At 37.3% G+C, this 72,089-nt stretch overlaps 4 protein-coding genes and 3 pseudogenes across 7 annotated transcripts; all 7 read right to left on the bottom strand.

Annotated features, from left to right (window-relative positions):
- Positions 1-14,735: 14,735 nt before the first annotated feature.
- Positions 14,736-17,496, bottom strand: LOC113311610 (annotated as a pseudogene).
- Positions 17,497-22,641: 5,145 nt separating this feature from the next.
- On the bottom strand, positions 22,642-25,846 carry LOC113313274 (beta-glucosidase 11-like). Its single transcript, XM_026562022.1, has 13 exons — positions 25,724-25,846; positions 25,583-25,646; positions 25,249-25,307; positions 25,089-25,164; positions 24,910-24,981; positions 24,720-24,807; positions 24,348-24,606; positions 24,156-24,271; positions 23,861-24,081; positions 23,678-23,712; positions 23,509-23,596; positions 23,169-23,268; positions 22,642-22,931 (listed from the first exon to the last, which is right to left on the bottom strand). Exons 4-13 carry the CDS (start codon positions 25,147-25,149, stop codon positions 22,697-22,699), a joined length of 1,275 nt encoding a protein of 424 aa, XP_026417807.1. The 5' UTR covers positions 25,150-25,164; positions 25,249-25,307; positions 25,583-25,646; positions 25,724-25,846; the 3' UTR covers positions 22,642-22,696.
- Positions 25,847-26,520: 674 nt separating this feature from the next.
- LOC113310430 (beta-glucosidase 22-like) lies at positions 26,521-30,598 on the bottom strand. 2 transcript variants are annotated; one of them, XM_026559115.1, is made up of 13 exons: positions 29,750-30,596; positions 29,592-29,655; positions 29,084-29,142; positions 28,924-28,999; positions 28,737-28,808; positions 28,546-28,633; positions 28,175-28,433; positions 27,983-28,098; positions 27,688-27,908; positions 27,568-27,602; positions 27,397-27,484; positions 27,085-27,184; positions 26,521-26,897 (listed from the first exon to the last, which is right to left on the bottom strand). In XM_026559115.1, the coding sequence occupies exons 1-13, from the start codon at positions 29,909-29,911 to the stop codon at positions 26,657-26,659; spliced, it is 1,581 nt and encodes a 526-aa protein (XP_026414900.1). In that variant the 5' UTR covers positions 29,912-30,596; the 3' UTR covers positions 26,521-26,656. The 2 variants fall into 2 exon arrangements, with proteins under 2 accessions (XP_026414900.1, XP_026414901.1); XM_026559116.1 differs by lacking the exon at positions 27,568-27,602 and having other exon boundaries at positions 27,665-27,908; positions 29,750-30,598.
- LOC113311608 lies at positions 30,237-41,798 on the bottom strand (annotated as a pseudogene).
- Positions 41,799-42,108: 310 nt separating this feature from the next.
- LOC113311607 (beta-glucosidase 11-like) lies at positions 42,109-51,878 on the bottom strand. Its single transcript, XM_026560425.1, has 15 exons — positions 51,866-51,878; positions 51,693-51,811; positions 51,564-51,622; positions 51,052-51,115; positions 50,870-50,967; positions 45,349-45,416; positions 45,159-45,246; positions 44,784-45,046; positions 44,591-44,720; positions 44,295-44,515; positions 44,113-44,147; positions 43,939-44,026; positions 43,595-43,694; positions 43,081-43,268; positions 42,109-42,314 (listed from the first exon to the last, which is right to left on the bottom strand). Exons 1-15 carry the CDS (start codon positions 51,876-51,878, stop codon positions 42,109-42,111), a joined length of 1,740 nt encoding a protein of 579 aa, XP_026416210.1.
- Positions 51,879-52,106: 228 nt separating this feature from the next.
- Positions 52,107-55,967, bottom strand: LOC113311606 (annotated as a pseudogene).
- Positions 55,968-55,985: 18 nt separating this feature from the next.
- LOC113310432 (ran guanine nucleotide release factor-like) lies at positions 55,986-57,028 on the bottom strand. Of its 3 annotated transcripts, none has more exons than XM_026559119.1 (3): positions 56,979-57,028; positions 56,777-56,869; positions 55,986-56,678 (listed from the first exon to the last, which is right to left on the bottom strand). In XM_026559119.1, exons 2-3 carry the CDS (start codon positions 56,849-56,851, stop codon positions 56,151-56,153), a joined length of 603 nt encoding a protein of 200 aa, XP_026414904.1. In that variant the 5' UTR covers positions 56,852-56,869; positions 56,979-57,028; the 3' UTR covers positions 55,986-56,150. The 3 variants fall into 3 exon arrangements, with proteins under 3 accessions (XP_026414904.1, XP_026414903.1, XP_026414902.1); XM_026559118.1 differs by having other exon boundaries at positions 56,777-56,905; positions 56,979-57,026; XM_026559117.1 differs by having other exon boundaries at positions 56,777-56,997.
- Between the last annotated feature and the right edge of the window lie 15,061 nt (positions 57,029-72,089).

Here is a 72,089-nt window from a genome sequence, read left to right as displayed (position 1 = left end):
GCATGCACCTAGTTGTCTTCCTCCTTAGAATTCTTCTCGTGCCCTGGCTTCAACTCTTAAGAAATCTCTCATATATAAATCTGACGTTTCAATTCCTTTTCAATCTTTTCATTCTCCATAGGTAATAAAACTCATTCTCCCCATTTATTTTCTATTCTTAATTTCCCTTGTAAATATCTATCTCTTGTTCCCAAACCCCCTTATAAACCAAGTGACTATTCCCACCCAATCCTACTACTTCCAGAGGGGTGGAATAACTATTTACATTTCTAATTTAACCTATACAGTTTTCTGGGATAGTGTGGCATACAAAATAGCTAGTGCTAAATAAAAGTGTGATGCTAGCCTAACTTTTAATACATAACATTTTAAAACATGCGGTAAGACCAAACTTTTGGCTACAATTTAAAAATCAAAACACAAATTATCGAAAACGGTTGATACCCGACCCAAAATGCATACAAAATGGGTAAATGAAAATGGAGGGTATTACATCCTCTTACCCTTATAGGAATTTCGTCACGAAATTAAGATTGGTCATGCCTTTTTTTTAAAAATAAATCAAATTGAATACCACTCTTTCACCTCGGATAAAGTTGTTTCAAAGGAAACATCACAAATCAAGTCTTGAAGAACCTCGTAAACCCATAATTGAAAACTCACCTAAATTCAATACAAGCATTGGCAGCATTCAAGGAATTAATAATTTAGTTCTTACTGAATCAAGAAAAATTAACATGAGAGCGAAAATCACTTACCAAGAAATATGATAATCTATGTATATATGAGAAGAATATAAATTACTAGAAATGATAAGAAATTAAGGATACCAAACAGCAGGCAAAGCAAGGAGTAAACTCAATAATGCATTCATTGAAAGATCCACAAATTATAAAAAAAATATTCTCATATTTACAAAACATAACAGAAGCTAACCTATCATTGGTTGCCGAGGGTAATCGCTGAATGAAAAGTAAAATAATTCTTAGCCAATAGATGAGTCACAACGAGTTAGACTCGCACATTTTTGCCCATTTTCAAAGATTCTGACTCTAACTGCCCCTTTCCCTGAAATATTCAATTTTCTTGACCTTCACTCTATATTGTAAAGGTCCTTTTTCTAATTATGTAGACAGGAGGACATACTATATGTCCACAAAATAGTACCACGTACTATAAGAAGGAAACCCCTAACCTATATAGTCCTCCAGCTCCTAAGTTTAAAATGTGTCTCCCCACCGTAACTTTATTCACTTTTTTAAGTTTTACCAGGAGAATTTGTTCACAGAATGAAAAAGACACAGTTGTCAATCACAGTAGCATAAACTAGAGATAGGACAGTTTTTTTTGGCTATAATGGGAGATCTAGGAATTACTAGGTAGTCCAGGAAACCCAGTACTGGTTACTCTCTAATCCACCCCTATAATAAAATTATCCGCTGGTCCAAAAACATGAACATGTTTTTGGACCAGAATATTTATTCTCTAGTCCAAAACGTGCGGGTCACACAAGACAAGTTTTTCAAAAGTACCAAAAATACCCTTTCTGCAACTCCACGAACAAATCAAATTCAGTTTCTTTCTTTTTTTTTTTTCATCTCAGATTGTTTCTCTTTGGTTTTCTCTGCTCCTGCGTTTTGGTTCATCACAATATTTTATCTCGTAAATCAATCTATTATCTCGTAAATCATCTGTGCTTCGAAATCAGATTCGAACAAGGTATTTATCTCGTAAATCATCTTCCTATGCTGTTGTTCTTGGAATGTTGATGAATAATTAGGTTTATTCTGATCCGATTTTTATCAGAATAATTGTCTATGATGTACATTGTTATCTTTCTTTTATGATTTCAGTTTTGTGATGATTTATATTGTTCAATTCAGTTTCCGTTCGATTTACATTGTGATTTTTGTGTGTTTCAATTAGGTATCTTAAAATCGAATTAGGTTAATCTCAGATTCGAACAATGTATGTTACTATAATCACCTTTTCTCTGCTGCTGTTCTGTTTTAGTTTCTTTGTAATCTGATATAGGTTTGTTTTACTGTATTTTTTGATATAGGTTTGTTTTGTTAGATAGATCGTGTAGTAATTTTGTATTCTCTTTTTGATATAGCTGCAGTTCTTCTATTTATAGAAGATGAAACTCAAAACATATTGATATGTTGTAAAATATATTCTACATGTTACATACAAATACATATCAATATGTATAACGTATAGGAATTCAGAGACTTAGTTATTCTACATGTTACATACCAATACGTACTACATATAGCCTGCGCTCTTAGTATGCATCGTGCAATACAGTAGATGCCAATACATATCAATATGTATAACTTATATCCATTCAGAGACTTAGTTAATTTTTGGATCATTTACAGGGTTAACATGTCTGACGTTGGTCCCAAACCAGACTTCTCCATCTATTCTCATGTATACCATAAGCAATATCATTTTGCATATGAGGTTACATCGTTTTCAACTTTAGAGGATTTGAAATTTTGCATCTGTAATATGTGGAGCTGGTTGACTCCATCGACTATTCTGGTTAACTATTTCCAGAATCAAGCGATAGTTCCTATTCTTGCCGATGTAACACTCCAGGGCATCTCTGCATTACATTCTTCAAAGCAATCAGCTTTCTTTGATTTGCACGTGGATGTAATTTCAAATGGCGCGTCTAGGCGTATGGAAGTTGACAGTAATGCAGACTTAGTTGTCAGTGCAAAGAATAGTTATTTGAAAGAAGGTAAAGAAGCCCCAAGAGTGTTTTTTTCAGATGGTTGGGATAAGATTTTTGATGATACAGATCAATTATTCTATGGTGGTGTTGATGCCGTACGTATAGCATGCCAAAAATACTGCATGAGAACTGGATATGAGGTAATTAAGAAGAAGAATGACCTTGAGAGATTCACCGCCGTATGTAGTGTGAAAGGTTGTTCATGGAAGCTTCACGCAACTGCCATTGGTAGTTCTATTGATGTTTTTAAGATAAAGGAATATGTGGGAAGGCACACCTGTGGCGGTGGTTATATGTTGAAGAATCCAAGAGTTACAAAAAAACTCATGAACAGTCTAATTCATGAGATGGTCAGGCACAACCCTCGCATAACACCAGCAGAGATCATAGATTATCTTAAAGTTAGTGGTGGCATTGAAATCCAGTATCACCACGCATATCATGCAATTGAGTTGTCGCATAAACAGATTTTTGGTAATGATGTTAAGTCGTACACTGATCTTGCTTGGTGGGTGAATGCTGTTAGGGAAACAAACCCTGGGTCATTTATTGATTTCGATTTCAATGATGCTACAAAAAGATTCAATAGACTTTTTGTTTGCTTTGGAGCTTGTATAGAGGGATATAAACTATGTCGTCCCATGATTTTCTGTGACTGTACATTTCTCACTGGAACTTTTAAAGGAGGTCTCATGGCAGCAACATGTCTTAATGGTAATCAAGGTAACTGGTTCTTTTTTTTTTATATGTAGTGTCTGGTAGTTAGATCACTCATATTGATCTTACTTCACTATCTGACAATGAGTATTGACCATACTACATACTACATATTGACCTTACTGAGTATGAGATAAACCATACTGCATGTGAAAATGTAGTGTCAATCAGTTGCTTAACATGTTATTATGTAGTGTCAGGTTTTCACATATCAACAAAGAGGTAAACCAACTGCATGTCAATATGTAGTGTCAATATTAGTTGCTTAACATAACTAGTAATTCCTTTTTGCAGGATTTTATCCGCTTGCGTTTGCTTTAGTACCTGGTGAAGACAATATCAGCTGGGAATGGTTTTTCAAGAAACTGAAGGAGGCTTTGAATGATGATCGCCCAATCACTTTTATGACTGACCGAGGTGAAGGGTTGGTTAAATATATTCCCAAAGAGTTCCCTGATTCTCATCAAAGATATTGTTACTTCCATTTGGACAAAAACTTACCTATCGCAAAGTCTGACGAAAAGTATAAGGAAGTGACTGATGCTTTCCGAAAGGCGACATATGCTCTTTCTCCTGCAACATACGAGGAAGGTCTTCAAGAAATGGTTAATTTGGGAAGGCCTTGGGTTGCTGACTACTGCCGCAACATTCCAAAAGAAAAGTGGTCCAATGCTTTCTTCAAGGGTTGTAGTTATGGTTACACTTCATCTAGCGTTGCTGAATCGTTCAATAGCTGGATTAACAAAGAGAAGAAATTACCTGCGTGTGCGTTCGTTGACTCGATCAGGTTTGTATCAGTTTCCTTAGTCACAGTACAAGCTTATATTAGTTTTCTTTTTGTAACAGTATTAGCATATATGTTCTGTTAATCTACGTATATTTTTAGTATAACAGACTTTGCTATCCCCTTGTCGTGTAGGATACGTATGATGGAAATGATGTCAGAACGTCGTGAAGAGAGTCTCTTGATGGACCCAGAACTGCTAACCCCTACGTATCAAGCCTTGCTTGAACTACACATCCAAATTGGCCGTCCCTGGAAAGTTAGCCAGTCAGATGCTAATCGTTATGAAGTGCATTCTCCAAGGTTAGCGTTTACCCCTAATCTCTATCATCTGAATGTTATTTACTTTCTCTTTCTTTTTTTTAAGTACCATGTTTCTGTGAGAACATATAAATATGTACTGTGTATATTAGGTGTACTGAAAAATAACACATGAATATGTACTGTGCAGATCTCATATGGTAGATCTAGAGAGAAAAACTTGTACTTGCCAACGATGGCGCGTTTATGGTTTTCCATGCTCGCACGCTACTGCAGCTATTACTAGATCTGGAGGAAGGATTCTTTATTACGTTGAAGATTATTTCAAAGTTACCACTTTTCGTAAGCTATATTCAATAGCTATTAGACCCGTTCCTAACCACGACAGGTATGTGTCTTTAATCAGTACATTTTGTCAGCTATTACTAGATCTGGAGGAAACTGTCAACATAAACCTACTTACATATGGATGTTACATACTGATATGTAATGTTAGATACCACTACATTTTTTTATATTTGTTTTTCAGGAACAATATACCGTGTACATATTCATATGTAGTTGTGGTTCATTCCATTTATATGATACTGTTTTTTTCTCACAGGCCCGATGAGTATCACGTAGATGATATCGTTCTCCCAGCAAAGTAATTAGGTCTCCACCAGGCAGGAAAAAGGGGAAACGTTTTAAGTCTGCATTTGAGACTAGTAGAAAATCTGTCAAGTGTTCAAACTGTAATTTGAAGACTCATCACAACAAGGCAACATGCAATCTTATCCGACAGTATGAACTTTCTGAAGAATGATTTTGTGTCAGGTATGTATTTCAGTCAGATACATATTAATGTCTTAATTAAGTAAGTTTGATACAATACAATGTACTTTTAAGCAAGTAGTGTTCTGATTTCTCTTTTTCTTTTATCACAGGCTTGAACGTGCAGCAGAATGTTATATCGATGATGTTGCCAGATTCCTTTTCCACAATTCTTTCCTCTAGCCCTTGTTCTATTCTACCGTTTTTTTTTTGATTTTGTCAGTACCAACTGAATTTGGTTAATAAGTATTTCATTTACAGTACATACATTACAAGTGTACTGAAAATACTGTTTTTGTTGTTTCTTAGAACATCTTTTGGTTTTTGAAACATTATAAGTCTATCAAAATGTAGTTATTGTAGTTATTTTCGAATAATGAAATATGTTTTTAAGTCTATCAAAATGTCATTATCTATCAGCAGTAGTGAAGTATTTACATACTGAAATTACATGTCAGTATTGTAGTGTTAGTATCTACCACTACATACTGATATGTAGTGGTTGTAGTGTAACCATACTAGATGTTTGTAACAAGAAAACAATTAAATATGTACTGGTTTGTGGTTTAACCATCTTCCACTAAGATTATTTAGAACATCTTTTGGTTTTCCAGCTGATTCACCATCTTCACGGGGGTCGAGGGGGCAGCGCCCCCTCGTATCAACAACACAAAATCATGTTTAAGTAACACAATTGAAATATCACTACATTAAAGTTAAACCCAAATTCAAATTAAAAATCACTACATATTAGATATATGTTTTTGAACATTCTTGAACTCATGAAATGAAATGAAACCAAGAATAAAAAGAAAAGAAAATAGTTAAATAGTGATATGTACTGTCAGATTACTTTTAGCAAGTAAGACTATTTTTATGTCATCTGCCAACTGCCAACTGATTTCCGGTGGAGATGCTTTCAGCAATTTGCATGCTAACGGGACCCTTTTGTTACGAATCTTCGCTTGCACTTCTTCATCATCTCCCAAAGGCACTCCCACATATTTTCTTTTTGACATCATCTTCATAAAATGCATCACAAACAGTAGACAGTCTGGCGATCCCCCTTGTTGAGGTGCTTCACATTCATTCACTATTACATTCTTCATTGTTACTTTGTCCTTCTCCATCAAGTACACGTTGATAGGTACGTACATGTAATCTGCCATTTTGCAGGCGTGTGGATAACAAATACCTCCCCATTCAGCCTTAGAAGAATTGTAGTGGTTGAACACCATTTTTTCGCAGTCATACTCAAGTAGCGTCCAATGAAGATTGTGGTGGCACATTGGTACAAGAATCTTCTTGATACTTTCATCCATCGCCAATATTGGTTTGTAAACAGAATCATGTGCTGCTCCTTTGAGGTTATCCGGGAACTCGACATTGTACTGAAAACATGGATGTACTTGAAATAGTTTATATCTAATTTTGTTTTATGCAATATTGATATGTAGTACCTACCCCTACATACTTTTTTAATTTTTGAATATGTGTTGTAAATATGCAGTGTAAGATAACAACTTACCCAAGCGGATGGATCCAGATGCAACACAGGCAAGTATTTCCTGTATACTTCGTGCATCGGTTGCTCATTCTGAAATTTGGTGTTAAGCTTGTATTGTGCGTAGTTGAGAAGATCTTGTTCTAATAAATCGTTCTGCACCAAGTCATCAACTGTAGTTCCACTTACACAAAGACCACCTTCTCCCACTCTCCAAGCAATTGAGCTAGAAAATAAACGACGTAAAGGTTAGTATTCTTTGTGTAACAGTACATACTGATATGTCTTTCTCAGTATTTTTTATACAAATATGTATGTATATCAAAAGTACATACACAAACTAATAGTACATATCAATATAAAAGTGTCAATTGAGAACTCACCTAAGATTTTTTGCATTATTGATGTATGTGGAAAGAGTACTCTTTTGTTCATCGTTCATGTCATTATAGAATGGTGATTTAGTCAGTTTCCGGAAATACTTGCGCAATTTAAGCTTTCTCTTTTTGTTTAGTGGTAGTGCTTCTGCAGCTGCAGCTTTCGGTCCTTTATATGATGGTGAGAACTTACTTCCCACTCTCATATATATCATCTACCTTCTTTGCAGGATGGGAACGAGTAACAGGTCTGGTGGGTGTTGTTACCTGCTGCTTTTCGGGCTTTGTAGCACGCTTTTTGTTCACTTTTACCATTTTTTGTTTCTGGCTTCTTGTGCTAAACTGTTCCTGCATTTTTAATCAACATAAAAAAATATGTAAATATCTATATTGCATAAAACATAGTTACATCACCTAATCATTTTTGAAAGCATGTAGTGGTATATGATTGTATGGTATAGTGATTTCTAGTGCTACCATACTGATATACATATCAGTATGTAGTGATTTGTAGTGTAATATTAACTACACAAAATGAGATTTTTAGTACATATCATTCACCTGTGATGGAACCTCCAAAACATCTTGCGAGGGGACATCCAGAACATCTTGTGATGAAACATCCAGAACATCTTGTGATGAAACATCCAAAGGATCTTGTGATGCAACCTCCAAATGACTTTTTGAACTGGTTGTAGGTATGTATTCTTGTTGCTTACCTGTAACTTCACCTGCATCTTTCGGTTCAATGGGTTCTTGTTGCTCAGTTGTTTCTTGTGGAATTTGTAAAGGCCGCAAATCTCTTCCAAACAGATTATCAAATTGTTCTCGTAAGTTAATACCAAAAAGACCTTCGTTGTTATCTGGAAGGAGGTCTGCAAACTCTTCGACATAAACACCAATGCCAGAGTTTGCCATTTCTATAAAGTCTGGCATAGACAGCTTTTCAATGTGTTCCAAACTCGACATCATAGTAAACAAAGGTACATCCAGCAAATGAAACTCTTCCGCCGCCAATCCGGCGTTATACTCTGGAAATTTCTGCGAATTAACTACAATTGAAGACTTCGTTTCTAGCATAGTTGTAAGCAACTCCTTTGCTGCTTCCTGCCTAACTTCAAGTTGATCAACCTGCAAAAATCAATTGAAACTGTCAACAAAAACCTACTTAGGTTGAGTTTTTGCTATGTATACCACCACAAGAATGTACTGTTACATATAAATATGTTTCACTACAAGAATGTACTGTTACATATCAATATATAATGGTAGATACCACTACATATTGATAAGTAACAGATAGATATTGATATGTAACAGATAGATAGTGGTATACAAGAATGTACTGTTACATATCAATATGTAATGGTAGATACCACTACATATTGATATGTCACAGATAGATATTAATATGCTACTTACCTGTGTGTTTTTTTTTCCCTTTTTCTCTTGTATCTCTTTGACTTTTTCCTCCAAATTAGATTTAGCCCAATTTTTAACCTCAGAACGCGGAACTTCAACATCATGGAACTTCAATACTGAAGTTGTTGAAAATTCAACCTCAGAGGTGGCATTAACATGAGTTTGATCTTTCGGTGTTGACAAACCAACTTAAGGAATGTTGACATTAGCATCTGTTTGATCTTCAGGAGAACCTTGCATTTCGTTCTCAACTATTTGGTCCACATTCAACTCTTCATTGGGGTTTCTTGGAGTAGGTGTACATCCCAAGCTAACATAATCTTCCTGGCTGGCTTCTCTCTGCAAAGGGAAAGCTTTCCGGTAAATATCATGCAACATGAACTCAAGCTTTGAAGCGTCAACCGGTTCGCCCTCTTGCTGCATTGTGTTGAATTCACTCCATTTGGAAGATATTGTATTCCTCAAATCATCGTATTTAATCTTCCAATATTCTCCCCCCAATACTGAGTCCTCTTCTTCTTTCTCTTCTTCCTTCTCTTCTTCCTCTTCTTCTTTCTCTTCTTCCGATTCGGAATTCTCATCTAAACAAAAAGCATCATCATTTGCTTCCTGTTGAATCCTTCTTGAAATACGATTAAGGATTTGTCTTTCTTCGTGTGTTATCTCATCTTTGAAATCAACATGGAACTGGTACAAATCAAATAAATGTAAAGAAGCAACTACATATTAGATATTACCAAAAAAAAAACATGTCGTAGTTCTTTCTCTATTAGATACACAGGGAGAACTACATATTGATATGCTAATAACTACATATCAATATGTATCACCACAAATTGATATGCTAATAACTAATAATCTATGTATCTCTCAGAGATTACATTCTTATCTGAGTAAAAAAAATCATGGGTTTTCTTATAAGCATGATTTAGGTAGAGCGAACTTGATGTAGTTTTGGTTTTCTTTTTTCTAGGAGCCATTTCTATGTAGTATGATGAATATGAATAGTAAATGTAAAATGAAAACAGATAATATGATCAAAACAGAGCAAATTTAATTGTTTGTATTTAGAAGATTACCTGGATGGCTAGATTAAGATCAGTCGTATGAGGAAACACATATGGAGAAGAGAAGAAAAGGAACTAGGGTTTGTGAGAAGAAAGTAGAAGCCCTAATTGATCATGATTCATGAAATTGAAATGAAAAAAAGAAATGGGAAACTGAAGTTTCTACACTGTACCTAAGCAGCATTGATATGCTAATAACTACTACATATTGATATGCTAATTATTACATATCAATATGTCGAACTACGTGTACTTATCAATATATATTTTTATTATGACAAAATATGTAAGGCAAGTTTACCTGATACTCAGAAAGATCAATATCCTTTAGGAACTCAGCACATATCTTTGTATGATTCCACCTAGACACTCTTGGCACATACATTCCTGCAGGTTCTGTCACTATATCCTCGGGCGCCACCAAATGGGTATGCTCCGCAAACCATGGCTGCAAAATATTGATATGCAGTATTAGATATACTATCAAAATGTAGAAAACACATAAAACAAAAACATTTTGAAGTAGAATAAACAAATAAATAGATTCTTACCAACAAATAAATAACACAACCATTTGTGCGTTCTACGGATTCCACGTTTTCATTCAGATATTTCTCTAAATGAGAATGGATGAGGTCAGGCCATGAAATATTCTTAGCCTTATCAAGATCAAGAACGAAACCAATATATTTTTCAGTCAAAGCGTTTGCATCACTTGTAGCGAAAAATAATGAAGTGCACATATACAAGCAGATAAGCCTAACAAGATCTTCGGCATCTTCCTCGTCTTCCTCGTCTTCTTCAGAATCTTCATTTGATTGATCACCCACTCTTTGCAGAGACTCTTCATCAGACTTCTTCTTTTTCAGATTAATTGGTGTTCGTTTAAGGATATTCAAGATTGCCTTCACAATCATTGGCCTAGTCACTTTATCACCAGCTTTCATATCAGTAGGAAAAGTCCTTTTGAAAAATTCTGTTTCACGCCATCCACTTTTTTTATTGACTTGTGTAAGCCTATAATCAAGATATTCCCTATTTGGAATTCTCGGCATCCCATAAATAAGTGCCATTTCTTCTGGTGTGGATACTAGCTCATTCGGTTGGCCATGCCTTTTAAAGACAAATCTAAGCTTGTTTGGATCTTGACCCCTAACGTAACAGCGTAACATTTTCGTCATTGCATCTTCAATCTTCAACCAATGTTCCAACTCAAATCTTGTGTACCAGAACATTAGGAACAGGTTACCGAATGATGCTTCAGAAATCATCTTCAGCTGCAACTCACTCAACTCAAGGTTTTCAGTGGACTTCACAATAGCCTTCTTAGTGGTCCTAATAGTCTTCGCAAGCCCCCACAAGCCCCTGAAACCGCCACGGTATAAACTTCGTGGTTTTCCAGCTCCTTTCTTACGCTTATTAGCACCTACACAATAACAAGAACCAAAAACTAATACAGTACATATCAATATGGTATATCAAATATGTAGTTACATCATAAATATGTAGTTGTAATATCTACCAAGTCTTCAGAAAACACTTAATACCAAAAACAAGCACAACAATGCATCATTACATACTCATAAACATATGTTATTAAGAATTATCTTCAGTTTTAACATTACAAACCTTCTTTCAGGAAAGCTTTTGCTTTCCCCCTTTTTTCTTTTCCCTTTCCTTTTGGAGAAGGAGTAGCAGCTCTCAGGACAAGTGCTTTGTCCCCCTTTGCTGTTGGTGAAGGAGTAGCAGCCGTTGTCGCTGTTTTTCCTTTTGCTTTAGTAGTTTCCGCTGCTGTTTTTCTTTTGGTTTTTGCTTCAGGAGCAGCAACTGCTTTCTTTCCTTTGGTTTTTGCTGTTTTTGTAAACCAAAAGTTTTGTACACATTACATATTACAGGCAGATAATAATATGTAGCACACATATCAATTTGAGATGCTATCATTATATATCAATAACTACAAATTGAAGACAACATATTGATATGTAGTACAGATATAAAACATATGAATCACACACTTCATGTCAATATGTTGTGTCAAATTACATACACAACAGATGAAAAACATGTAAAACATATGACTCACAGAGATGTTGTGTTTCTATTGAACAAAAACATATGAATCACACATTGCATGTCAATATGTTGTCTCAAGTTACATATACAACATATGAAAACATGTATACCAGACACTACATACAAATATTTAGTGATTCCATTGAAAACATGTAAAACAAACACTACATACAGAGATGTAGTGATTCTATTGAGCATATGTAGTATATTAGTTGAACATTACTACATATCTACAGTTTTTCATCAGCATTAAATATTGATATGTATTGCATGTCAATATGAAATTCAACAACAATTTTCTAAGTATTGCATGTCAATATGAAGTACAAAATTAGGCTTTACTTTCTTCTGATTTTTGCTTACCTTCTAGCTGAGGAACATTTGTTCGTGACGGAGTACCAACTTTACTCATACTCCTTGTTGTCGGAGATTTAGCCGCAGGGGAGGATTGTGTTGGTGAATCATCAACATTTTTTCTTCTTCTTTTTACCTGGGTTTCTTCTACAATTTCTTCTGTAATTGTCCGCTTGATAGTTCTAACCATTTTTTCTCTTTAATTGAATGAATAAAAATTAGGTTAGGAACTGATGATTATGTAATTGATTAGGTCAGGAACTGATGATTTATGTAATTGATTAGGTCAGCAACTGATGATTTATGTAATTGATTAGGTCAGGAACTGATGATTTTTCTGTAATTAATGATTTCCGAAATCGTTTTTCAGATGAAGGAGTTGCAGTCGGTTTTTTCTTCAAGGCAGAAGAAGAAGAAGTAGGAGGAGACAGTTTTAACCCACGCATGAATGTTGAGGGTAGTCTAGTAATTTTCTAGGATTTTAAACCTTTTTGGACTAGCGGATAATTGTTTTATCCCGCTGGACTAGACACTACTCCCGGGTCGGATCTTTGGACCAAACAGGAAATTTCTCATGGGAGATAGTAGATATACCGACGTCAAAATTTCCAATTATGTCCCGACTCTCACAGAGTTGCAAACCCGCAACCCATTAGAGATAACATGGGTCTATTTTTGTGTGCGGCGGATCCCATTACTTTGTGAGAGTGGGGACATAATTCCGGAAAATTTGATCGGTTTTTCTTGCACTTCCGGGCTATCATTGAGTGCATTTTGGCTCCACTTATTAACAGAAGTCTAGAATCCGCACACTCGTTTGCTATCAATACTCTATCAAGATTTTTTCTTCCTTTGAAAAAACTAATAAAGATATTTCATAGGCACTTCCATTCTTTCACTATAATCGAGTGTATTTGGGTTCCGATGACCGACCACAGGACTAATGTTCAGAAACCCTTTGGAAAAAATAAAAACTGACAAAATGCTACATTTCAATTTCCAGACATAATTGCGAACGAGATACCAGTTTACCGGGAAATATACTAAATTCATTTATGGTGTGTTTGTTTGTAGAATTCACAATATCACGGATTTATAATCCCATGGGATTTTAAATTCGGAAAATGGGTCATTTATCAAAATAGTTTTAAAACATGGTTCAAATGGACGAGTAAAAATTAGTATGGGTGAAATGGACACCAAAAAAATAGCAAGGATGAAACTGAATTCATCCTGACTTAAACATAAAAAGTAGCAAGGATGAAACTGGATGCATCCTGATGTAAATTAAAAATAAAAAAAATATTTGAAAATGGGTAGGATGAAACTGTTTCTATCCTGGCTATTTTTACATTTTTGTCCATTTAAATAGTATCAAAATCTAAATGTCCTTTTCACCTAGGAATTGTTGATTTTGGTCCTTTTAACCAATTTTGTGTCTTAAATTCTGGGGAAAATATGACTATAAACAGAAGCTGGACACAATTTTGAAACAAACGAAAATGGAACAGAGGACGGTCTTTTTGACACAGAGGGAGTATGTATGAGATTTAAAGTTAAAAAATTGTGGGTCCATAAAACCCAACAAATCTTAGGGAGAGAGGTCGAACTCTGTATGGAGGATTTGCGGGAAAACTTATTCCCGTGGGAAACGTGATTCTAGGGATTTGGGCAAACCAAACATTCCGAAGGAAACGTAATTCCACTAAAATTCCATGGACCCATAAATCCCACCTTTAAAATTCTACATCCAAACCCTCCATCAAGCAAACTGGAAAATGCATTGTCTTATATGACTTTTTTTTTTGATAGGCTAAAGCCGGACCCAGGCCCCTACCCAAATTCAGCCAGTTGGACTAGCCTCAGTGCTAGACCCAACCCCGCCAAACCCCTCTGTCTTATATGAATTTGGTTAAAAAGAGATGATTATTTCTTCTTAGAGCTTCTCCAATGGTGTTGTGTGTGTTTCCTAGGTGGAATCACAAACAGGACATCCTTATTCTAATGTTAACTTAAATTTATGGGGAAAAAATAATTCATCTCCAATGGTGTTAGTTGTGATCTTTTTTTAATTAAATGTAAATTTTATTTTTAATAATTTTAAGATTTTATTAGAATTAAAAATGGTTATTTGATATATTGGAATTAATTTTAGTTAATGAAAAGCTTACTAGCATAGCTTGACATTGTCAAGGTGAATGTCTAAAACTTTATATTCACCTTGACAATGTCTAACAAAAATTAAGCCATATCATCTCCACATTGATTTAAGAAATTGGGTTGGAGAAGGAATATTGGGAAAATCAATGTGTATCCTATGTGGACTTAGACATTTATCGTCACATACATTCCATTGGAGAAGCTCTTATAGTGTACTTGACTTGCCTAAATGATTTCCTCGTCGAAAACAAGAAATTGGTATCAATAAAAAGAAAAATAAATTCGAATAAGTCGGATGTACAAAAAGGGAAAAACACATTGATAACTCTGGTGTTCATTCGTTTACAGATAAAAATGATCACTTAATCAAGAGATTCTAATAGTTTTCCCTTCTTATTATTTTACATGCAAATGAAAATCAGATTCTTAGAGTAGACTCTACTGGAAAATCAACTTTCTACTGCGAAAAATGAGAACTTTCATCAGTTGTAGGAGATATTGTACTAGTTCTCTCATTCCCTCCTTTAAGAAAATTTGAATACCATAGTGCTGAAAGTTTTGGATATCTTTTTAAATCCGGATCATTGATCATATCCACATAATAAAGGCCGAAATTTGAAGTGTATCCGTCTAACAATTCGAATGAGTCCAGGAAACTCCATGTGAAGTACCCTTTTGTGTTGGATCCATTCCTGCTCAGAAAAGATTATAATTGTAAGGGCAGATTTGCAAGGAAACGGAACACATAATCTACTTTAAAAACAAGATATTTATATAAGCAACTAATGAAGATGATTAGCTTAACTTAGAAAACCTGCACAGTATCTAATTGTTCGGTAGAATTTTGAGCGTTTGTTTGTTTGAGACTTTAATATATGAAGCAAACCTCCAATGTAAGCCTTCAAGTAATTCACCCTCGATGTATCGTTTATTAACTTTTCACGCGGTGCGCTCGACATCCTTTGACCTATAAAAGAGAGCAATTAAGCTGGTCCTAAGAGCTTACCTTTAACCACAGTTTAAGAACACGCTTCTAACATCTTTTATCAACAGCGATTAGATGGAAGACAAATTACCGATATCCTGATTTCCTTTATGTATGGCGGCAGATGTTACTATGAGAAGTTAATTAGGCTAAAAAAGAAAGAATGAGAAGATGAAATGTAAAGAAGTAATACCATTTTCATGAATAAACATGAGGGGGTTTCTGTAGACTTGCTTAAAATACTCCAGAACTTCTTGCAGCCCCGATGGCGCAATGGGGAACTGAATCAGGACAACATCGTAGAAGTTAAATATTGACACACTAACTCGTTAGAATGCAGTTAATCAATGTTTCTTCCTTACTTCATCAGGCAATACACTTTGTCCAGACCAATTAGCTGCAATACAAGTAAGATGTTTAAAAGATAAAGCTTTCGGTTAGTCTCCTTACAAGCTGAAACACAATTGAGTGAGGAAGGCAATCGTTTGACATCAGTTTAATGTATCCAATATAAACCATATCGACTTACGTATGAACTTGACAGCCATATCCAAAGAAAAATCTCGTTGTTGGATTAATAAACTTTCCGGATTGTCCTTTACTGGACCCGATGCATAGTGGTTCACACCAAAGAAGTCACATGATCCCTTAACTAGTTTAGAGTCATATGTAGTGAAAGAAGGAAGTCTCGAGCCAACATTTCTCTTCATTCATTCAGGATAGTCTCCGAAAACAAAAGGACTAGCAAACCTGAAATTAGACATAGATTTAATATATTATGGAGTGAAAAACTCTGCCTCATGTTTATTATTTGGAGTGAAACTTACCAACCCAAATAGAAATCATTGGCCCTTCGAGATGCTGCAATATCTTCTGTAGAATTTGTTATAGGACTGAACCCATAACCGAAGAGGTTGAATCCTGTAAGTCCGTGTTGTTTAGCCTGCATTTCCACCTCTATTAATATCAATATTACAACGTAACTTGACCTGTTAAGAAGATATCGGAAGCTAGGAATTACCTGGTATTTGTTCTTATACAATCTTGCAGCTGACGCATGAGCTAGCAAACAGTTATGGGTAACAATATATGGCTCTATTGCGGAATCACCATTTGTACAATTAAGGGCCCCAAATGGAGAAGAACACCTTTGCGGAGGAAAAAACCCCAAGTCATAAGCCCCTAATACAAACACATTAGCCTCATTCATTGTAGTCCACGTGGAAACACTGTCACCAAATTCTTTAAAGCACACATCCGCGTATGATGTGAAGTCTTTCCTGAGACATTGTAACCAATATGGCATTAATCAAGTATCACTGGAATACTCGATCAGGTAAAGTTATAAGGACTATAAGACAGGTATTAGGCTTAGTCCTATCGGTCAGATATCTAGCTGTTAGATTGACCATCCACGTCAGCATGGGCAACCTCCTAAGTCCTATGGGATGGCTAATTTAGCAGCGGGACCACCATATAACGCCGAACGGTTCAGCGCTTTAAATCTCAACCGTGAGCGCCGAACGGTTCAGCGCTTTAAATCTCAACCGTTACATCAGAAAATTTTCACCCAACACTGAATGGTTCAGCGTTTAGACCACTTTTTGAGGGTTGAACGGTTCAGCACTTCAATCTCGCTGATAGTTGAACTGCGAGCAGTTGTTAGGAGAGAGAACTATCAACTAGCAGTGTAAAAGAATTTCCCACACTTTTTTCATGATTTGCAACACTTTTTGGCCAATCTAGCGGTTCAATCTAGCCCATAGAGATTAGCCTATTAAAATGGGATAGAGAAGTACACAATCTTTCGGCTCAACCATCCTCCATACTCGTCTTCCAGTGACTGAGGAAGATCATAATGAAAAAGCGTAACATGTGCTTGAATTCCTAAAGATAAAGTAATATGTATGAGCAAACCGATGTCAAAATATTAATGAACTAAGATAGTGCACTCTGGATTTGAGATAAAACTCAACATGGTTGATAAGTTCATTGATGAGGTTGTTATAGTACTCCACACCCTTAGGATTCACAGGCCCTCTTCCATCTGCATAAGTAAACATTAGACAGTGACATATAAAACCTTTCTGACTAAACAATTTCTTCCATTGCAAATGTGTACGAAAATCCCGAACGAATTAGCTAGTAGGATCATACTTGGTATAAGCCTTGACCATGAGATAGAAAACCTGTAGGCATCTAAACCTGTATCCACCATGAGGTTGACATCTTCCTGCAAAAAACAATAAGTATTTGGTGAGGCTAAATAAAAAATCTAAGTTCTTTCCATTTGTGTAGGCAAAAATTACAAACCTTATATCTGTGACATTGATCGGCGGCTATGTCGTCATTGATTTTGTTCGGCAATTTTCCTGAAATACAAAATTTTGATTCTGTTTACAGCCAAATATTTTAGGGAAAAGGTTGAACACATAGACTTGTAGCATTATCTTTTCAAGCTACTTATCAGCTTATGATTCAGATGTCTACAAGAATACAAATCTTGGTCATGGGCTTAGTCTGTTTTGTATTGCACGAATCCAATGGGACTAGAATTCATGGTTTATAAAGGGTGTCTTAGCACTGGGTAGATTATTAAATTACCCTTAAATATTTTAAATTACTTAAATATCATTCACCTAAATTTAAAAAATACATAAACATAAAGTAACCAAAATCCAAAATTATTTTCGTTCCTAATCTAATTTAATCATTAATCAAACAGTTTTGATTTTATTTTTCGTCAATTATTAATTGTTGATTCATAAATCTTTGATCATTCATTAAAATGAGTCGTGTGAAGCGTTGCACAAAAAGATTGAGCTTCAGATACACGTATTGGGACCCACATCTTTGTTCTTTTTTTTTGTGGAAATTGAATAATTGTCCCTATTTCTAATGGGCCTTCATAAATATTCCTAACAAACTTCACAAATATCCGTGATGGCATAATTGAAATTTTATCTGAGATCATGATTTTCATAATTCCCCTTCTAGCCTTCGAGTTTTTTGTACTTCTTTTTCTTTATTATTATCGAAACACTCGGACAGAAATTCATAGCTCCCATCACCACCATCACTATCGCTCCCACAAACTCAACAATCTCTAGCGCCGCCACCACAATCAGCACCACCACCTCCATCACGCATGCTACTACTATTAAGAGGTTAAAGATTGATTCAATCAAATTCAACAATCTCTATCGCCGCCGCTTACAAATTCAGTCAAAAACTATCAGCATCAGATGGTTTGTGTCAGCGATGCTTTCTTCTTCTTCTTCTAAAGATTAGTTTTTATAATCAGATTTAAAGAGATCGACATCTGATTTTAGGTTTTGATTTCTGGTAATTTTAGAGTTGAACTTGTTCAAATTATTAAATCTCAAGAAGTAATGATGATGATAGTATGGTGTGTCTAGTGGCGGCGGTGGTGGAGGAGATATGTAGTTGAATTTATTTTGTGATTTTTGTTTAAAGATAGATTAATTGGTATTGCTGGAGAAACGGTGGAGCAACGGTGGTGGTAATTCATCTGATGCTGATTCATTTGGTTCTTCTGCGATATAATTGATTTTCTCTTTATATATTTTGTTGTTAATTGACGTTTAGTACTATAGTTTTCATGATGATGAACTTTACCTCAACTTATTTCAGTCGTCAATTTTATAGATTTAGGTTTCAGTTTGCAACCCTGGCTTAAAGCAGTTTTAGTACTTTTAAGTTGCTGAAAATTGATTCTACCGTTTACTTGAATCAATTATTGATAACAATTTTGGATTTCTTTAATGATTGGTTGTTGGTTATAGAAATTATGGCCTATGGGGATGAGTAGACTAATGGTGGTGGTGGGGGTAACTTCAAGTAGCAAGGAGGTGTGAGATGCATAACTGTTGGTGGTTGAGTTATATAACTAATGTAGGAGTTTCACATGCTGGTGCAGGTGGTGGTGGATCATATGCTAGTGTAGGAGTTTCACATGCTAGTGCAGGTGGTGGTGGTTTGTATATAGTGTAGTTACTAGTGGCTCATAGGCTGGTGTAGGTAGTGGTGGTGGGCGTATATTAACATGTATATGAGGCAGATGCGAACTGTGTTTTCCTTGTAAAGAATATGTTTTACTTACAAGAGTCAGATTATTTATGAGAAGAGTTGTCTTGCTTTTGATGATTTTATGAAGATATTGCTTTTGGAGACAATTAAGTTATCTTTACTTCGTTATGTAACTTACATTTTTATTTGTAACTTTTGCTATTTATTGTGTTCCAATTGTCTACTAACATCTTGTTCCATTACTTTGCTGGTTAGTTGCTTGTGTTTCAGTTGTTGGGAGTGGTACACATGTCAACTGGCTCAAGAAGTCGGTGATGATGGCTCTTACTTTACGCTCACCTGGACTTCAAGCTGTAGCTCTCATGGTAAGTCTTTTATATTGATCATACACTTGTCTCCTTTTACTGCTTATAGCTTCCCTGGAGTTGGATTATTCCTTTCTGGACTTGTGCCAGCGTCATATAGATTGGAGATTTCTAAATAACATGTTATTAGCAAAATTAGAGGTCTGTTTGGAAGGCTTAGAAAAATGAATAAGTGTAGATCTGAATTAAACAACAATGAATGAATAGCATTAGAAATTAAAAAAAAAATTGTTTGCATTGTTTCTTATAATGTGATGTTTCTTTTTTTTTATAGCAAATGAATATGGGTGGTATAATTATGCTTATAGTTTAAATGCTTGGACTTTATAGATATGAATTTGTTCAAATGTTGAATTTGTGGTGCAATGGTAGTATGATTGACTCCATGTCAGATGATGCGTGTTCGACTCACGCCAAGTTCACTCATTCGTATGTCAATTTTTGGTTGTTGACTCCATTTACTGGGATCAACTTCCATTGTTGATCCAGTTTAGGGGATCAACTACTATTGTTGATCCCTAAATTGGATCAATTTTTACTGTTGATCCTTTTTTTTTTGATCAACTACTGTTGTTGATCCCCTAAATTGGATCAACTTCTACTGTTGATCCTTTTTTTTTTGGATCAACTACTGTTGTTGATCCCTAAATTGGATCAACTTTTACTGTTGATCCTTTTTTTTATCAACAATTGTTGTTGATCCCCTAAATTGGATCAACTTCTAGTATTGATCCTTTTTTTTTTGTGGATCAACTACTGTTGTTGATCTCCTAAATTTGATCAACTTCTACTGTTGATCCTTTTTTTTTTCTGGATCATCTTCTACTGTTGATCTTTTTATTTTGGATCAACTAATGTTGTTGATCCTCCAAATTGGATCAACTTCTACTGCTGATTCTATTTTTATTTGGATCAACTATTGTTGTTGATACAAAATATCTAAACAAGTGGCGGTGGCGGTGGCGGCGGCTGCGGCGGGTGGCGGATTGATGGCGGTGGTGGTTGTGCTGGTGGTGGATTAGTGGTGGTGGTGGTGGAGTAGTGGTTGTGGCGGACTTGTGGTGATAGTGCAATGGTGGTGGAGTAGTGGTGGAATATTAGCGGTGGTGGCGGTTGGTAGGTGGTGGTCGGTAGGTGGTGGTCGTTGAAGGTTGATGGTGGTGGTGGTGCGGGTGAAATGGTAGAGGAAGAAATTTGTTTCATTTTGAAATAAAGAAAATATTATATGGGTGAGGGTATTAAGATAATCTAATTTTAAATGGATAAGGTTATTAAAAAGTAGGGATATATTTATTATTGTATAAGGATATATTTGTAGGATGTTAAAACTAGGGACATATAATTAATATACCCTTTTTTTTATGTTTCTGAAGAACGGTTCGGCTGATAATTAAACATGAAAATGATAACCGAACTTCACTTTGTTAAAAAACACACTTAGTTCGGTTGTTCAATTTTTTATTCGAATCAGTCGAACCTAAATCCGTCAATTACAGAGTGAAGTTGGGCTGATAACTTGTCAGCCGAACCTATATTTTTTTAAAATATACCTAGGTTCGGTTGACAAGTTATCAGCCGAACGGCCCGAACCGTTCATTTGGTCAGTAGATCTAGGTTGTAAAAATTCAATTTTTGTCAAATTCAACTTATAAAAAGGACATTAAACCACGTTTAGGAGTCTACCTCTATATTATTAACAAACCTTAATTATTTGTTAGTTTAACAAATGTCAAAAGATTAATTTCTTATTCTTCTTCATTAACAAACCCTAACCTAACTATCTCTCTCAAAAAAAAAATATCTCTGAGACTAAGACGTAGTTGACATTAACCACCAACTACTAATCATTAATATTAACTACTAATCATTAATATTAAATTCTAATTATTATCATTAACATTAATGAAGTAAGGGCATTAATGTCATAATATATATGATGGATAAGGGGTCATTGATTTTACCACACGATGACTCTATTTTATCATTATTTTATATGCCTCAACAAAATTGAGGATGCCTCGAAAAAGGTTTATTATAAAATTTTATAAGCCAGAAAGACTCAACTTGTGAACTTGTAAAGCTAAAATGTTACAAGAGTGTCACCGACTCAACTTGGGAACTTGTAAAGCTGAATTAGGAAGTTCTTATAGTAAACTCTACTCATGATGCTTCCCTTCAGAAAAAAAAAACAAAAAAAAGGAAGCGAGATTCCTCTTCTTGCAGATCCTACTCAAACTTAATTAGATTACAAGAGGAATCCAAAAATAGGTCATGCTTCTTTACTAAAAAGACGATATCTAGAGGACCACCAAAGCATTTGCAGGAAAATATCAAACTATGCCAAGAAACATATTAATTAGTTGCAGCTAAAACCGAGAAGAATGACAAAAAGAAGCAACCTGGTACGCTGAGCTTCCAGCGCCAAATATAAAGTTTGAAGGGAACCTAATAAAACATAAAACCCTCTTCATCTCTCACTCTATCGGTTCAAGCGGCCATCGTGAATCAAACGTAATTAACACCAAATATACGGTACACCACGTGAAAGAAACCAAAATAAGACTTTACGTGTATCACTAATCACCTTACGTTGTAAAGGTCCTTTTTGCTAATACATCGACATCGAGCTCTAATTATGGAGACGGGACAAAATAGTACCACGTACAATAAAGAAACCCCTAACTTATAGGCTACAGTCCTCCAGCTCTTAAGTTTTACCAGGAGCATTTGTTCAGAGGATGAAAGAGAGTAGTCACGGAGTTGTCAATCACAGTAGCAAAAACTAGAGATATTTCATAAGCACTTCCATTCTTTGGCTATAATTGACTGTATTGGCGCTCCACTTATTGACAGAAACCTTTTACCAAAAAAAAAACAAACATTTGACAGAAAGTTACAGTTTAAATGGCCAAAAAGAGATGACCATTCCTTAAGTGTACTCGATAGTGAACCACAGAATTTTCTCTCATCAAAGATGTATTTTACATGCAAATGAAAATCAACTGGAAAATCAACTTTCTACTGCGAAAAATGAGAACTTTCATCAGTTGTAGGAGATATTGTACTAGTTCTCTCATTCCCTCCTTTAAGAAAATTTGAATACCATAGTGCTGAAAGTTTTGGATATCTTTTTAAATCCGGATCATTGATCATATCCACATAATAAAGGCCGAAATTTGAAGTGTATCCGTCTAACAATTCGAATGAGTCCAGGAAACTCCATGTGAAGTACCCTTTTGTGTTGGATCCATTCCTGCTCAGAAAAGATTATAATTGTAAGGGCAGATTTGCAAGGAAACGGAACACATAATCTACTTTAAAAACAAGATATTTATATAAGCAACTAATGAAGATGATTAGCTTAACTTAGAAAACCTGCACAGTATCTAATTGTTCGGTAGAATTTTGAGCGTTTGTTTGTTTGACAGTCTGAACTGTATTTTAGGAAAAAGTGGGTAGGTAAAGCAAAGACGGTGAAGTAAGTTAGTACCTCAATGCATCAAGCAAACCTCCAATGTAGCCCTTCAAATAAGCCACCCTCGATGTATCGTTCGTTGATTTTTCACGCGATGCACTTAACATCCTTTGACCTGTAAAAGATGGCAATTATAAAAGTTGATCCTAAAAGCCATAACCATAGTATACGAACACGCTTCTAACATTTCTTTATATAACCATCAAGTAATGATCAGGTGAAATTAGGCTACAAAAGAGGGACGGTGAATCATCGATGTAACCATTGCTTTGTGTATGGTCACAGACTCACATATGTTACTATGGAAAGTTAATTGGGCAATGAAAGAGAGAATGGGAATACAAAATGCTAATACCATTTTCATGAATAAACATGATGGGGTTTCCATAGACTTGCTTAAAATACTCCAGAACTTCTTGCAACCCCGCGGGTGTAATAGCAAACTAAATCAAGACAACACAATAGAAGTTAAATATAGACACACTAACTCGTTAAAATAAAGTCAATCGATGTTTCTTCCTTACTTCATCAGGCAATACACCTTGTCCAGACCAATTAACTGCAATACAAGTAAGATGTTCAAAAGATAAAGCTTTCGGTTAGTCTCCTTACAAGCTGCAAGACAATTAAGTGAGGAGGGAAATTGTTCCAAATTTCTGATAGAAAAATATATTAATTTTTATCCAATATAAACCAGGTCAACTTACATACGAACTGGACAGCCATATCCAAAATAAAATCTCGTGGGTGGATTAGTAGATTTTCTGGATTGTCCTTTACTTGAGCCGATGCGTAGTGGTTCACACCAAAGAAATCACATGAGCCCTTGACTAGTTTAGAATCATATGGAGTGAAAGAAGGAAGTCTCGAGCCAACATTTCTCTTCATTGATTCAGGATAGTCACCAAAAACAAAAGGACTAGCAAACCTGAAATTAGACATAGATTAATATATTATGGTTGAAAAACTCGACCTCATGTTTATTTCTGTAATGAAATTTACCAACCCAAAAAGAAATCATTGACCCTTCGAGTTGCCGCAATATCTTCTGCAGAATTTGTTACAGGACTGAACCCATAACCGAAGAGGTTGAATCCTATAAGTCCATATTGTTTATCCTGCATTGCCACCTTTATATCTCAAAATTATGACGACAATTGACCTGTTAAGAAGATATGGGAAGCTAGAAATTACCTGATATTTGTTCTTATACAATCTTGCAGCTGATGCATGAGCTAGCAAACAGTTATGGGTAACAATATACAGCTCTGTTGTGGAGTTACCATTTGTACAATTACGGACCCCAAATGGAGAAGAACACCTTTGCGGCGGAAACATTCCCAAGTCATAGGCCCCTAAGGAAAACACATTAGCCTCATTCATTGTTGTCCATGTCGAAACTCTGTCACCAAATTCTTTAAAGCACACATCCGCATATGATGTGAAGTCTTTCCTGAGACATTTTACTCAAAATTAGCATTAATCAAGTATCACTTGAATATTCAATCAGGCGAAGTTATAAGGACGAGAGCACAAGTAATGGATTATAATGGGGTAGAGAACTACACAATCTTTCGGTTCAACCATCCTCCATACTCATCTTCGAGTGCCTGAGGAAGATCATAATGGAAAAGTGTAACATGTGCTTGAATTCCTAATCAAGCATAAAATAATATAGATGAGCCAACCGATGTCGAATATTTATGGATTAAAGTAATGTCCTCTGAATTTGAAATGGAACACAACACGGTCGTACCATGGCTGATAAGTTCATTGATGAGGTTGTTATAGTACTCTAGACCCTTAGGATTCACAGGCCCTCTTCCATCTGCATAAACAAACATTAGACAATGATATATAAAATCTTTATGAGTAGAAACTTTAGTTTCTTCCATTGCATAAAAATCCTAAATGAGTTATCTAGTTGGATCATACTTGGTATAAGCCTTGACCATGAGATGGAAAATCTATAAGCATCTAGACCTGTATCCACCATGAGGTTAACATCTTCCTGCAACAAACAAGAAGTATTACAGTGGTATCACCAAATTAAGAATCTAAGCTCTTTCAATTTCTAAAAGCAAACATTACAAACCTTATATCTGTGATATTGATCGGCGGCTATGTCACCATTGATTTTGTTCGGTATTTTTCCTGAAATTTAAAGATTTGTTTCTATTTACAGCCAAAAATCTTAAGAAAAAAGTTCAACACATAGTCTCGGCATTAAAATTTTCATGAGGATACTAAAATGTTACAAGAGGTCAAGGACTGTACTTGACCTTCTCGGTGAAGTTGTCAACTAGTAAAGTTGAATTGGAAAGTTCTTATAATAAACTCTACTCATGGTGCTTCCCTACAAAAAAAAATTGGAAGCACCATTCCTCTTCTTGCAAATCCTTCTAAAACATAGAGAGAGAGAGACTAACCAGAATGAGTATAGGTATCCCAAATGCTAGGAGTTCTTCCATCCTCATTCACAGCGCCTTCAACCTAAAATTTTCAGTTTCATTTCCAATAATTCTGGTTAAGTACTAAATAAATGGTTGAAGTCATATAAAGGAAGGTACCTGATAAGCTGAGCTTCCTGAACCAAAAATAAAGTTTGGTGGGAAATCACTTCTGCTGAACCCATTCTCATTATGACCACTACAAGATTCCAGAGAACTTACCAGAAGAAGAATGATAACTAGAGACAAAAAGGAAGATGTACATAACACCCTTCCCATCTCTCTTTCTCTACTCTGTCTTTCAGTACTCTGTACTCTCATTAAATCTTATATATTGCCTCTTATCTTCATATGGTAACTTTACTATTCTCTGGCTACAAAATTAGCAACAAATGATGCTTCTTTTTTGTGCAACAAGACAAATGACAAGATTACAAGAGGAACCCAAAATGGGTCATGTTTCTTTGTAGAAAAACAAATGAATTTAAAGGACCACCAAAGCATTTGCTTTACATTCCAAAACTGTTTGTACTACTATGAGAAATTGCAAGTTTAAAGTTACAGAATGAAAAAATAAGTTCTACAGTTCCCTAAATTCCAAACCCTTTCAAGCTTCAAGCAGCAAAAAGGTTCCAGTCATGGACTTTGAAATTTACAACAACGAGTCTACATTGTTGTACAGCCAGACTGCACCGCAGAGACAGCCAATCCAGCTCCAAGAGAAGTTGCACTTTCACTAAGAGGATTTATCACGAACGGTTCATATGCAGTAAATAAAAACATCAAATTAGCAACATAAACCTTAACATGATTCTGCGCTGGTTTAGCAACATTTCCTTCAGGGACATTATCGCAAACTAGTCGATCACTCCGGTGCTTAATGCTGATTAGAGATTGGCAAGGGTCTAGTCAGTGTGTCGGGAGAAAGTGGGCCAGACTGTTTTTCATTTTTCCTTCAATAAAATTTAACTCCAGTGCTCAATGGCTTACAAATGAAAAATATTACTTATCAAGAGAATTTTATTGTTTTAAATATGAAGGAAAATCAACTTTCTACTGTGAAAAACGAGAAATTTCATCTGTTGACGTCGAAATGGTACTGATTATTTTGTTCCCTCCCTTGACCTTGAGAAAATTTGAATACCAATGTGCTGAAAGCTTTGGGTATCTCTTTAACTCCGGGTCATTGATCATATCCACATAGTAAAGGCCGAAATTTGAAGTGTAGCCGTCTAACAATTCGAATGAGTCTAAGAAACTCCATGTGAAGTACCCTTTTGTGTTGGATCCGTTCCTGCTCCAAAAAGATTATGATCGTAAGTAAAAAATGGAACACAATCACAAGAGTGTATCTAACTAGCTTTACTTGAAAAGTTGCAAAATATATATCTGAAATTTTGATTCTCTGTTTGTTTCAGACTTCTGAGCTTATTAGGGGAAAAGTAAATAGGTAAAGCACAACCAATGCAGTAAGTTAGTACCTCACTGCATCAAGCAAACCTCCAATGTAACCTTTCAAGTAATTCACCCTCGACGTGTCGTTCATTGATGTTTCACGGGGTGCGCTTAACAGCCTTTGACCTGTAAAAGAGATAAATTATAAAAATTAGATCCGAAAAGCTTAACTTTAACCATAGTTTGAGAACACGCTTTTAGCATTTTTTTTCCCCTATAACTATCAAGTAATAATCATGTGAAATTGGGAGAACGGACGATGGCCGTGGATGTTACTATGGGAAGTTAATTAGGCTACAAAAGAGAGAATGAGAAGATAAACTTGTAGGAAGTAATACCATTTTCATGAATAAACATGAGGGGGTTTCCATAGAATTGCTTAAAATACTCCAGAACTTCTTGCAGCCCCGATGGTGTAATAGGGAACTGAATCAGGACAACATCGTAGAAGTTAAGAAATTGACATACTAACTCTGTAGAATGAAGTTAAACAATGTTTTCTTCCTTACTTCGGCAGGCAATACACCTTCTCCTGACCAATTAGCTGCAATACAAGTGACAAGCGGAAAAGATAAAGCTTTTGGTTAGTCTCCTTACTAGTTTTGCCAATATAAACCAGATCAACTTACATATAAACTTGACAGCCATATCCAAAATAAAATCTCGTGATTGGATTAGTAGACTTTGCGGATTGTCCTTTGTTTGCAGAGATGCATAATGATTCACTCCAAAAAAGTCACATGAGCCCTTAACTAGTTTAGCTTCATATGGGGTGAAAGAAGGAAGTCTGGAGCCAACATTTCTCTTCATTGGTTCAGGATAGTCACCAAAAACAAAAGGCCCAGCAAACCTGAAATTAGACATAGGTTTAACATATTGTTCTTTCCAAGCTCGGCCTATGTTTATATCTGTAGTGAGGCTTACCAACCCAAATAGAAATCATTGGCCCTTCGTGTTGCTGCAATATCTTCTGCAGAATTTGTCACAGGACTGAACCCAAAACCGAAGAGGTTAAATCCTATAAGTCCATGTTGTTTACCCTGCATTGCCACCTCTAAATCTCAAAATTATGACAAAAATGGACTTGTCAGGAAGACATCGGAAGCCAGGAAATACCTGGTATTTGTTCTTATACAATCTTGCAGCTGATGCATGAGATAGCAAACAGTTATGGGTAACAATATACGGCTCTGTTGTGGAGTTACCACTTGTACAATTACGGACCCCAAATGGAGAAGAACACCTTTGTGGCGGCAGAGTTCCCATGCCGTAGGACGCAAAGGCAAGCACATTAGCCTCATTCATCGTTGTCCATGTCGAAACTCTGTCACCAAATTCTTTAAAGCACACATGGGCGTATGATGTGAAGTCTTTCCTGAGTCATTTTACGCCAAAATAGCATTAGCCAAGTATCATTGGAGTACTCAATCAGGCGAAGTTATAAGGCTAGAATACATGTCTTAAACTAAGATGAGGTAGAGAAGTACACAATCTTTCGGCTCAACCATCCTCCATACTCGTCTTGGAGTGCCTGAGGAATATCATAATGAAAAAGTGTAACATGTGCTTCAATTCCTAATGAAACATAAAGTAATATGTATAAGTAAACCGATGCAGAAATAATCATGAACTAAGGTACTGTCCTCTGAATTCGAAATGGAACTCAACACGGTCGTACCATGGCTGATAAGTTCATTGATGAGGTTGTTATAGTACTCTACACCCCTAGGATTCACAGGTCCTCTTCCATCTGCATAAGCATACTTAACGAAATGATGTATATAACCTTTCTGAGGAAACATTTCAGTTTCTTTTGTTGCAAATGAGTACGAAAATCACAAACGGGTTAGCTATTAGGATCATACTTGGTATAAGCCTTGGCCATGAGATGGAAAATCTGTAGGCATCTAGACCTGTATCCTTCATGAGTTTAACATCTTCCTGCAACGAATAAGAAAAATCACATTGGTATGGATAAATTAAGAATCTAAGTTCTTTCAATTTCTAAAAGCAGGCATTACAAACCTTATATCTGTGATATTGATCGGCGGCTATGTCCCCGTTAACGTTGTTCGGTAATTTTCCTGAAATTTTTAAATTTATGTTTACAGCCAAAATATCTTCAGAAAAAAGTTCAACAGACTTCAAATGTATTATTTCATTAATTTTTCATGCTAATTATCAATTCATGAATCAGAAGTCTAGAAAAAGTTAAAAACACAAATTTTGGTCATGGGCTTAGACTGTTTTTGTATTTGCCCGAATCCTATGGGACTACAATTCATGTTTTGGTTGTCTCCATTAATATTTTTTCATGAGGATACTAAAATGTTACAACAGTGTCGAGGACTCGACTTGACATTCTCATTGAAGGTTGCGAACTTGGTGAATTTGTAAAGTTGAATTGGAAAGCTCTTATAATAAACTCTACTCATGGTGCCTCCCTTGAAAAAAAATGGAAGCACCATTCCTCTTCTTGCAAATCCTTCTAGAACATGAAGAGAGAGAGAGAGAGAGAGAGAGAGAGACTAACCAGAATGAGAATACGTATCCCATATGCTAGGAGTTCTTCCATCCTCATTCACAGCGCCTTCAACCTAAAATTTTCAGTTTCATTTCCAACAATTCTGGTCAAGTACAAAATTTCTGGTCAATAAATGGTTGAAGTCATATGTATGCTTATAAAGGTACCTGATAAGCTGAGCTTCCTGCACCAAAGATAAAGTTTGGTGGGAAATCACTTCTGCTGAACCCATTCTCATTCTGACCAATACAAAATTCCAGAGAACTTACAAGAAGAAGAATGATAACTAGAGACCAAAATGATGAAAACGTACATAACACCCTTCTCATCTCTCTTTCTCTACTCAGTCTTTCAGTACTCTCATTAAATCTTATATATATATATATATATATTGCCTCTTATCTTCATGTAGTTACTTTACTATTCTCTGGCTACAAAATCACCAACACAAAGATGCTATTTTCGTGCAACATGACAAATCACGAGAAAATCCAAAATGGGTTCTGCTTCTTCTCAAAAGAAAACAAATTATATTTAGAGGACCGCCAAAGCATTTGCTTTACATTCCAGAACTGTTTGCACTACTAAGAAATTGCAAGCAAAATAAAGAAAAATAAGTTCGGCAGTTCCCTAAATTCCAAACCTTTTCAAGCTTCAAGCAGCGAAAAGGTTCCAGTCACGGACTTTCAAGTTAGCACCGCAGGGAGCTCCAACAGAATTTGCACTTTCACTAAGAGGATTTATCACAAACGGTTCATATGCAGTAATTAAAACATCAGTTCCAACTTCCTTAAGCCGCAATATAAACCTTACATGATTCTGCGCTTCTGGTCCTTGCCGTCCCTTAGAAATCTTCATCTCCCCAACTGCTGTTGTCATTATCGCTGTCGAATTCCGGTACCGAATCCCATCTGATGCGAAAACTCCAGATTGCTCAACGATTGTAGTTCCTTCAGCACTTCCATTATCTTCTACATCATGTTTCAAATCTAATAACTCTTAATTTATGATTCATCTCTTGACCAGTTAGCAAACAAGAGACCAAAGGAAGTCTGTCTGTTAGGGGTGAGCATAAAAACCGGAACCGCGGATTTGACCCGTATCCGTCCGCAAAATTGCGGATTTCACCCAAACCGCAAAACGTATGGGCCGGATACGGGTGGGATTCTCAAATCCGCACGTTTTAGCGGTTTGGGTGCGGTTGAATATTGAAAACCGCGGATTACCCGCACCGTAGGTTAGTAAAGTAAAACCTTATAACATAAGACAGGCCCAGACCCCAATTCAATAGCATTGGCTTCCACTAGGCTTAAATGAGCTTCCACTAGGCTTCCAATTCAATTCAATAGTAAAGTAAAAGCTTAAATGAGCTTCCACTAGGCTTTACGCAACGGTAGTAACGACTACCAACTAAAAACACGATGTCAAAGACAGGCCCAGATCTCTTTTTTTTTTTTTTTTTTTTATCCTTAATCTGCGGTTAATCAGCAACCGGACCGCACAATCCGCGGATCCGCGGATGTAAAATCCGCGGATGATTGGGCCGGTCACGGTTTGATTTTTCAAATCCGCAGCTTTGACGGTTTGGTTGCGGATGACCCCTAATCCGCAACCGTCCGTCCGTTGCACACCCCTACTGTCTGTTATTATTATCGCAAACTGGTCAAGAGAGCGGCAAGGGTCTATTCAGTGTGTCTGGACTCTGGAGGAATTGGGCCGGACTGTTTTCATTTTTCCTTCGATAAAATTTCACAAAATTGGTTAAAAAGACCAAAACCAATAATTTCTGGGTGAAATGGACTGCTAGGTTTTGATATTTTTTATATGGACATTAAACAGAAAAATACTGTTCAATTCTCCAATTTGGACATTTGACCCAGGAAAAAAAAGAAAAAACAAACGTTCTACCTAAAATATCTCTTAAACAAATATCATTCCATTTCACACAACAACAAGACTAATTCTTCAACCGCAGTATCATACAAACATCAACACCCTTTTTATATCATGTCCACCTGCAACTCACACTACACTCCATGAGCAAACAATACAGAATCAGCTGATTATCTTCAAATCATTCTGTAGCTCCCTTGCAAACTCCACAAATCAATCAAACCTGCAATCTATCAGTCAAGCAAAACTTCACCAGCTCATGTTTCACTAGCACCACTAGTTCATCTGCAATCTCAACCTGCAACATAGTCACTATCTCAGTAAAACATAGACTACAGTTTCAATTTCATGTTAACAGCACAGTATTCATCTACTCAGCCAGCCAACAACTACCTGAGCTTTATACTCTCTTCTACTGCTCTTCACAACCATCTCTGACAGCAACCTGTTATTGCATTACCGGTGACCACACATCAGATTCACAAGAAACTCATTTCTCATCCACTGCCATCACCAGCAACAACATTAACCCAACTAAAACGACTAGAAGTTTTCAGGATTACAACATATGTTTTTACAGCTAAAACAACTATAAGATTTCAAGGTAGGACATTGAAATCAAGAACGTGAGGCACATTTGAAGCAAGAACAACAACGGGTGCATGATTTTCATGTTGGAAAAGCACAAAAACACTTGTTGCATGAGATTTTGTTAAAGCAGCCACAGCCGTAGTCACCGCAACATTGGCTGAGCCAACAACAAGATACACCACATGATTTTGCAACAACTTGAGAAACAACTCTTCTTACCTTTTTGTGAACATTATTCTTTGGTGTAAAAGTAGAGAGCAACCACAGGAGAAACATCATACCTATGAACTTCATTTCATAACTCCATCTACGGTTCAACTTCAACCAAGCTCAATCCAATCTCGCCGCTACAACTTCATTTCATAACTCCATCCACGGCTCCTTCAACATGTTCTTCTCTAACTCCAACTAGCATCAGATCCATAATCTGCAATCTTAGCTCAAATCACCACCATTGCATTCCTCGGATTGGCTCAGCACTAACCATCCTATCCTTTCCAACTCTTCCATCACCTAATACATCAACATCTACATTTCTATCACCTATAATTTCAGCTCCATCTCGGATTCATTTCATCACACAGGATTTACACAGTCTTTGGATATCGTCATAATGGTACCTTAAAGAAGGAACCAGATCCACTCAAGCGTCAAGGGAATACTAGATAATTTCTTTCGTATACAGGTTCTACAGGGATGAAGCCTTACCATAATTCAGTATAGCTATTTCCAGAACCATGAAAGGTGGGAAATCATATTTATTTCCAGATCAATGAAAGAAGCACAAAACCAAGCACAATCATGATGGTTATCGAAACTGCATAAATCTGCAAATGTCATCATTACATTATTATAAGATCACTGCTTGAAACAAAGAATTAAACAAGTGGACTGCAGTGAGAAATGGAATAACAGATTCTAACCGTGTAATTTTTCATTCTTTGGAAAAGTGACGCTTAAACTAACAATTGTTAAAAAACTATGTCATTATAACATACCTTAACCAGTTAATCTACAGAGGCTATCACCTTAGAAACAGTTGCAGAGCTTCCAGTAAATGCAACCTGGTTGAGGGACATATTTTCTTAGTGCTTATTCAACATGAAATCAATAATACCAGAGATGCTGAGATAAAAAATCAAATACTAATGCAGAACAGAACCTTGTACGCATGTGGATGACATGTCAAAGGAGCACCGGCTTCAGTGCCCAATCTAGTTAAAATGTTCAACCTGTCCCAACTCCAAATAAGTCCCGAAAATAAAAGTTTGAGGGAAATACTGTAAAAACTTAAAACAATGGAAATCTATGAAAACACAATGAAAAACCTTACACATATGCCAGCTTCGAGGGCTTCAGTATAACAGCACATCCAGCAGCCAAAGCAAGAGCTAATATTGATGAAAATAATTTCAATGGAAGTCTATAACTAGATGAAACTAGTTTCATCCTAGTATAACGTGGATGAAAATAATTTTAGGTTAATCCAGAACTACAAATAGATGAAATTGGTTTCATCCCGAGTATTTTGACGAAAATACAATTATATCACAGTCTATAACTAGATGAAACCAGTTTCATCCTAGTATAACATTGATGAAAATAATTTCAGGTCAATCCAACACAGGATTATATTGGTTTCATCCTAGTATAACATGGATAAAAACAATTTCAGGTCAATTTAGAACTACAACTAGATGAAATTGGTCTCATCCTGAGTATTTTGACGAAATTAAGTTATGTCAATGAGTAATCTATATGAAATTGGTTTCATCCTGAGTATTTTGACGAAAATACAATCATATCACAGTCTATAACTAGATGAAACTAGTTTCATCCTAGTATAACATGGATAAAAACAATTTCATGTCAACAAAACACGATTATATTGGTTTCATCCTAGTATAACATGGATAAAAACAATTTCAGGTCAATCCAGAATACAACTAGATGAAATTGGTTTCATCCTGAGTATTTTGACGAAATTAAGTTATATCACAGTCTATAACTAGATGAAACCAGTTTCATCCTAGTATAACATGGATGAAAACAATTTCAGGTCAATCCAAAACAGAATGATATTGGTTTCATCCTAGTATAACATGGATAAAAACAATTTAAGGTCAATCCAGAACTAGATGAAACCAATTTCATGTTACTATCAATCATCTGATGAAACCAATTTCAAAACAAACTAATTCGCTAATTTCATCATCACCATCATTTCTGAACGAACTCAATCATCGACACAACCCCCACCATTACTGAATCAAGTTTTATTTCACAAGGATGGTATGAAAAGAACGCCTAGACTTGCTTCACTGTGGATCAAAAAGGCGACAAATGAACTAACCAGGATGCTATGATTGTTTGGAAGAATTTCTCTTAACATGTATGGGAAAACAGAAGATAAAACAGAAAATCGAGAGAGTTAAGGTAGTTAACGCCTAGACATCAGTTCCATCCGTCTTTACACAAGAAGTAAAAAGCAGAATGAAATTTCACTAATAAAAATGATTCATTTCAGAAACTTAAGGTAGTTAATATAACATCAATTCGTGTGAAATTGATGAGTTCTGATAATAAAATCATGAAAAAAGATTAGGATCGAGAAACTTACCAGTAAAATGGATGGAAGAGAAAACCCTAATTTTGGTTTGAATTTGAACTCTCCATTTAATTAGGGTTACCGGTGTTTTTTGGTGGTGGTGATATCAATATTGACGATGATGTCGATGTTTGTGGTGGTGGAGGAAGGTGGTGGTGTTGGTTGTAGTTGTTGTAGATGATGATAGTGGTGGTTGTAGTTATTGTCGATGGTGATGGTGGTAGATGTGGTTATAGTTGATGATGGTGGTGGTGGAGAAAGAGAAGATCGAGAGCAGAAGAAGAAAGTTACGGAAATAGTGGAGAGCAGTTGCAGAAATGTTTTTAAGATCGTGGAGAGGGAGATCGATATTATCTAGAGAGGGAGAAGAAAGGTAAGGGTAATTTAGTCTATTCCCATTAAAAATATTCTTTGTCCATTTGGCCCAGACGGAATGTTTACCCGTTCATTTGACCCAGAAAAGGTATCTTTTTGGCTAAATAGCCCATGTTCTGATAAAATTTTAACTCTCTCCAGTCTTTCATGGCTTACAAATTAAAAATATTACTTAGAATTGTTATAGTGACATGTGTCTGACCACTACCTATATGTGTCATAGTGCATGCACATGCCTCCTTCATGCTTAACACTTGTTGTCTTTTCTCTTCTACTAATTACACATGTAATGGGAGTAGCTATCCTCTACATGTATTTAATGAGAAGCACAATGAATGAGAAACATATCTGATTCTCTTTTTCTTTTGTCTCTTTTATGTTTTACTCTTTTGCAAAAAACTTAAACAAGAATTTCATTATTTTACATGTGAAAAAAAATCAACTTTCTACTGTGAAAAATAAGAAATTTCATTTATTGGCGGAGAAAGAGTGCCAGTTATTTTGTCCCCTCCCTTGAGAAAATTTGAATACCAATGTGCTGAAAGCTTTGGGTATCTCTTTAACTCCGGGTCATTGATCATATCCACATAGTAAAGGCCAAAATTTTAAGTGTATCCATCTAACAATTCGAATGAGTCAATGAAACTCCACATGAAGTACCCTTTTGTGTTGGATCCGTTCCTGATCCAAAAAATTATAATGGTAAGTAAGAATTATGAAGGAAATGGAAGACATCAAGACAATCATAATAATGTATTTCTTTCTCAAGTCTGTAACTGGGAGGTACAGATTAAAATCCTTTTTAAAAGAAAGTTTTTGATTGAAATGCGAATTTAACGAAAGACCCCTTAATCTACTTTTATATGCAATACAAATATGATAAACCTAACTTGAAAACTTACATAATATCTAATTGCTCTTTGAAATTTTATGCCTATGTTTGATTGTGACTTTGAGCTTAAAGCGGAAAGTAGATAGAGAGTGCAGTAAGTTAGTACCTCACTGCATCAAGCAAACCTCCAATGTAACCTTTCAAGTAATTCACCCTCGATGTGTCGTTCATTGACGTTTCACGCGGTGCGCTTAACAGCCTTTGACCTGTACAAGAGATAAATGATAAAAACAAAAAATTGATCCTAAAAGATTACCTTTCTTTAACCATGGTTCGAGAACACGCTTTTGGATTTTTTTTTCTTCTATAACTATCAATTAATAATCATGTGAACTCGGGAGAACGGATAATCAATATCACTATTTACTTGGTGAATGGATGTGGATGTTACTATGGGAAGCTAAGGCTATAATAAAGACAATGGGAAGATGAACTTGGAGGAAGGAATACCATTTTCATGAATATACATGAGGGGGTTTCCATAGAATTGCTTAAAATACTCCAGAACTTCTTGCAGCCCTGATGGTGTAATAGGCAACTGAATCAGCAGGAAAACATCACAGAAGTTAATTTTTTTTTACATATTAACTCTGTAGAATAAAGTCGAAAAATGTTTTCTTCCTTACTTCAGCAGGCAATACATTTTCAGACCAATTATCTGCAATACAAGTAACATGTTGAAAACATAAAGCTTTTGGTTAGTCTCCTTACAAGTTTCAAGGCAAATGAGAGAGGAAACTGTTCCAAATTTCTAATAGAAGAAGATAATAATTTTTTTAGTTTTGCCAATATAAACCAGATCAACGTACATATGTATTGGACAACCGTATCCAAATTCCAATCTCGTTGTTGGATCAGTAGATTCTCCGGCTTATCTTTTACTTGCATCGATGCATAGTGGTTCACTCCAAAGAAATCACATGAGCCCTTAACTAGTTTTGATTCATATGAAGTGAAAGAAGGAAGTCTCGAGCCAACAATTCTCTTCATTGATTCAGGATAGTCACCAAAAAAAAAGGACTAGCAAACCTGAAACTAGACATAGCTTTAATATGTTATGATTGAAAAACTCGGCCTCATGTTTATTATCTGTAGGTGAGACTTACCAACCCAAATAGAAATCATTGGCCCTTCGAGTTGCTGAAATATCTTATTTGTGACAGGAGTGAACCCATAACCGAAGAGGTTGAATCCTATATGTCCATATTGTTTATCCTGCATAGCTTATGATATATATCAAATAATAACGAAAATTGATATATGATAAAGACATCTGACGCGAGGTCATTCATACCTGGTATTTGTTCTTATATAATCTTGCAGCTGATGCATGAGCTAGCAAACAGTTATGGGTAACAATATACGACTCTGTTGTGGAGTTACCACATGTACAATTACGGACCCCAAATGGAAAAGAGCACCTCTGCGGCGGCAGAACTCCCGTGCCATAGGAAGCAAAAGCAAGCACATTAGCCTCATTCATTGTTGTCCATGTCGAAACTCTATCACCAAATTCTTTAAAGCACACATCCGCATATGATGTGAAGTCCTTTCTGAGTCATTTTACACCAAAATAGCATTATTCAAGTATCAGTGGAATACTCAATAAGGTAAAGTTAGATACGTGTATTAGATTAAGATGGGGTTAGAGTTCTACATAATCTTTCGGCTCAACCATCCTCCATATTCATCTTCGAGAGTCTGAGGAAGATCATAATGAAAAAGTGTAACATGCGCTTGAATTCCTAATCCAACATAAAGTAATATATATAAGTAACTGATGCCGGAATAATCATGAACCATCCTCTGAATTCAAAATGATCTAAGGTCGTACCATGGCTGAAAAGTTCATTGATGAGGTTGTTATAGTATTCCACACCCTTAGGATTCACAGGTCCTCTTCCATCTGCATAAGCGTGGTTAAAGTAATGATGTATATAACCTTTCTAAGGAAACATTTCATTTTTGTTGTAAATGCGTACAAAAATAAAATGAGTTAGATAGTAGGATCATACTTGGTTTAAGCCTTGGCCATGAGATGAAAAATCTGTAGGCATCTAAACCTGTATCCTTCATGAGTTTAACATCTTCCTGTAACGAACAAGAAAAATTACATTGGTATGGCTAAATTAAGAAGCTGAGCTTCAACTTCTAAAAACAGAATTACAAACCTTATATCTGTGGAATTGATCGACGACTATGTCCGCATTGTTGTTGTTCGATAATTTTCCTGAAATTTAAAATTGTGTTTCTTTTTAAAGCTAAAAATCTTGAACTTTTTTCTAAAAATTGGTTTATAAATTGGTTTATATTCGGTAGTGCTATTTGGCTCCCTCATTTCCACCTCCCTATAATCTAAACCCCACATTTAGGGAAGGTGAACCCTACCAGTACCTGAATGTGAATCTAATCTGGATGTGTGGTTGAGATTGAAGGGAGGTGAATAAGGAGGTGGAAAAGAGGGAGTCAAATAGCATTTGTTGCATTATTATTTGGGAAAATTAGGGGGAGACCCAAAATAAATAATATTCTCATTGTCAGGCCCACAATTAATTTTGGGTACCGTGACACCCATAGTTATCTGAAATTATTAAAAACGTCTGCATGACGGATTATGCATTCGCATGACTGGTTATGCATCAAGGGTATAATTGGCAACGCAGCTTGGATATAACATATCTAAAAATCCGCGCCTTGGAATTTTAAAAAATTTATATCGTTGGAAATCTTTTTAAGAGACCTATGCAACGAGTACAAACAAGAATATCAAATTTTTGTTTTTTCACGAAAAAATCGGAGATGATCATCATTTTAGGCAAAATTTTGGAAAACTTGATACATAACCATTATGCAACCACCAAAAAAGATGCATAACACATTCTGCAGACGCATAACGAATTATGCAACCATTTTCTCCACTGCATAAAAAATTATGCATCTGCATAACAAAGTTATGCATCTATACAAGTTATGTAACCATTGTTTTGGTTGATTTTAGTGTGTACATAAAAAAAATTGATGGATAATGTAGTATTCACCCATATTTACGGATGCATATCTGGTTATGCATCTATTTTCTCGATGCATAAAAGATTGTACAACAATTTTCTCGATGCATAATGCATTATGCAGCAATATCTTGGATGCATATCAGGTTATGCATGCATTTTCTCGACTGCATAACAAGTTATGCATCTATGACAAGTTATGTAGCCACTGTTTTGGTTGATTTTAGTGGATACAGAAAAAATTGATGCATAATGCATTATGCAGCCATATTTTTTGATGCATAATGTATTATGCAGCCATTTTCTTGGTGCATGAAAGATTATGCAAACGTTTTCTCGACTGCATGACATGTTATGCAGTCATGTTGTGCATAACTAGCCACCAACTTGACTAACTCCCATCTATATCTCGGAAAAAAATCAGACTCTTCAATCTCCGGCAACATTACCACATCTGCTGAGATCTCCCTTATGAAACTTTCTTTGTTGTTTAATTAAATGCCAATAAGCACCTTGAGCTCCTTACAAATAGTGACAACAAGCAGTCGAGAAGAGACCCAAAACCATCGCGAAGAGACCCACTAATCCCATTTACTGAAATATCAATTGAAACTACATTTTCACACTTTAGAATCCCATGTGGGAGTCTCCCAGAGAACCCATTCTGATTCATTCTAAGAAATTGTAAATTCAACAATGAGCTAATAGATTCAGGGATTTCACTAGAGAAGTTATTGAATGAAAGATCAAGATTTTGCAGTGACCCAAAATTACCGATGTTGGATGGAATATAACGATTATGAGATATATTCAGCGTCTTCAAATGACTTCCCAGACTCTAAAAAAAAACATACAGATTCAGTATTTTATCAAATTTATTTCGTTCTTCTACTAATGGATCCGTGGTAGCCGATGAACAACCACCACCGGAGCAACAACAACAAATCCCAATTTCGATTCCAATTCCAGATCCACATACCAGATTTTTTGAGAACTCAACAATTTACAGGGCATCAGTATCAACACCATCCCCAATTTCATCAACTTGGTACTCATCGTTAATCCCTAATCGCCGGAAAACAACACAAGAATCACCTTCTCGATCTGATTCAAACCCATCTGTTCTTCTCAATCTTAAATTCGAAATCAATTCCCACAACCCCATGAATCTCTCCCTTTTTCTGAATTTTAGGTGTCGTCATTCTTCTCTTGGTTTCAGACAGTGTAGGACTAACTATTCATATTGACTAATTTGATTTCTAGGGATGGATTTGCCAATGTTATAGTTTTACTCGGTATTGTGGAGAGGAAGAAGGAAAGGAATAAAAGATGAAGAAGAAGAAGAAAAAAAAAACAGAATTTTCTAAACTATGGGTTTGAGAATAATATTTTCCTAAACAATGGGTGCGCGCCTTCAGATTTTTGGGCATGGATTTCACAGTTGGGGAAATCTGAAAAATGGGTCTCCCCGTAGTTTTCACTCATATTATTTTCTGAACATCAATTTACGAATTAGAAGTCTAGAAAAAGTAGGGGTGAACAATGCGTATTTGGTATCACCGGCGTCCAATTCATCTAAATGGATTTGAGATTTTCACCCACGTCCAACTCGTTACTTGTCAGATGTTACAACCCTGGTTAAGTGGATTGGATACGAATGGATTTGCGAATCTAAAAAAATTATAAACCAAAACGGATAAATGATTTATTTATTTTTTGTAGCAAAACGGATAAATAACGAATATATAATTTAGTTAAAACTTAGATTACTAAAATATAAGTAATTAGTATAATAAGAGTAACAAAATGGTTTATGAACAACCAAAATTATAGTGTATATTGATATGAAGACCTCCGATCAATCCAAAATTGATAATTTGGGAATATCAGGATCTTTGATACTTCTCAATACCAAACTATATATATTATCTACCAATTTTCCATAATAATCTTCATATATCTATGATGCTAACATTATTTTTAGGGTCAGGTGTCCAATGGATGGGTGATGTCACATCCGCGTCCAACCCGTAAAAATGACCGTTTTCAAAATTTTAACCGTGTACAATCCGCCGAGAACAGATTGGATATCCACACGTCAAAATGCGGATTGGTTCGGGTAAAATCCATGGATTTGGGCCGCTTAGACTGTTTATGTATTGCACTAACCCAATGGGACTACAATCCATGTTTTGACTGTCTTCGTTATAGTAAAATTTTCATGAGGATATTACATTGATACAGCAATGTCAAGGACATACAAAAAATGGGCATATCCTTCTTCTAACACAAGGAGAGAGAGACTAACCAGAATGAGAATAGGTATCCCAGATGCTAGGAGTTCTTCCATCCTCATTTACAGCTCCTTTAACCTAAAACCATCCTAATTTTCATTTTCAACAATTTGATGGAGTATTTTAACAAGTATTCACACACCTGAACCCGAAAATGAACAAGATTGTGACGAAACTATGCAGGTAACTGGAATCAAAGTTCGCAACGACACCCAGGCTAACAAGGAGATAAGGTCTAATCGAACAAGATGGTCAGAAGTTAATGCTTATAATTGAAAATTAGTTATGCTAATGTTTTATTTACCCGATTGTAAAGACAGGGAATGTTACACTCCTAAAATTTGTAACCCTTGAACTTAAATAAAACGTCATATGTTAATAAAAGAAAGCTACCTGATAAGCTGAGCTTCCTGCACCAAAAATAAAGTTTGGTGGGAAATCATTTCTGCTGAACCCATTCTCATTTTGACCACTACAAAATCCCAGAGAACATACCAAAAGAAGAATGATAAATAGAGACCAAAACGAAGAAAATGTACATAACATCCTTCTCATCTCTCTTTCTCTACTCTATCTTCCAGTACTCTCAATAAATTCGTATATGCTGTCTCTTATCTTGATGATATGGTTACTTTATTATTCTCTGGCTACAAAATCACCAACAGAAAGACGCTATCTTTGCGCAACATGACAAATAACAAGAGGAATCCAAAATGGGTCATGCTTCTTAAAACAAATGGTATTTAGAGGACCACCAAAGCATTTGCTTTACATTCAAAAACTGTTTGCACTGCTATGAAATTCAAGAAGCTGCATGCTAAATAAACAAAAATAAGTTTTACCGTTCCCTAAATTCCAAACTCTTTCAAGCTTCAAGCAGTGTAACGGTTCCAGTCATGGACTTAGTTATCACCCCAACTTCCTTCCTTACCCGCAAATTTGCAACATAAACCTTAACATGATTCTGCGCTTCTGGACCTTGCCGTCCCTTAGAAATCTTCATCTCCCCAGTTTCTGTTGTCATTATCACTGCCGTATTACGGTAACGAATTCCATCTGCCGTGAAAACTCCTGATTACTCAATGACTGTGGTCCCTTCAGCGTTTTGTTCAGTTGCAAGGTCTTGAATAAACCAAACAGCACTACCATTATCTCCTACATCATGTTTCAAATCTAACAACTGTTAATTTACAACGCTTTCATCTCTTGCGGGATCTAATTCCTTCTGCAATAATTTGGTGTGAAAGGAATGTCATCAGATTAGCAAACAAGAGACCTAACTGACTCCAGAATCGTTGAGGTGAAAAGTTTAAGCTTATTATCGCAAACTGCTCGGTCAATCTGGTGCTTAATGCTGATAGGAGAGCGGCAAGGGTATAGTCGGTGTCTCTGGACTCTGGTGAAATTGGGCCAGACGTACTGTTTTCATTTTTCCTTCAATAAAATTTTAACTCCAATGTTCCATGGCTTACAAATGAAAAATATTACTCCCACCGTCTAAGTTATAGTGGTGGATAAGTAGTTTTTGCTTGTCCTGAGTTCATATTTCTAGGTTATTTTCGACATATATGCTCTTATAAATGTTGCATGGGTATCACCGTAATTAATTCGGTGTCTCTAGCATTATTCGGTGTCTCTAGCATTGGGAATATAGCAAGGGATAAAACAAGAAACGAGATGAACCGGAATATATATATTTTTAATCTAAGATATTTCGGTTCTCCGCAGATATAACTTAGACTGAGGGAGTACCTATCAAGAGAATATTATTATTACATGTGAATGAAAATCAACTTTTTAAAATGAGAAATTTCATTTGTTGACGTCGAAATGGTACCGATTATTTTGTTCCCTCCCTTGAGAAAATTTGAATACCAATGTGCTGAAAGCTTTGGGTATCTCTTTAAATCCGGATCGTTGATCATATCCACATAATAGAGACCAAAATTTGAAGTGTAGCCGTCCAACAATTCGAATGAGTCTAGGAAACTCCATGTGAAGTACCCTTTTGTGTTGGATCCGTCCCTGCTCCAAAATGAATGATTATAATGATAAGTGAAAATTGTGAAGGAAATGGAAGACAATCACAAGAATGTATATTCTTCCTCAAATCTGTAACTGAGAAGTACAGATTAAAATCCTTTTAGAAAGAAAGTTTCTGATTGGAATACGAATTAAGAAAGACCCCTTAATCTACTTTTATACCAGGAGATATATGCAACACAGATATGATTAGCTTAACTTGAAAACTTGCAATACCATCTAACTATTCTTTGAAATTTTATGCCTATGTTTGTTTGTGACTTTGAGCTTAAAGGGGAAAGTAGATAGAGAGTGCAGTAAGTTAGTACCTCGCTGCATCAAGCAAACCTCCAATGTAACCTTTCAAGTAATTCACCCTCGACGTGTCATTCATTGATGTTTCACGCGGTGCACTTAACAGCCTTTGACCTGTAAAAATTTCTTTTTATAAAATTTGATCCTAAAAGCTTACATTTCTTTAACCATAGTTCGAGAACACGCTTTTTGCATTGTTTTTTTCTTCCCTATAACTATCAATTAATAATCATGTGAAATTGGGAGAACGGATAATCAATATCACTATTTCCTTGGTGAATGGCCGCGGATGTTACTATGGGAAGCTAATTAGTCTATAATAAAGACAATGGGAAGATGAACTTAGAGGAAGGAATACCATTTTCATGAATAAACATGAGGGGGTTTCCATAGAATTGCTTAAAATACTCCAGAACTTCTTGCATCCCCGATGGTGTAATAGGGAACTGAATCAGGACAATATCATAGAAGTTAAAAAGAAATGAAATACTAACTTCGTAGAATAAAAGTCAAACAATGTTTTCTTCCTTACTTCAGCAGGCAATACACCTTCTCCAAACCAATTAACTGCAATACGAGTGACATGTTAAAAACATAAAGCTTTTGGTTAGTCTTCTTACAAGTTGCAAGATAAATGAGGGAGGAAATTTTGCCAAATTTCTAATAAGGAAGATAATGAGTTCTTTTAGTTTAATGTAAACCAGATTAACTTACATATGTATTGGACAGCCATATCCAAAATCAAATCTCGTTGTTGGATCAGTAGACTCTCTGGTTTATCCTTTACTTTCATCGATATATAGTGGTTCATTCCAAAGAAATCACATGATCCCTTAACTAGTTTTGCTTCATGTGAAGTGAAAGAAGGAAGTCTCGACCCAACATTTCTCTTCATTGATTCAGGATAATCACCAAAAACAAAAGGCCTAGCAAACCTGAAATTAGACACAGATGAAATACATTATTCTTTCAAAACTTGGCCCGTGTTTATTTCCGTAGGTGAGACATACCAACCCAAGTAGAAATCATTGGCCCTTCGAGTTGATGCAATATCTTCTACAGAATTTTTTACAGGACTGAACCCAAAACCGAAGAGGTTGAATCCTATAAGTCCATGTTGTTTAGCCTGCATTATCAATGCTATATATCAAAATTATAACGAAAAATTAACTTGTGAGAAAGACATCCGAAGCTAGGAAATACCTGGTATTTGTTTGTTCTTATACAATCTTGCAGCTGATGCATGAGCTAGCAAACAATTATGAGTAACAATATATGGCTCTGTTGTGGAGTTACCACTTGTACAATTACGGGGCCCAAATGGAAAAGAACACCTTTGCGGCGGCAGAGTTCCCATGCCATAGGAAGCCCAAGCAAACACATTAGCCTCATTCATCGTTGTCCATGTAAAAACTCTATCACCAAATTCTTTAAAGCACACATCCACATATGATGTGAAGTCTTTCCTGAACCATTTTACACCAAAATAGCATTATCCAAGTATCACTGGAATAATCAATCAGAGAATGTTATAAAGCTAGAACACAGGTATTAGATTAAGATGAGGTAGAGAAGTACACAATCTTTCGGCTCAACCATCCTCCATACTCATCTTCGATTGCTTGAGGAAGATCGTAATGAAAAAGTGTAACATGAGCTTGAATTCCTAATCAAACATAAACAAATATATATGAGTAAGCCGATGTCAAAATAATAATAAATTAAGATATTGTCCTCTGATTTCGTAATGAACTCAACACGGTCATACCATGGCTGATAAGTTCATTGATGAGGTTGTTATAGTACTCCACACCCTTAGGATTCACGGGTCCTCTTGTTGGATATGGGTCAGGTCGGTGATGGAGGTTTTTAGATAACTCTCACCAAACTTAGTCGGTGGACCAAAGATTGGGATAAACCCAATTTTAGTCGGTTATGAGTTAAGATTATGATTAAGAGTTTTATGATAACTCTTAATTGGTTTACTTGATCCTAAATTCTAGGAACTTTGTGGACAAGTTATGAAACTAGTCTTGTAGGCTAAGTAATGTACCTATATAAATAACCTAGTAGAGAACCTAGAAAATTACACCAAAAAATTCTTCTTTCTCTCTTAGGGTTTATATGTTTTCTCCCAAACGATAATATATAAATCTCTTGTTTTTCCCGAGGATTCAACCTCGTTAAATTCTTGTCTCTTTTATCTTCTTTAGTTTGTGTTCTTTGCAATATTTGGAGTACCATTGTGTAGCTGTGCAAATCGCTTCCGCAGGGTTTTAGCGCAACAATTGGCATCAAGAGCTCGGGTTAGGTTCTTGGAATTTTCGGTATTCATAATATTGCATCGGGAGTATTTTTTTCTAAAGTTGTTTGAGGTAATTATGATCTCAAAGTTTAGTTTTTTATCTATATTTGGTTGTTTGTGAACAATGGTTGACGGGAAAGATCCAGTTGATCCGAAAGATCCTTTAGGAGAACATTCGGAGTCCACAAGTAAAGATAAAGAAACAAAAGAAGAAATACGACATTCTCATAGATCACAACTGAAGGTTGAAAAGTTCACCGGAACCAATAACTTTGGTTTATGGAGAACAGACTTAATGGATGCTCTTGTTCATCTTGACCTAGAAGAAGCTCTAGAAGGTCGGCCAGCGGAGATGTCTGACAAGCAGTGGAACAAAATGAATAAATTATGCCTGGGTTCGATTCGTGGGTGTTTAGCAACATCAGTAAGAGTTAATTATCAGCACGAGACTTCAGCTAAGGATCTCTGGGAAAAGCTAGAGAAGGAGTACCTTGTGAAGAACGTGGCTAATAGGATACATCTTAAGAGAAATTTGTATCGCTATAACATGAAGAAAGGTGCAACTCTAACAGAGCACCTGGATTCATATAATAAACTTCTTGCTGAGTTAGTTAACTATGATGAGAAGATCAACGACGAGTAACAAGATTTGTGTCTGATAAACTCTCTTCCTGAAAGGTATGAACCCGTGATTAAGGCTTTTATGCATGGCAATGATAAGATGACATACGCTGAGGTCACTGCAGCATTGCGTAGTGATGAGTTCAGGAAGATGGACCGTGAAGACCTGTAAAGTGAAGCTAACAATGACTTGCTTCTTGCAAGAGGTCGTTCAACAGACAGGAGAAAGAAGAATGGTGATCGTGGCAAAATGAAAGGGCGTTCAAAGTCAAGAGCGCGTCTGCAGAAGGATGAATGTGCATGGTGTCATGACTTTGGCCATTGGGCTAAGGATTGTACCAAGCGTAAAGATAGATAAGGAGATAACAACAAGACCGAGGTGAACATTGCTAAGGAAAGTGATGATTCAGATGTAGCTTCGGATTTCTCACTGACTGTGACACCATCAGATTGTATCGTAACTGACGGTACATGGGTACTAGATTCTGGTGCTACTTATCACATATGTCCTCATAGGGACTGGTTCTCAAGCTTCAAGAAGTTTGATGGAGAAGTACGTATGGGGAATAATCATACCTGCAGGGTGATCGGGATTGGTAGTGTTCGAATCAAGATGCATGATGGTATGGTTCGGGAACTGAAGGAAGTAAGGTTCGTACCTGCTATGAAGAAGAATCGGATTTCGCTCGGAACTTTGGAAGCTAAGGGCTACAAGTTAGTCGCTGAAAATGGCATTCTAAAGATAATCTCTGGATCGTTGGTAATCATGAAGGGGACAAGGCATCATAACTTGTACTACTTAACTGGGAGTACAGTAACAGGAGATGTGTCAATTTCTGAACACATCGAGACTGCAGCGATGGAGACCACGAAGTTATGGCATATGCGACTTGCACATCCAGGTGATAAGTCGTTATACTCTTTAATTCGTCAAGATTTATTGAAAGGTGTTATTGCCTGCAAATTAGAGTTTTGTGAACATTGTGTGAAAGGCAAGAAAACAAGAACAAGCTTTGGCACAGAAATCCACAACACTAGTGGAGTTCTTGATTATGTTCACTCAGATGTTTGGGGTCCCTCCAAGAATGCATCATTGGGAGGGAAACATTGGTTCTTGTCTTTCATTGATGACTATTCTAGGCGAGTATGGGTGTACACCATGAGGCATAAGGATGAAGTCCTAGAAGTCTTTGTGAGGTGGAAAAAGGCAACTGAGACTCAAAATGGTAGAAAGATCAAGGTATTACGTTCGGACAATGGTGGAGAGTACAAAAGTGATCCATTCTTGCAAGTATGTCAGGATGAGGGAATACAGAGGCATTTCACAGTTAAGAAGACACCGCAACAATATGGAGTAGATGAACGCATGAATCGTACTTTGCTGGAGAAGGTACGATGTATGTTATCTAATGATGGATTAGGTAAAGCGTTTTGGGCTGAGGCAGTTACATATGCGTGATTCCTCATTAATAGGTTGCCATCAGCTGCATTAGAAGGTAAAACTCCGATGGAGAAGTGGTATGGTAAACCAGCTTATGACTATGACTCAATTCATATCTTTGGTTGCCCTGCTTGGTATCATGTTAGTGAAAACAAGCTTGATAGCCGTGTTGTTAAAGGCATCTTTATGGGTGTGAAGAAAGGAGGGAAAGGGTTCAAAATTTGGAATCCAGTAGAGAAGAAGATAGTCATGAGTAGAGATGTTACATTTGATGAAGCGTCTATGGTAAAGTCTTGGGGTTCTCAGCAGGTGGAGAACAGAAGCACCACTACTAGTGAGCCTTTGCATCAGGTGGAGATTGATGCAACTCCACTAATTCCAGCTAAGTATGTATCTGTTACGACTACTTCGGAAGGCGTGACGTCTACAAGGGAGGTAACTACTGAAGTTCCAAATGATAGTGACGATGTTTATGAAGAGGAACATGAAGCAGTGGAAGATACAGAAGCTACGGTCACTGAGACCATAGCAACCAGCAAACCGAGAAGATCAATCAGGAAACCTGGTTGGATGAATGATTTTATAGCTTATGCATTACCAGTTGTTGAAGAAGGTATTCCTAATACCTATTTTGAAGCTATACACAGTGTACATCATCAAGAATGGGAAGCTGCTATGAAGGATGAGATGGAGTCTCTTTACAAGAATGGCACATGAATTCTTACGAAGCTTCCGAACAGTAAGAAGTCCATTGGGTGAAAATGGGTATATGCTAAGAAAGAAGGATCTCAGATGAATCAAGTACGCTACAAGTAAAGGTTAGTTGCAAAAGGTTATGCCCAAAAGGAAGGGATTGACTACAATGAGGTGTTCTCTCCAGTTGTGAAACACTCATCAATCCGAATTTTGTTGTCCTTGGTAGCACAGTATGATTTAGACCTAGTTCAGCTAGATGTGAAGACGGCGTTCTTACATGGTGACCTAGAAGAGGAGATTTATATGACTCAGCCGAGTGGGTTCAAAGTTGCTGGAAGAGAAGATTGTGTATGCAAGCTGAAGAAATCGTTGTATGGGCTGAAACAGTCTCCAAGACAGTGGTATAAGCGATTTGATCAGTTTATGATTGGCCAGATATACACAAGAAGTCACTATGACCATTATGTATACTTCAAGAAGCTACGTGATGGGTCTTTCATATATTTTCTCTTGTATGTCGATGATATGCTGATAACATCGAATAACAAGAAAGAGATTGATAATTTGAAGCAAAAATTGTCAACTGAGTTCGAGATGAAAGATCTGGGAGAAGCTAAGAAGATTCTTGGCATGGAGATTCAACGTGACAGAAAGAAGGGTAAAGTTTGTTTGTCTCAAAAGGCATACTTGAATAAAGTGTTACAGAAATTTGGTATCTGCGAAGGAACTAAATCTGTAAGTACTCCCCTTGGTCCTCATTTTAAGTTGAGTTCTGATATGTCTCCTACTACTGAAGAAGAGCGTGAGTATATGGCACAAGTCCCATATGCTAGTGCTGTTGGTAGCTTGATGTATGCGATGGTATGTACAAGGCCGGATATTTCACATGGAGTAAGTATGATCAGCCGTTATATGCATAATCCTGGTAAAGGACATTGGCAAGCTGTGAAATGGATTTTGAGGTATCTTTATGGTGCTGTTGATGTTGGCTTGGAGTTTGTGAAGGAAGATGGGAACAATCAGCTGTGTGTTGGTTATGTGGATTCTGACTATGCTGGTGATTTGGACAAGAGGCGTTCAACTACAGGGTATGTATTTACCTTGGCTGGAGCACCGGTTAGTTGGAGATCGATTTTGTAGTCTACTGTGGCTCTCTAAACTACTGAAGCGGAGTATATGGCAGTGACTGAAGCATTTAAGGAGGCTATATGGTTACAGGGTTTGCTAGATGACTTGGGTGTTGTGCAGGAACAACTGCCTGTGCATTGTGATAGTCTTAGTGAAATTTACTTGGCTAAGAATCAAGTGCATCATGCCAGAACCAAACATATAGATGTTCGATTTCACTTTGTTAGAGAAATTCTGGAAGAAGAATACATTATACTTGTGAAGATCGATACCAAAGACAATCCAGATGATATGTTAACGAAAGTAGTATCTGGGGTCAAATTTCGTCATTGCTCGAAATTGATCCACATTCTTCCGGTTTGGTGATACCCTTTGTGGTAGAGGTTCTTAGGAACCTTGTGGAGGCCTTCTAGCAAGGCCATTGAGTGAACCACGTTCAGTTTGATTCCTTGCAGAGGATACGTAGGCAGCCTATGGCGCAATCGAAGACAAAGGTGATTTTGTTATTGATCGTCTCATGCATGAATGCATGATCCGAGGTGGAGAATGTTGGATATGGGTCAGGTCGGTGATGGAGGTTTTTAGATAACTCTCACCAAACTTAGTCGGTGGACCAAAGATTGGGATAAACCCAATTTTAGTCGGTTATGAGTTAGGATTAGGATTAAGAGTTTTATGATAACTCTTAATTGGTTTACTTGATCCTAAATTCTAGGAACTTTGTGGACAAGTTATGAAACCCTAGTCTTGTAGGCTACGTAATGTATCTATATAAATAACCTAGTAGAGAACCTAGAAAATTACACCAAAAAATTCTTCTTTCTCTCTTAGGGTTTATATGTTTTCTCCCAAACGATAATATATAAATCTCTTGTTTTTCCCGAAGATTCAACCTCGTTAAATTCTTGTCTCTTTTATCTTCTTTAGTTTTTGTTTTTTGCAATATTTGGAGTACCATTGTGTAGTTGTGCAAATCGCTTCCGCAGGGTTTTAGCGCAACATCTCTTCCATCTGCATAAGCATAGAAATGATGTGTATAACATTTTTGAGGAAACATTTAAGTTTCTTTTGTTTCAAATGTGTACAAAAATCACAAATGAGTTAGATAGTAGGATCATACTTGGTATAAGCCTTGGCCATGAGATGGAAAATCTGTAGGCATCTAAACCTGTATCCTTCATGAGTTTAACATCTTCCTACAACGAACAAGAAAAATTACATTGATATGCCCAAATTAAGAAGCTGGGCTCTTTCAACTTCTAAAAGCAGACATTACAAACCTTATATCTGTGATATTGATCGGCAGCTATGTCCGCATTGCTGTTGTTTGGTATATTTCCTGAAATTTAAAATTGTGTTTCTTTTCAAAGCCAAAAATCTTAAGAAAAAAGTTCAACACACTTTATGTCTTGTTGTTGTATTATTAATTCTTTTCATGCTAAATATAAATTTACGAATCAGAAATCTACGAAAAGTGAAAAACACAAATTTTGGTCATGGGCGAGGCGAGGCGCCAACAACGCCTTTTTTTTGTCATGTCGCCTCGCGTTGGCGCCTTTTTTTGCTAGGCGCTGGTCCTAGCATAGTGGGCCTTTGGCTCCGCGCTTGCCTTTTACAACATAGAGAATGGGCTTAGACTGTTTTTGTATTGCACGAATCCAATGGGACTACAATCCACGTTTTGGCTGTCTTCGTTATAAAATTTTCACGAGGATATTACATTGTTACAACAGTGTCAAGGACATACAAAAAATTGATGCAGCATTCCTCCTCTTGCATATCCTTCTACTAATGAGAATAGGTATCCCAAATGCTCGGAGTTCTTCCGTCCTCATTCACAGCTCCTTCAACCTAAAATCATCTTAATTTTCATTTTCAACAATTTGGTGAAGTAATTTAACAAGTCATAAAAGAAAGGTACCTGATAAGCTGAGCTTCCTGCACCGAAAATAAAGTTTGGTGGGAAATCACTTCTGCTGAACCCATTCTCATTCTGACCAATACAAAATTCCAGAGAACTTACCAGAAGAAGAATGATAACTAGAGACCAAAACGTAGATGTACATCACACCCTTCCCATCTCTCTTTCTCTACTCTGTACTCTCATTAAATCTTATATATCTCATCTTCATATGGTTACTTTAGTATCCTCTGGCTACAAAATCACCAACAGAAAGATGCTATTTATGTGCTTCAAATGGGTCATGCTTTTTGATAAAAACAAATGGTATTTATATTCAAAAACTGTTTGCACTGCTATGAAATTCAACGAGTTGCATGCTAAATAAACAAAAATAAGTTTTACAGTTCCCTAAATTCCAAACCCTTTCCAGCTTCAAGCAGTGAAAAGGCTCCAGTCATGAACCTCAGACATTGGTGTACATCCAGACTGGGCCACGGGAACAGAAGTTGCACACTCACTAAGAGGATTTATCATAAACGGTTCATATGCAGTAATTAGAACATCGGTTCTAACTTCCTTAAACCGCAAATTTGCAACATAAACCTTGACATGATTCTGCGCTTCTGGTCCTTGCCGCCCTTTAGAAATCTTCATCTCCCCAACAGCTGTTGTCATTATCGCTGTCGAATTCCGGTACTGAATCCCATCTGCCGTGAAAACTCCTGATTGCTCAATGATTGTAGTTCCTTCAGCGTTTTGTTCAGTAGCAAGGTCTTGAAGAAACCAAGCAACACTACCATTATCTCCTACATCATGTTTCAAATCTAATAACTCAATTATGACGCTATGACCAGACGGGAATGACATCATCTGACCCATGAAACCCTGAGGTATTATAGATGGTTCATTCCGTCCATTTGAAATGTATCTATAACCATGACTGTTGGCATTGCGCTGCGTCAACTGCAATAAGCAAAAAACCTCCAGAGTCAAAAGTAACAATTTTGGCGGTAAAAACTTCAGTACATCAGAAGGCCTACAGGCTACAGCAAGTTCTCGTTACAAATGGAAGAAGACAACTATACCTGATGTTGCTGTTGCTGCATCTGCTGCTGTGGGTTACCAGCTCTCCTCGCACCCATTCTTTGTCCAGGCTTCCCTTGTCGCTGGAGTGGGTATGGCACCATAAAATTTGGGGCAACAGTTGGGGCTGGAAGCCATAAGCTGCAGGTTGCGGAACGAGGCCAGGACCACCTTGACTAGAATACATCTGTTGAGGATGAGGAGGTCTAGGTCCTCCAAGATGGTATGCAGCAATACCTGGGGGTAGGTAGAGGTGCCATCACAACAGGTGGTCGAGCTTGAGAAAATTGTGCCTTCAAAGATAAATTGGTAACTGGTTACTACTTTTTGGAATCCAAAATTATATAAACGTAAATTTTGAGTCTTTAAACGTAAATGAACGTAATCGCAACTCTAAACATCTACCACAGGGCCTGTTTTGAGTCTTTTGACAAACATGATTAGTGGGCGGATGGTGAGACGCAAATAAATAGTTTTTATCTATTATTATCTTAAACGTTAGCAAGAAACACTAAAACAAGAATACACAAGGCAACATCCAGGACTAGTAACATTCTACAGTGACTAACCATCATGAAGTCATAATGAGGAGAAGAATACACGAAAATACGCTGAATAAATACCATGTTTCCAATTAACTAACTAACCTGAAGTCTGGCCTTCCTGTCATCTTTACGCGGAGCCACAGCAACATAGAGAGGTTTCTGACAGATGATCTTCCCATTCATTTCATTCAGCTGGAACATTAAAATATGACATACATAATCTCAGTCGTGTAAGTGCTAACAGAACAAGTCAGCAAGATGCCATACAAAGAAAAGAAAAATCCACTTGCAGCTTTAGTAGCTCCCTCTGAGGTAGAAAAGGAAACAAATCCAGAACCCCTGCTCCGGCCTTGTGGATCAAGCATGAACTGAAACATAAAGAAGAATAATTACTTCAGTTAGTAGTACACCAACCTGGTCAGATTTTCAGTATTACATAAAAAGCCTAATGTATATCCAAGATGATGTGAGTACTGTGAAAATCCACACCTTGCAAGATGCTATAGTGCCAAACTCAGAAAACAACTCCTTCAGGTTTTCATCATTAATGGCATCATCCAGATTCTTTAGATAAAGATTAGATCCGTGTAATTTTTCCGCTGCATCATTTCTTTCCTGTTCAAATTTAGCTTTCAGCTCAGCCTCTCTTTCAGATTTTCTCTGTGCCCTCCCCACATACCAAACTTTGCCATCACTAAATGTGGTTCCTTAAGTTTCTCAACTGCAGCTGCTGAATCATCTAGGTTCTGAAAGTTGACAAAACCAAAACCTCTAGAATTCCCACTTGCATCCCTCATAATAACTGCACTAGTGAACTGACCATAAGGACCAAAAACTTTGCTAAGGTCATCGTCAGATGTAGATTCAGACAAGTTTTTAACATACACATTATTGAATTTTGGTGATCCATTTGCTAGAACTCTTTCTTGTCAACGAACAAAAAGACCTACACCATGTTTGTTTACTCCTGACTCATCTGAGTCGTCTGGATCTGAATCATCTGGATCTGAGTGAAATCACCTGACTCATCTGGATCTGAGTCGATATGTTTGTTTTGAGTCAGATCTGACTCATCTGACTCGGAAATAAGTGAGTCAGTGGTTTGGTCCCATGAGTCAGGGGTATTTTGTTACCTGACTCAAATGAGTCTGAGTCAGAGGTTATGTCTGAGTCAGAGGTCGAGTCAGATCTGACTCAAAATGGAAAACAAACGGTCTGACTGCTGACTCGGTCCGAGTCAGGGGTTGACTCAGATTCAGACGCCGAGTCAGCTACACAAACTTGCTTGTCATTTATCAACATCCCATTCAGACAGTTAATTGCATCTTGTGCAGATTCATCTCTGATAGATTTTCCATTGATGGGAGTAAAGTTTAGCGCCTGCAATGCAGTATTAGCTGCAAAGAGAAAGGACTTCTCAAATTAGCACCTACACAGGACATATTTAGAAACTAGTCAATGTTCAAAGAAAACTCAAATTCCATGTTCCACCAAAGTAAATATGATTCAATGGTTTAACATTTTGCAGAACTAAAAGATCAACACTGTGGGACACAAAGAAGAACTTTAGATCAAATACTTGAGATTGGTCAGTCCAAAACATCATGTCACTTCTTGCAATGCCTCGCACTATTTATTATCCCATAATCGAACGATTTTATCCCATCAAAACAAAAACAAAAATTCAACCATTATACAGTAATAACAAGATGGTCACACTTCCCTGGGTATTAACTATCAGTAATGCATAAACAAGCGATTCCAACACGAGGATAGGAAAACCACACAATACCCCCAAACAAGCAACAACATGTGTTAAAACATTTTCCACCGAGCATTTTGGGGTTTTAATTTGCATTCGAACCCACATTCCATAGAAATTGATAAATGAACTAAACCTACATGATATTGACTATCATCATGTCACATCTTGCAATGCATTCTCTCAAGATCATATGCCCTGCACTAACTATTATCCCGTAGTCGAACGATTTTATTTTTATCCCATCAAAACAAAAGCAAAAAAATCACCCATTGTACAGCAGTACTCATAATAACAAGATGGTCGTGTCTAAGAAATCAATAAAACAGTATTAACTATCAGTAGAGTCTAGATACATACACAACCAATTAACCACAACATGCAAAACCCCCAAAGTAAAACAAGAACATGTTATAAATTTATATTTGCCACTATATTGGGAATTTCGCATTCAAAGTTTCAAACCAATTTTCCATACAAATTGACCAAAATGAGGACTTAGAAATCAAACAAAAATCAAAATAATTTCTACAAAGTAAGCTCCCAAATGGGATCAACCAACACCACAAACTGTAAACAAAACCAAAAGAAAAACAAGAACCCCGACTTAACAACAACAAGAAAGAAGTATCAAGAAAAAGGAGTATGTAATGTTACCATCTCGATGGCTGTTGAAGTTAATATGAGAGAGATTCTTCTCATTTGATCTCTACAAACCCTGACAGATACTACAGGTACAACTTGACCTTCAAAGACCGATTTGATCAAGATCTCCTACATATAATGATGAATTAGTAAACCCTCCTCCAACAACAACTGTTCTTGTTGTTCTGATGATGGTGGCGGTTGGTTTGATTGAAGAGCAGGTGGTGTTGTTACAGTACCAGTAGAAGTATTCGCCATTGTGCAACAAGACAAATATTTCAAGACGAATCCAAATTGGGTTGTGCTTCTATTCAAAATATATTTTAAGGACTACCAAAGCATTTGCGTTACATTCCAAATTGTTTGCACTACTATGAAATTTAAGAAATTGCAAGCTAAAGAAAGAAAAACAAGTCCCTAAACTCCAAACCTTTTCAAGCTTCAAGCAGCGAAAAGGTTCCAGTCACGGACTTTGAAGTTAGCAGCAACAAGTCTAAAAACCTCAGACATTGGTGTACATCCAGACTGCACCGCAGGGACAGTCACCCCAGCTCCAACAGAATTTGCACTTTCACTCAGAGGATTTATCACAAACGGTTCATATGCAGTAATTAAAACATCAGTTCCAACTTCCTTAAGCCGCAAATTCGCAACATAAACCTTGACATGATTCTGCGCTTCCGGTCCTTGCCGTCCTTTAGAAATCTTCATCTCCCCAACAGCTGTTGTCATTATCGCTGTCGAATTCCGATACCGAATCCCATCTGCCGTGAAAACTCCTGATTGCTCAATGATTGTAGTTCCTTCAGCGTTTTGTTCAGTAGCAAGGTCTTGAAGAAACCAAACAGCACTACCATTATCTCCTACATCATGTTTCAAATCTAATAACTCAATTATAACGCTTTCATCCCTTGCAGGATCTACATAGGCTTCTTGATGATCAGGAACTTGGCGGACATCACTCACATCCTGAAATTCGACAAAATATAAAACTACATTCAGTAATCTTCTTCAAATATTAATTATAAAGATGTAATTGAAACTGAAATTGAAAATCTGATTATTACCTGGAATCTAAGAGGGAAACAAGTGGAAATTGCACCACCAAACAATTGACGCTCAACACAATTATCTCCTGGCATCTCTTCTGCAGTTTGCACCTTCAAAAACCCAAATTCTTAACGATAACGATGCTTCTGTAGAAGAATTCGATGTTAAGAAAAGGTTTTTATATAGAATTATTAAGAGCTTAAGATTGAAGCTACTTACTCCTGCTTCAAATTCAAGCAGTTAGTTTTCTGGCGGTTGCGTTTTTCTCACGCAGGAACTATTGCCATGACTGTTTTAAGCAAGTGCTTTATAGAAAATTGTTTAAACCGCCGTGTTGGACCGTTATAACGATTAAAACGGTTGTGAAAACGTCTTCTGTGCCGTTTATTTCATATTGCTTTTTGGCTAACAAGAAAATGGTGGTTTCAAGCGATGTAGTTAATATCGGATACCGCCATACCAGTTTGTCTCGGACAGGATACACTGATACAATATTATATCGGGAATATTTCGATTTCAAATATGGTTCAATACCGGTTCTAAATTTTGTATCGAACAATTTTTATAATAAACATTTATTTCACACATCGACTTAAGATAAAAGGGTATAGCAAGCTGAAATGTTTAATCATTCATGCATTTTGTCGACTCGGTACGTGGAAGGAAACGTAACGAAGGTTAGACGAACATCATGGTCTATGTCCAAAGTCCTAACTACTGCCAGTGTTCCACGTGTTTCAAAATCTCAGTACATGAAAAAAAAAAATTAGAAAGACAAGGTATGACTACATGGTAAGATGTGTACAAAGAAAGCAAGAAAGGATAGAAAAAGGGAGTACGTCTCTCTATCATCTCCGCTCTATCTTTCCGTTTATTTCGTCTTTTTTTTACTTGTCTTTTTTCTGTTGTTGAAGACCGAGAAGTGTTAGAGAATCGGAAACTCAGCTTTTATTTTTCCTGTTATAACATTGTTTTCTGTTTATAATTTTGGTTAAACTTGTAAAGTCTTGTATGCTAAGCTACGGCAGTTGTAAACACACATATATAAACAGAGTTGTATTGTTTGGTTTTCTCATATCGGAAAACCTATTCAAATCTAAATCATGTCTTGGTATCAGACAGGTCGAACCAATTACGACCTGTTTTTAGAGTTTTCTTTTCTTTTCTCACCCACAGCCTCTATATCTTCTTTTCTATGGCTACCACAGTTGTTCAATCTATCGGATGTTAATCAATCCGTCGGTTATTCTTATTCCATAAAATCATATAAATAGAGTTACAGGAAAATCTGGGAGACTTTATTGCATATCGTATATTCTCCCAGATAAATAAGGTAACAGAAATATATTGTCTATTACACCCCCTTAGTCATAACGGGAGAGGAGCACACGTTAAGACTAGAACGAAAACGAACAAACAATACTCGAGGAAGGCCCTTGGTGAAGATGTCTGCATATTGACTGTCAGAAGGAACGTGCAAAACATGAATCTCACCGATACGTACACGCTCTCGTACAAAATGAATATCAATCTCCACATGTTTAGTGCGTTGGTGCTGGACAGGATCCCCTGACATGTAAATAGCACTAGTGTTATCACAGTAGACAATTGTGGCACGACGTAGAGGGATGTGAAGCTCGAGAAGTAAGTTGCGTAACCAAGTAGTTTCAGCAACGGCATTGGCAACTCCTCGGTATTCGGCTTCCGCACTGGAACGAGATACAGTAGCTTGTCGTTTGGACGACCAAGAAATCAGGTTGTCTCCAAGAAAGATGCAGTAGCCAGATGTCGACCGACGAGAGTCCGGGCAACCCGCCCAGTCAGCATCAGAGTATGCAGTCAAGCCCGTGATAGGGGAAGCGGAGAGAAATAAGCCGTGATCAAGAGTGCCTTGAAGATACCTGAGAATACGCTTAATAGCTTGCATGTGTATCTCCCTGGGATCATGCATAAATAAACAAACCTGCTGCACGGCATATGAAATATCAGGGCGGGTGAACGTCAGGTATTGAAGAGCCCCGGCCAAGCTTCTGTATAAAGTCGGATCCTCGAGTGGAGGGCCAGATGTAGTACTGAGCTTCGGTTGTGTATCAACAGGAGTAGTGACTGGGTTGCAGTTCGTCATTGATGCACGAGCAATAATATCTTGTGCATATGAGGACTGTGATAGAAATAATCCTGAATCTGAGCGAGTCACAGTAATACCCAGAAATTGATGTAACGCGCCAAGGTCAGTCATAGCAAATTCACATTTCATCAACCCAATGAAACGCTCTAAAAGTGCATCATTAGAAGCGGTTAAGACAATATCATCCACATATAATAATAAGTATGCAGTGTCCGAACCAGAGTGATAGACAAAAAGTGACGGATCACAAACACTTCCACGAAAACCGCAACCAGTAATAAATTGTGCAAACCTTTGAAACCATGCTCGAGGGGCTTGTTTAAGGCCATAAAGAGACCTACAGAGGCGACAAACATAATCAGGATGAGCGGAATCAACAAAACCTGGTGGTTGATGCATATATACTGTTTCAGCCAGATCACCGTGAAGAAAGGCATTTTTGACGTCTAGTTGACGAATGCCCCAAGAACGAGATGTTGCGATACTGAGTACAGTGCGTATAGTCGCTGGTTTAACAACCGGACTAAACGTCTCAAAACAATCAACTCCAACCTGTTGAGATTTGCCATTGGCCACTAGTCGAGCCTTGTAACGTTGCAAAGTTCCGTCAGCGTGAAACTTGTGACGGAAAAGCCACATTGACCGAATGATATGAGCGTTACTAGGGCGAGGAACCAGCTCCCAAGTGTTGGTCATAATCATAGCATTATATTCGTTCTTCATGGCAGCATTCCAGTTTGGGTCCCTAAGTGCATAAAGATGAGAACGGGGAAGAGGGGAAATGGGAATTGTGGATTGGACATGAAGATTGAGTTTTTGGATGGGACGGAAGATGCCCCGGGAGGCCCTGGTGGTTGGACGGGATGCCGCTCGAAGCTGTGGGCAGGAAGGTGTGGCTTGGTGAAGTGGGCTGGAAGAGGCAGGCACAGAGATGGGCTGAGTTTGTGAGGTTGTTGGGCTGTCGAGGGAGATGGGCTGTATAGAAGTGGGCAGAGGAGAAGTGGGTTGAGTGGAAATTGGCTGAGTAGAAGTGGAAGTGGGCTGGGTGGAAATGGGCTGAGAGGGATAAGCTAGCCTGCGGTGTGGAGGAGTGTACAAGGTCGAAGGAGATGGGCCTTGTTCAGGAGGTGGAGCGGAATTGGGCGTGGGTACAGGCTCAACAGAATTTGAAGGCACAGGTGATGGATAGGTGGAGGAATCTAGGAATGAATAGAGAGGATGGGTTTGTGGGTCGTGAGTATGGGAAGAGCTTGGACAAGAGGAAATAGAGAAGGGAAATACGTTCTCATCAAACGTGACATGTCTCGAAATAATGATTTTGTTTGTGGAAATGTCAAGACAACGATAACCACGATGATTGGGTGGAAAACCAAGAAAAACACACTTAGTGGAGCGAGGAGCAAGTTTGTGTGGTGTGGTGGAGGAGAGATTAGGGTAGCAAAGACAACCAAAAATGCGAAGATGAGTATATGTGGGTTGGCGTCTATATAAGATGGACATTGGGGATTGGAAATTGAGGAGTCTAGTAGGAAGAATGTTGTGGAGGTAGACAGCCATAAGGAGAGAATAAACCCAATATTTGGGAGGAACGGAGGCATGAGACATTAGAGTACGAGTGATATCATTGATTCGGCGAATCATGCGTTCAGCCTTACCATTTTGAGATGATGTGTGAGGACACGAGAAGCGAAAAACCATGCCATTTTTACTAGAAAAGTTGTGAAAAGTGGAATTGTCAAATTCGCGACCCATGTCGCATTGGAATGATTTAATTTGGCGTTCGAATTGAGTTTGAACAAAAGATTGGAATTCCAAAAATTTGGTGAAGACTTGGGATTTTAATTTTAGTGGAAAAACCCATAAATAATTGGTGAAATCATCCAAAATAGAAGATAATAACGAAATCCCGTATCTATATTCAACGGAGACGTCCATAAATCACTATGAATAATATCAAAAGGAGCAATACTAGTAGACTGAGAGTCATAAAAGGGAAGACGAACATGTTTGCTAATTTGACAAGAGTGACAAAGATTTGGAGAATTATCCTTATTACATTGAATAAAAGATTTTGTGCGTAAAGTATCGAGGACAGCTTTGCCAGGGTGGCCGAGGCGACTATGCCAAACGGTAGGTGAGCATACGGCAAGAGAATATTGGTGAGGTGGTGGCGAAAAAGAGGATTGCACGGCGGAGGTGGTGATGGGATAGAGCTCCCCAGAACTATCACATCGGAGAATAGTCTTCCTCGAACTCAAGTCCTTCACAGAAAAACCATAAGGATCAAATTCAACAGACACATGATTATCAGTGGTAAATTTTCGAACAGAGATTAAGTTTTTGATGATGGAAGGGACGACAAGGGTGTCGTTGAGGTGAAGGGTGTGAGTTGGAAGATTTATGTACTTAGAGCCACTAGCAGTTACCGGAATGCTATTGCCATTTCCCACCAAGATAGAACGAACATTACTAGAATTAAAAACTTTTTGTAATGTACCTGGATCCGAGGTGATGTGAGAGGTTGCTCCGGTGTCCATATAGAAATCATCATCAGGTGTCCGAATGCTCATAGAGCTGTAGGCTTCGGCGATATCTGACGGTTGTAGGTAGTCTGTGGTCGGAGCAATGTAGGCTTGCGGTGATCGACCGGCAGTAGGATGGCGACCACGACCCCGTCCTCTACCACGGTTCTGGCGACCTCGTCCGCGGCTGGCAGGTGAAGCAGCATTCCAGGGAGAAGCCCAGTAGGGAGTAGCCGGATATGGGCCAGGTGCAGCAACGTTCCAGGGAGTAGCCGGATAAGCCCAGTGTGGGTAAGGAGGAAATGGGTTGGGCGTTGGGTTAGTAGTGGGCTTCTGTTCGATTCAGTAGGGAGCTGCGGTTGAGAAAGCACTGGGCCTGTTGGATTTGGAAGCAACGGCGCTGTGCGATCCAGACTTTGTTGATGACGCTGTGCAACAACAGGAAGGTGATGGGAGGTGTGCGGTGTTCCGGCAGCAAGGGCAGCATGAGTATTTGATGTAGATTGATGTTCACGGCGAATCTCTTCAGTGCGTAGTTGAGATCGAGCAGTGTCAAACGATGGCATCGATTGTTGAATGAAGGAGGCAACAGTATTATATTCCTCCGGAAGTCCATTGACAAGCTGGATAACTAGTCGTTTTTCATCCATTGGAAACTCGAGGTCACTCAATCGACTGGAGAGTGCCTGTATCTTATCACAATAATCATCAACGTTGTTACAGTCAATAAATCTTAGATTGACAAACTTACTTTCAAGGCTGGCAGTGCGGTTTCCTTTGTTGTCTTGGAAGATACGTTTGAGATGATCCCATAAATCCTTCGCAGTTTTTCCAGTTTTGAGAACAGTCAGCATCAGATCTTTGGTCATGGTGGAGAACATCCATTGACGGCATAGGGCGTCAAGCTGTAGGATGGTGGCATCGTCAAGATCTGGTGTGGGGGAAGAACTATCTATAAGAAAAAGGAGGTTGTGCGCTTGAAGATGAAGTTGAAATAGGAGAACCCATGAAGAGTATTCGTCTTGTTTGATATCTAGTGTAACAGGGATCAAAACTTTGATGTTGGAAACGGCGAAAGCCGGATGTAAGGTGTTTTTATTACTCGGTAAGGATCGATTGTTTGCCATTGATGATTATTGGTGTTGTTGGTGTTTTTAGAGGAAGAAGAAGGAGGACCGTTTTTGGCCTCGTGATACCATATCGGATGTTAATCAATCCGTCGGTTATTCTTATTCCATAAAATCATATAAATAGAGTTACAGGAAAATCTGGGAGACTTTATTGCATATCGTATATTCTCCCAGATAAATAAGGTAACAGAAATATATTGTCTATTACAATCTTCATCCACTTTTTTTTCAACCACATCCGACTCCACTACGACTTCCTCAATGTCTTCTTTCTCTGCCACTTCTTCTTTAACCCTAGATCAGGTACCATTCGAGCGTCTTCATGGTGCTGTTTCAGAGAAGCTAACGGGTCACAATGTTTTGCTATGGAGAGCTCAATTCATACCCTGTTTACAGGGTTATGATTTGGAAAAGTTTGTTGATGGTTCTTTTGCAGCTCCACCGGCTCTGATTAACGAACTTCCTAACCCACTTTTTTTGTCTTGGAGGCGCACATACAAACTCCTTCTTGGTTGGATAATGTCATCTCTTACTGCTCCTATCCTGGCCAAAGTTAAAGCATGCGACACTTCTTTCTCTATCTGGTCCAAACTTGATGCTCTTTTTGCATCTAAAACAGATGCACATCTTATTCATCTCAAGGAATCTCTTTCATCTATGAAGAAAGGTAACTCAACCATGTCCGATTACTTTCAGTCAGTCAAAAACATTGTTGACTCTCTTGCTGCCAGTGGTGTTGACGTTTCTGACAAAGAATTCAGGCATTATGTTGTTAAGGGACTTGATTCGTCTTATGAGTCAATTGTTAGTTCTTTAATCACCACGATGGGTGTTATTACAACTGATGCATTTGAGTCTATGTTGTTGTCTTATGATCTCCGTGTCGCTGCGCAAAATCAGGTTGCTCTCTCTCAACCACTTGCTAATGTTGCATTTGTGAAAAGTCATGCCGATGCTCCTCTTACAAGAGACGGCAAACCAGCTGTTGTTTGTCAGATATGTATTAAACCTTTTCACAATACTCGGGATTGTCGAAAAATATTGGATACGGTGACTTATCCTCCTCGTGACAAAAGACCACCGCCAAAGAATACTGCCAATAGGGGTAGACTGCCCTCTTCTAATGCTCCCGCTGCATATGCTGCTTCTCATAAATTTGTTTATGCCTATGATTGGCTCCCTGACAGTGGTGCAACAGATCATATAACCAATGATCTCAGCAATTTACATACTCGTTATGAGTACAATGGACCTGATCATATTCGAACTGCTGGAGGTTCTTCGTTGCCAATCTCACATACTGGTGATGGTATTCTTGCAACTCCCACTCGTAAGTTTCTTCCTCCTAATGTTCTTTATGTTCCACATCTCTCCAAAAATCTATTATCTGTCTCTAAATTCTGTCTTGACAATAATGTCTTCTTTGAATTATATGACTCTTTTTTCCTTGTGAAGGATCGCCAAACTGGGGAGGTAGTACTTCGAGGAATTCTTAATAAGGAGGGACTTTATACCCTTCTTCCGGTTTCACCTGTTTCTGCTCTTGTTGGTGAACGTCCTTCTTTACAAACGTGGCACTCTCGTCTAGGGCATCCAATGCTCAAAACAGTCAAAGTTATTGTCTCTAAGCACAGTTTACATGTTTCTGCTTTTACATTCTCTATGTGTCGGTCATGTTTAGCTAATAAAAGTCATAAACTTAGTTTTCCATCTAGCACTACAGTTTATGAACATCCTTTGGATCTTATTGTTTCAGATGTTTGGGGTTCTGCTCCGCTTTTATCTAATGAAGTTTTTCGGTATTATATTATTTTTGTTGATGCTTTCAGTCGTTTCACTTGGATTTATCCTATGCACACAAAATCTGATGTTATTGGTATTTTTGATGTCTTTTATCGCCAAGTGCAAACTCTCTTTGGTAGAAAGATAACAAAATTCCAAACTGATAATGGTACTGAATATAAGAAACTCAACAAAATTCTACAATAAAATGGTACCCAACATCGTGTAACTTGTCCCCATACATCTGCGCAAAATGGTCTTGCAGAAAGACGACACGGTCACACAGTTGAAACTGGCTTAACACTCCTATCCATGGTTTCCGTTCCGCCTCGTTATTGGTATGATGCTTTTTCTACTGCCACTTTTATTATGAATCGTGTTCCCTCAGTTCCTACAGGGTGCTAAATCTCCATATGAGTTGTTGTTTACTAGAGTTTCGGATTTTCTTTCTCTCCGGACTTTTGGTTGCTTATGTTTTCCTCATCTCAGAGATTATCGATCTAATAAACTAGAACCTCGGTCATCTCCTTATGTTTTTCTTGGATATTGTGCAACTCGCAAAGGCTACAAGTGCTTGCATATTCCTTCTGGTCGGGTTTATTGGTCGCGTCATGTTATTTTCGACGAGTCATCGTTTCCTTTTGAAGGTTCCAACTCGTCAGTACTAACATCGTCCCCTGATCCCTCACAAGTAATTTCTTCTTCCCTTTTCTTCCCAACTTCTACAGTCGTGTCTTCCACTCCTAGTTCTGCTGTTATTTCCGTCCCTCCTGCCAAAGTTTCAGCCAGCTCTACTGATGTCTTGCAGGTAACCCCAGCTGCTAGCTTGCCAGAGTTTGTTGAGCGACTGCAGTCTCCAGCTGGTTCTCGTTTATTGTCAGCAGCTAATCCTCCCACACTTATTGCCACACGACTATCTCTGCTAGACACACCTGCTGCCACTACTGTCCCAGATTTATCTCTGCCAGACACGCACCTACCACTGCCTGGCACAGCTCTGTCGCCTGTTGAAGTTTGTCGTCATAATTTGTCTTCGGAAGTTCAACAGTCACTGTCTTTGGAAGTTCAAGAGTCTCTTCCGTTATCACCTGTTTTGTCTGCATCTGTAACCAGCTCACTTTTTGAAGTTCAAACATCTCTTCCATCAGGTATCTTCCCAACAGTAACAGACCATCAGTCCCCTGGCAGTATTGTATTACGTGCACCATTGGATCCTCCAATTTCTTCAATTACTTCAACGACCCCATCTTCCTTGGCTTCACGACCACCAACTCAAAATGATCTTTCTATGATTACACAGGGCAAGGATGGTATCTTTAAACCAAAAGCTCTTTTAGCTTCCAACTATACAACAATCACTGATGCTTTCTTTGAGCCGACTTGTTATTCGCAAGAAAAGCAAAATCCTTAATGGCGCAAGTCCGTGGATGACCAGTATAATTCTCTTCTCCAAAATGGCACTTGGTCTTATGTTAAACGAACTCCGGACATGAATGTGGTAGGCTGCAAATGAGTGTTTCGTGTCAAACGTCTTGCTGATGGAACTATTGAGCGGCACAAGTCTCGACTAGTGGCTCAAGGTTTTCATCATCGTGAAGGGAATGACTATGGAGAAACTTTTAGTCCAGTCATAAATCCTTGCACAATTCGAGTTGTTCTTACTTTAGCTCATACATCTGCCTGGCCTATTCGCCAATTTGATATTCAAAACGCATTTCTCAATGGTTTTCTTACAAAAGAGGTTTATATGAAGCAACCTCCTGGTTATACTGATCCAAATTATCCTGATCATGTTTGTCGGTTGCATAAATCCTTGTATGGCCTTAAACAGGCACCGAGGGCGTGGTATACTCGTCTTAATGTATTTCTTCAACAACTTGGTTTTGTTACTTTTCGAGCAGATTAATCTTCTATATTTATTCGTCGTTCGACTATTGATGTTACTTATCTTCTTGTCTACGTTGACGACATTATATTGACAGGATCCTCATCTTCTTATTTGCAACATCTTATTGACACTCTCCACAAAGAGTTTTCCCTAAAAGATCTTGGAGAGTTGTCTCTTTTTCTTGGCGTTGAAGTTACAAAAACAAAAGATGGCTTGTTTCTCTCTCAGCATCGTTATATAGAAGATTTATTGGAATGTTCCAATATGCAAGGAGCAAAGCCTGTGAGTACTCCTTTTACTAAATCTACAGAGTTAAATCCACAGGGTGGAGTTCCTTTGAAAAATCCCACTGAATATCGAAATCTTGTTGGCGGTCTTCAGTACTTGTTGATCACACGGCCTGAACTTGCCTTCTCGGATAATAAATTATGTCAGTTTATGCAACATCCTACTGACAAAAATCTTCTTCTTGTGAAGCGAATATTGCGTTATTTACAAGGTACTTCTTCCTATGGTATTACTCTCCGTCCCTTTTCTTCTTTGAAATTGAATTTTCAATCCTACACGGATCTTGATTGGGCCGGTGATCCAACTGATAGACGTTCTACTAATGGTTATTGTGTTTACTTAGGATCAAATATCATTTCATGGAGCGCTAGAAAGCATAAAACAGTAAGTCAAGTACTGAAGCTGAATATAAAGGACTTGCTATTTTTACTGCTGAGCTTATGTGGATTGATTCTCTACTCAAAGAACTTCAAGTTCCTGTCTGCACTCCTCCTGTTTTATGGTGTGATAATATTGGTGCTACCTATCTTACTCTTAATCCCATATTTCATGGTCGTACTAAACATATTGAAATCGATTATCATTTTGTTCGTGAAAGAGTTCAACTTGGCCAGTTACTTGTTCGCTTTGTCTGTTTAAAGGATCAGGTTGTTGATGTTTTCACCAAACGGCTTTTGCGAGATCGTTTCTCTTCTCTACGCTTTAAGCTTACGTTTCGGATCACCCGCTTAGATCGAGGGAGGGTGTTAGAGAATATGAAACTTAGCTTTTATTTTTCATGTTACAGCATTGTTTTCTGTTTATAGTTTTGGTTAAACTTGTAAAGTCTTGTATGCCAAGCTACGGCAGTTGTAAATGATAGACGCATTTATGTGTGTAATTTGTCCTCAATGTTCTGTATTGTTAGTACTCGATTTCGTACTTATTATGGTGTTTTGTGTGTTTGTAGGTGTTTTTTTTTGGAAATAAATATTGTTGGAAAATTCGGCTCGAAAAGTTGCTCGGAGCACCCCAGAGGACAATTACTATGCGGACCCCAGTTTTGGCTAAGGGACACCCACTGCTATGTGTAGCCCAAATTTGTCATTACCACCCACCTGATATTCGCACCCCAAGCTGTTGGATAAGGTGCACCCTTCTTCATCATTTCAAATTCGAGTTTTGGCGGGAGAATGGAGCAGTGAACTGGCAGAATTAGGTTTCACCATTTGGTCGTAATATCTTGAGATTCAATGGCTGATTTTTGTTGGATCGGCTTAATTCAGCAAGCCAGGGATGGTATGGGCTTTGGAATCAACTAAAATTGGATGGATAATCCATTCGAAGCAAAACCGGGAGTATGATATTCACGGGATATTTGGTCGGATTTCTGCATTGAATTTCAACAAGGTTTGGTCAAATTTGTTGCTCGTTATGGAGTGATGCCACCCTGTTACGACTAAACATGGATGGTAAGTTGTTTAAATTTGAGAAAAGAGAGTTGTTACGTGGATTTTTACAAAACAGATATTCACGAGTGTGTGGGAGATATTCTTGGGATTTCCTGTGCATATTCGAGGATGACGTGTGTCTTAACAGAGTTTTACTCCAACTGGGACGTGAAATCAGTGTGCTGTAGTATGTGGAATTAACAGAAGATACGAAGACCCAATTGCAGATGCGTGACAGGGTTTAAAAAGGAAATATTCCCGTGAAATAATATTTTCTTTACTGTGAGAATTTGGAGTAGTTATTAGGGATATATTGAAGCAGTTGTGTGTATAAAGGGTGTTCTGGCATCTCAGTTGGGTATCAAGAGTTTGGGGGTGGGAGCAGAACTAAGAACAAGGATGCAGAGAAGAATCGCAACAGCAGCAGAGAATAGGAAGAAGAAGAGTTGCAGACGACAATGCAGAAGTGTCGTTCTGAAGAACCCTAACTGAAGAACATTAGACTGCACAGAACAGTCGCAGTTCAGCGTCTTAAATTCAAACTGTTCTGTAACAGTCAATTCAGTCATTTTTATCTTCAGTTAGTAACAACTCTTGTAACGGTGACTTCTGTAACGCCAATACATCGTTGCAGAATCGTTGTGTTATATAATTCCTTCAATAAAAACATCTTTTTAGCCATGATTTATTATTTTGAGCGTGTTTTTACCATGAGGAGCTAAACCCATCACTGGGACGATGGAGGAGGCCGTGTTTCGTTCATGTGGTAATTAAAATAATTCTTTTATAACTATTTGCATAGAATTTAATTGTCTTATGATTTCTATTAATTATTTGTTATTTTGTTTGATGTCGCATGCTTGGTTTTAATTACTTTTGATGCGTCATGCTCACAACTTACAACTAATATTTTATGAAATCTACTTTGGCAAAAAAATAGAGTTATTGTTTCTTTTGTTTTGAGCTGTAAATGTCTAGGATTAATTTATGAACCCCATGAACATGAAAAGCAATGGAATCCCGAGTCCCAGTAAATTCTTCATCCCGTGACATATTTTGCATATAATTTGTTATTTTTAGTATTTTTATATTTAAGCCTAGAATCAATTCAACAAAGTCCGAGTAAACGACATCTCTATTTACCACTATATAAAATTCAATTAATTTTTGGCGCCGCCGACGCGGATTTGTTTTTAGGTTTTATTTTATTTTTTCTTTTTTACGCGTTTTGGTATTTTTGTTTGCTTTCAGATTAGGAGTTAGGCTAAAGAAAATGGGAGAAAGTGCTGAAAACAAAAGTGAATCCAAAGAAGGAAAGAAAGGAAGAATCCAAAAGGAATGGAGAAGAAGATTTTTTTTTATATAGATATTTTATTTTATTTTTAGAAACTATAAATAGGGTCTTAATTTTTGTAATTTTTTATTTTTGGAACTTTTGAACTTTATTTTTGGAACATTGGACATTAATAATTTTAAAACCCTAAGGAAGGGTGAATTAAATAAAACTGCTTCAGGGAAGGACGGCGACTACGATATCGCATCGGCCCCTCGGTTTCGTACATGACATAGGAGTCGTGGCCCGAGTCGACTTCAGCGGTTCATCGCCCGTCTGGTACGGGAGGTAAGACTATATCCACCCACGAATCCCCTGTCAGTAGGTTTTATTTTGTTTTGAGAATGTCAAATTGGTACAATAGCCAATACAACGAATATCCAACTGAACAAAATGGACATTACTACTTTGACCATAGTGTGAATAGTGGTTGGGAACATCAACCTTTTGAAGGTTACGGGTCATACCATGGTGATCCCAATTACTATCCACATGCGCACAGGTCATATGAGCAAAACAATTCGTCTATTTCTCTAGAAGAGGCTTTCAAGAATCATTCCTTATTTATGAAGGAAACCTTTAATATTTCGGATGAATCCTCAGAGCAGTCAACTAGGATGTCTTTAGAAGAGACTCTCAAGCAATTTACTGAGAATACAAATAGGATTGTGGAAAAACTTGCTCAAGATAATCTTAGTTTCCAATATAGTGTTTCCAGTAATACCCTTGAAAGTGAGGATAATTATTTGCATAATCAATATGACGAGGTTAGAATTGGTAACACTACATGTTTAGATGAGGTTCAACCATTTTCATATTATTATAATGATTATGATGAGGATAGTATTGATGAAGAATCAGACACATATAGGCATAGGGATCAGGAATTTGTTGCTCCAATTGATCTTTACAATGGTAATATTATTTCTAGTTCAAATCCAAATAATTTTAATAATTATTCACCTATTCAAAAGGACGAGGATTTGACTAGAAGTATCCCCGTTTTAGACGACGTAGTATTTCCTTATTACAAAGCCAATGAAGGTTTAGAGGAGAGGGTATATTTTGAGTCTAGCAATTTAGAAACAATAGACTTAGAAAAAAAATATGAACCCGTCGATGTGAGTGAGGATGTACCCGACTTAGAAGAATCAATTGACCATTTTCAGGAATCTGATGACCTTGAAACTAGGGAAGTTGTGACTATTCTTTATAGAGACACTAAAAACTCTAAGTTTGGGGGTGATTCTCCATGTGCTTTAACTCTTAGAAAGGTCCTTCACTTGGGACTTGATATTTATGCCTCAACCATTTTGCCAGATTTCCTTCATATTATCTCTCCCGAACCTAATAATATCCAGGAAGAAGTTCAGTTGTTAAAAAACCATCCTCTGGTTGATGTGGTTAGCCCAGGCTATGACACCAAGATCGACTTTGTTTTCCCACCAAATATTTTTCAACCAATTGTGGGAACGTATAAGTTTCAGATGTGTCAATTATTAAGTTTTGAGACTAAACCTAATTACTTTAGGAGATTAGGGTCGACACATTTGCTTAAGAATGACCACTATTGTGGACAACTGTGTGAGTCAAATATGATTGACTTAGAGGATCCCCAATTATTCAGGTTGTTGTTATGTGCTTCTGAGTCCCTAGTTAAGTACTTCCAGACTCTTCAACCTGACCTTCAGGATCTTACCTTTGAGGAAATTCGGCCCTTGAAAACATTTTATCTAGACCCTTTTATAGAACCTGAACCTAAACCACAACTAGATATAGTTGTCTTAATTAAAAAATTAGATAAGGGTATGTTCGGTATCTTCATGGTCTGTTGTAATTTCCTTTTCCTTTGGGTAACACTTTTTGATTCAGATGACCCGCAGTTGTTCAAGTTACTTCTATATGATTCTATGAGGTGACTAGTTCCTTCCGATGTCTGGCTGAAGACTTTAAACTTAGCACTTCTTGGGAGGTAACCCATGCTCATGCAACACGGTAACATCTTTCCTTAACTCTTTTTCTTCAAGCGGTAACAGTTTCTCCTTGTTCATGCTTTTAATTTTATCTTTAGAACATTGAGGACAATGTAAGATTTAAGTTTGGGGGTATGTGAGAAACTTTTTAGTTGCAATAAATAAACTCCAGAGCCTAGATATTTATGCTTATTAAGGTTGGCACTAACCAATCTAAATGGATGGGAACATCATGGTTGTAGGAGTTGAGGAACCAATCTGATTAGATGGAAACATCTAAAGAGTCTATTCATAAAAGAACAGAGCTCAGGTGTTAGAATTTAAAAAAAAAAATGGTAGTTTCGCCATATCTCTTTGAATCCTAATCTTCTGTTTTTATTTTTTTTAAGTGATTTGGTGGGGCACACGATTCAATTTGTTAGCATTGCTAGGTGAAATAGAGTGATTGAGATATTAAAAAAAAAAAAAAACCCATCAGACCAACCGGAATAAATTCAATAAAGTCGACCACTGGTGCCCTTGTATATGCCAGTTGTGTTGACCTAGAGTTAGGTTTATCGATCACTGGTCCCCTTGTATATGCCAGTTGTGTTGATATTAGTCAGACCGGTATCTCAGTCCATTAGGATAGGTTCATCTTGGCAGAGGCCTTCATACAGATATGGGAAACACCGTTCACTTTAAACCATCTATTTTCTCTCTTTATCCATCTTCTTGATCTTTTCATATGATTGGTTGACTCCGGTTATGATGTCCAGAAACTATCTGAGTAGAGCTCTGTCACTTATATATGAATTTTAGTATGCTTAGTGCAAACTCGTGTAAAAAAATTGGAATTTCGCATCAGGGTACTTCC

This window comes from Papaver somniferum, chromosome 9 (genome assembly GCF_003573695.1).
Source record: "Papaver somniferum cultivar HN1 chromosome 9, ASM357369v1, whole genome shotgun sequence".
NCBI lineage: Eukaryota > Viridiplantae > Streptophyta > Magnoliopsida > Ranunculales > Papaveraceae > Papaver > Papaver somniferum.
This window is presented reverse-complemented; position numbering and strand designations above follow the sequence as displayed.

Coding starts and splice junctions, on each gene's coding strand:
- LOC113313274 (XM_026562022.1), bottom strand. CDS start 25,149: ATGGTGGATACAGGTCTAGATGCTTATAGATTTTCCATCTCATGGTCA. Junction 23,713..23,860: donor TATGGCTGTCCAGTTCGTAT/GTAAGTTGACCT, acceptor CTTGTATTGCAG/TTAATTGGTCTGGACAAGGT. Junction 22,932..23,168: donor GGTTTGCTTGATGCATTGAG/GTACTAACTTAC, acceptor TTTTCTGAGCAG/GAATGGATCCAACACAAAAG.
- LOC113310430 (XM_026559115.1), bottom strand. CDS start 29,911: ATGAGAAGGGTGTTATGTACGTTTTCATCATTTTGGTCTCTAGTTATC. Junction 29,000..29,083: donor ATCAATATCACAGATATAAG/GTTTGTAATGCC, acceptor TATTCGTTGCAG/GAAGATGTTAAACTCATGAA. Junction 27,603..27,687: donor TATGGCTGTCAAGTTTATAT/GTAAGTTGATCT, acceptor CTTGTATTGCAG/CTAATTGGTCAGGAGAAGGT.
- LOC113311607 (XM_026560425.1), bottom strand. Junction 45,417..50,869: donor ATGATCCTACTATCTAACTC/ATTTGTGATTTT, acceptor CCCATATCCAAC/AAGAGGACCCGTGAATCCTA. Junction 44,721..44,783: donor TAAGAACAAACAAATACCAG/GTATTTCCTAGC, acceptor TTTGATATATAG/CATTGATAATGCAGGCTAAA.
- LOC113310432 (XM_026559119.1), bottom strand. CDS start 56,851: ATGCCAGGAGATAATTGTGTTGAGCGTCAATTGTTTGGTGGTGCAATT. Junction 56,679..56,776: donor GTTTCCCTCTTAGATTCCAG/GTAATAATCAGA, acceptor GTCGAATTTCAG/GATGTGAGTGATGTCCGCCA.